The following is a 72,089-nucleotide window of genomic DNA, read 5'->3' as shown; positions in this document are numbered from 1 at the left end:
AAGGGTGGATTATATAAAAGCGAGACGCCCCAATGATAAAATCTTCTTTTGTATAAATTTTTTCTAGTGTCAATTATCAGATTAATTATTATTTTTTTTTTTGAAGTACGCGTTAAATAAAATAGTGTTGCAACATTTGAAATTTTTTATTGTTTTTAATGATACATATAAAGTTAAATAGTAAGAGACGAATTGCTGGTGAGAATTTCATTGGATATCAAACAATAAAAATTAATTTGTAGCTTAGAAACGAGTAATTAATTTAAATTATAAGAATAAAGTGACATAGTGGTACAACATTGAATTTAAAAATTTAAGGCGCGGGCAATTACATAAGTGCTATTAAGAAATTTCATAATTGGTCGATGAAATTTATTAAATAACTTATATTGAGATCAATTATTAAATATGACAATATATATTAATTGACATAGTCGACTACCCGTTATAAGGCTGCCTGTGATAGACCTCTTTCCCCAATCGGCAGTTACTGGGCCCAAACGGCTCCTCCACTTGACCACTTTTTGAGTTTCGTACCAGACGGCCCGTTATAAGCCTCCGTTAAAATTGACAAAATTATAAACTAAGAATAGGAAAAAATATCCAAATTAATGATGATAATTTACTATCTATGTTTCGCGGAGAATAATTGAATCATTATTAAGAAAAATATAATTTATTGTTCATAATTGTAATCATGAGTTGCATTTAAAGCTTCTGTTACAATTTAACAGTTTTATTGATCATTATGTTCATCAATAAAATTATTATTATTATTACTATAATTAATACCGTTATCATTATAATTTTTTGCATTATAATTATTATTAGTGTAAAAAGATAAGTATTTATTTTAGCGCCATAAGCACCAGAAAAATCGGGACTGGCGGATGTAACAAAACGTAAACATGACCTTTAAAATCGCATAAAATAAAACAGGCTTATAACGGGTAGTCGAGAACAAAACTAATCGCCCGGTAGTGGGAGTCTGAAATTCCAAGAAAAATTTCCCCTACGTCCCCTAGACCAGTCTTATGACGGGTAGTCGACCGTATTCAAATTTCTGGATAATATTTATGGAAATTATTCAATTCCAAAATCGATGATGTCGGCTGTAGTGACACAATTTTTTTTACAGCATAGTCTGGAGCTAATGACGACTGTTTGAGAAAATATCAATTAGTAAAAAACAATGGACTTGTTATAGTTTGCCAATTATAAAAAATAAACAGTAAATTGCTCGAGGGCCATTAAAATGTTTGTCTTGTAAAAGAAGTCTATTATAATAATAGTGTAGTGAGTGTCGATAAGTAAACACTTGAAACCTCAATCCCTTGTTGAGATCGAATCCCGCAACCCTTCTTAGCGCGATCGGATGATCACACAGACGAGTGGAGGTTTCGGGGCATTGGCCACGACCAGTGCAAATATTGTCGACCACATGCCGACTAGTAGCTATTAAACACTGTGTAGCAAAATGTAACCAGTGCAGTAGTCTAGGGGTCAGGGTATCGAGAAATGGAAGCCCGGTCTCTTCACCCTCTATACACACGGATTAGCTTCGCTACATTTCATCCCTTCTGTCGACGCGTATGTTCCGTGATAAAAAAGCAAACTTTTTGTTCTCAGTGGCGCCACCTCAGCTTCATAGACGTATGTACACAACAGGGGGCTCTTGAGCGGTGATGGTACTCATGAATGTCAGCCCCCTTTCCATAAAAACTCAATACTCTTATGTAGTAAACTTTTGAATCAAACTTACGATTAATGGCTTGGGACCCCCGATGATAATAATAATGACGATGATGTAGTCATAGTCATACGTTGTGGCTTGTAATTTTTTCGCTTCAGGGTTATAGGATTTAGGTTATGGGAATTGGGGAGTTGGTAAAATAAATAACTAAATAATGCTCTCACAATATTCATTATTAAGGAAATAGTTTTCTTTATTACCGAGGTAGAAAGTAATCAATGGACTTAGCTTGTATTAAGCTAATTTTATCAGTTTTAGCCTAAAATTAGCTAACAAACTATGGTTAACACAAGGTTAGTTGGTAACGCTTTGGATCGCTAACATAAAGCCTGTAGTTTTAGCTTGCATGAACAGTGACAATTCAGCTTACTATAAGGTTAAAAATATACACTGTAAAAAATCACCGGGGTAAGTCCATGCGGTGTAGGTGTTAAAATTGGCGGTATTAAATTTCCACACCGAAAGCGGTGTGAAAATAACGCCGCCGCTGGTGTAAATATTCTGTACCGGTGTTAACAAAAATTCTCCGGTGTTAAAATAACACCGCTGCCGGTGTAAATATTCTAGACCGGTGTTAAAATAACGCCGCCGCCGGTGTAAATATTCTGTACCGGTGTTAAAAAAAATTCTCCGGTGTTAAAATAACACCGCTGCCGGTGTAAATATTCTAGACCGGTGTTAAAATAACGCCGCCGCCGGTGTAAATATTCTGTACCGGTGTTAAAAAAAATTATCCGGTGTTAAAATAACACCGCTGCCGGTGTAAATATTCTAGACCGGTGTTAAAATAACGCCGTCGCCGGTGTAAATATTCTGTACCGGTGTTAAAAAATATTCTTCGGTGTTAAAATAACACCGCTGCCGGTGTAAATATTCTAGACCGGTGTTAAAATAACGCCGCCGCCGGTGTAAATATTCTGTACCGGTGTTCAAAAATATTCTTCGGTGTTAAAATAACACCGCTGCCGGTGTAAATATTCTGTACCGGTGTAAATATTCTGTACCGGTGTTAAAAAAAATTCTCCGGTATTAAAAAAAATTCTCCGGTGTTGAAATAACTTAGCAGATAAGGTAGTTTTAAGTTTAGAATCCAAGCTTAGAACGAATCTTATCATACGCGTGGAAAAAAAGCTAACAGAAAGGTATATTTGAAAGTTAGTTACACTCTAAAGACGTCATAGAATTCATTCTAATAGCAACCTAGAATAAAGCTTACAAAACAAGACTTAGATGTTGGTATCACGAATGATTGCCCGCAGACATTAAATCCGCGACTTTATAATAATTTATTTACTTTATTTAGTCATTTAATTTTTTCAGTAACATTGCAAGGGTGGGTGTATTAACATACTATAGTAATTACACACACACACAAAACTTTTGAAAAAAGGGCACATTACCGATTTACAACGTCGCGGATTTAACGTCTGCGGATGAAACGTTAGGGAACCTTATAGATGTTAAGCTAAAATAAAGCTATTTTGAAGTTTCAAACTTGTCCGACTAAGACAATTTTCTACCTGGGTATTTATATTTATATAACAATATTTCACTTTACAATGAATGTAATTTCCTAAAACATAATAAACTCACTGTGTACTATAAATCTCGGAAGTACTGTTATTATTATAACCATAAGATAAGAGCTTTGAAAATTAACAAAATTTGGTTAAGTTTCTACAGCAATTACTTTTGATATCCGACACGCGGTAATTTAATTTAAAAAGACAGGATACTGTAGAAAGAGACGTTAATAATTAACATCATGATATCTGTAAATTTAAATGAGACGAAGGAGTATAGAGTATAGAGCACAGAGAAATGCCCATAGGTTGTGGGGATGATAATAATCCGCTAATATCAATTTCAAATTTCAATTAGTATCATCTCGGCGACTGCTCTCGGGTTGGGTATACGTCCCCGGACGCCTCGTCGAAGCACGCCATGATCTAAAATTCAATTTGTCCCTCTGTAGTGTTATAGGTCTATATAGACTACAGCCATCCGGGGACGACAAGTGAGAGGGAGATTTGAATCAACAGAGATGTTGCTAAACCCACTGAGCATAAATGTATGATATAGACACACATATAATACTATATATAATGTAGTATATCGCATAAATATATAGATATATGATAGGGCAGGTGAGGTAGGCACAGAAGAGCATTAGCCATTTTGCTAATGTCTTTTAAGTCGACCAAAAGTAATAAACTCATTACTAATTTAAAGTTTGCTGTGCCTTTATTCAATTTAACTCCATTATTTATGCATGAATTTACAATCCCCAAAGATAATCTTGGTACGGGTCCCCGTAACATTCCCCCCCGTAACTCACTTTGACAGTTTCTGAATGTGAAATGTCGATCAAAGTAGCAATAGGTTTATATATTCATATATACTTATATAAATATGTATTAGTGTATATATATTCTGATGAATATTAATTGTGTATTGCAGATTGGCTCAGTCCACAGCCATCAGTCGACGAATCATCAGTCAGGTACTCAGGTACGATCGACATCGCCGCAGTCACAAAATCCAGTGGCAGGTACCGGAGCAACGACGGGGGGCCCAAGTGCTACCCCGAGTGTCGCAGCAAGGGCGGGGGGCATGTTCTGCTATCATTGCCCCCCGGGTTTGCCGGCACCGAGACTTCCGCCCACCTTGGAGTACTCATTTGCGCCCACTCATCCCTGTAAGTTACTCATTATTCTCATTGTCAGAGCAAACTTGTGCTCTTTCGGTAGTAATCTGATAAAGATGGACGGGGGGTAAGGGGGGGGGGGGGGTTAGTAGTTATGTTTGAAATAAGTATGATAATCTCCCTATGGGTAATTTATCAATTTATAAATGAATTTAAGTTTTATATTGTGAATTATGACCGGTTCGTTTTACAGTTTTGAATTTTTTGTGGCTCACCCCTTCGATAGGGTGAAAAAATTTTTCATTTGAGTATTTCTATAATGGAAAATTCAAGGTATTTTTAAAAGCGAAACTTAAAACCAGTGAAGATCGATGTGGGGGGCCCCTAGTCTATGTCACAAACGTTATTACTTGTTGAATTATTGATCATAGTAGCAGGAAATAGTACTTATGATGATGAATTATACGATTATAATATATACCTATCGCAAAATACCGGTTACGCAATTTAAAGTACTTAAATGATGACACTGACGCACACAGACGCTCTCTACATCCTAAAAGACAGACAGCAATGGCAAGTCGAAATAAAAATATCCAAGGGAAATAAAGTTACAGGATATTGAGTTTTATCGGGATAGTTGTTTCAGTGTAACACATCGATAGTTGCATTACCCGAGAGTTACAAGACTGAGTTACGCAAAGTGGAAACTCAGGCCATCAAGGACTCGGACGAGACCTTTCGGGCTAAATTCGCTTTTCCACCCCAGCTGAAATCGAACATCCGGGTCAAAAGTTTTCGGACTGTTCACAACCTCGGTTACGCTTCCAAATAATGAAAACTTTGACTATATTTTATTTTAACCTTTCATTCGATTTATAGCAAACTTGTAATTCTATCATTAGATTCTTGTTACCGTTGGGTCCAATACTCGGTGATAATATAATAGAGTAAGGCTTATTGAGCAATATATGAAACGAGGAGGAAGAAAGGAAAAATCCCTTAGGGACATCTAGACGCACCCTTTCGCATTATTCTACCAGCGGCACTACCACTATCACTATTACTAGCGTCGGGAACATCATCAACATCAAACCCCTGTCCGTACATTAACGTCTCCCCCCTACACACACAACTCATGTTGGGATAAACAGATTAGGTAACTACGTGATAAGTCGGTAAGTGGGTTCATTCGGGCCACACACCGATCCAAGCACTGGACCCTACACAGACAGGCTGGATCGTACATGCGAGTCTTTTCCCCTACAACAGTGGCAGGATGAACTAGCTGAGTACCACACGATGTTCTCTAACATCTCACTACCTCGTTAGTGTCATTAGTGACGGTCGAGGTGTCATTAGATTTGGCTCCTGCTACGTGTAGTTTTTCCACCGACGACTCAACCCCGGTAGGACCAATCCTACCTCCCTGGTCTGCTGCTGTAACTACTGCTGCTAAACTCGAGTAAAAGTGCTCCGGTACTTGACTGAAAAAAGTGACTCGACCTCCGTCATCGCGACGTCGGAAATCAAGTTTTACTTTGTTGGCATTAATTGGAGGATGTCCTGGATCCTGATGAAGTAGATTGTCTACGTGGGTACTTCATCATCGAGACAGGACTATGAGGGTCGCAAATCCATCTGCTATCAAATCAAGCACGTCGCCTTTTTTCAGTAGACTTTCAAGGATTACGCGAGTAATGAATACATCCAGCCTTTATTCCGCAAGGTTCGATGAAATATCCAAGATGGAAAATTTATTTTTATTTACCTGCGGTAGATCGAGTAACAAAATCTAGAGCTATCTGGGGTTGAGAAATCAAATGAAGAATATCGGCTCGTGGCTTTCGAGCTCGCAAACTCCTCGGTTCCCTACCACTGCTTTATAAATTGGATCAACTTCTCATTCCCGTTTTCTCTCCATCTCATATCTATATATATAGATTTTATATCTATAGACCGAAGATAGTGAGGACTTCGCCCTCTCTTTAGCTGCACGGATGAGTTGTACGAGTTGTCTAGCTCCTGGCTTTACTTTTCCAACTCTAATCTAAGATCTTGAGTGGATTTTAGTTCCGACGACCAGGATAAATTTATTTACGACTATCACTCTCTTTTTCATTCCTTCTTTTTGGAGTGTTTGTTTTTCAGTACTTGTTATTTCAATCGATACTTTTTTTTGTCAGCTAAATATTTAATTTTCATTACAAATTTAATAACTGCTACAATTAAAAATGAAAAATTTATTATTTTTATTCTCAATGCAAAAATCAATTTTCGTTTAATTTTGTATGCTGATCCCGCGGATGGTAGGAGGGATTAATGCTGCGGTAATTAATTGTGCTGATTGCTTTGCATCATTGATAAAGTGATTATAAGCTTTATTACTAGTGGTGCTACGTTCCTTTCGACTAGATTTACTCTCTAAACCTCACTGTGCAACCAGAGAGCGTTTGGCTGCTTTGTACTGCTGGATTCAAAGGCTACCATCATTACTGTGCTCGTGATCAAATGCATGACACTGCACCCACACACGTATACGCCCACACTCATCTACTTTATAATGTGTAATCTCAAGCAATTAGAAATCCATTACCGAGTCACAAATGAAACAAATATCATACTATTAAATTTACCCCGTAATCACGAAATACAATAACGTATTTACAACATTGTAAATTGGATTTAAAAATAAATTATCGGTTTCCCGAGTGGATTTCTGGTTTCAGGGCAACCCAGAGACGACATAAAAATTTATTTAATCCCCAAATAATGTAAAACAAAAAAGTTTTCTTTGTTACATATTTTTAAAATCCATTTTCAGACACAAGTTACTCGGCCTATCATCCGGCATTGCATGGAGTCGGCGAGGATTCATTTGTCCGACGGAAACAACGGCGAAATCGCACGACTTTCACGCTTCAGCAGTTGGAAGAGTTGGAGTCAGCGTTTGCTCAGACCCATTACCCAGACGTCTTTACACGTGAGGACCTGGCGATGAAAATAAACCTCACGGAGGCTCGTGTCCAGGTTTGTTTTAATTTTTAATAGCCTTTGGGCAGCATAATCTAGCATATATGGGATGAATAATCGGTAGATGAGTGAGAAAACTAACGCGTACCGTGACATAGGTAACCTCTGCAACCTACTTGGGCTCTCGAGGGTAAACCTGACACCCTAAAACTGACGTAATCTTTTGACGAGGTGAGCTGCCGGTAATCCTGTTGGATTACTTCTCCATGTGCCCCTCCCCCTTCCCCCACAACCGTACGTTATTTTTCTTTTTCATCAACGTATTAAGGAAAACCGTCAGTCGAAATTCGGGTCCGTGGAAAATGAAAACAAAAGAAAAACAATTTGCGGTTGGTAATAAAAGACATTTAAATTATTGCAGCTTTACTGGATTAGCATAACGCAGGTGCTTTTTCGTAAGAGATTTATGCGGTAGAGATTCGGAAAGCGTTGAAGAATATACACATAATGCCGGTGCTTTGGTGGTGGTAAAAAGAGGAAGAAACAAGAAGCGAGAGTAAAGATTAAAAAAAATAAAAATGGGGCTTGAGTATGACGCAATTACCGCGCAGACTCATTGTTTCATTAGTAAGGAACAAAGAGAATCTGAAATAATGAACAAATAGGCGCATTTATGCAGTACTTTTTACACTCTATCTCAGTCTCAACGTGTGCTTTATACAGTTGTGATATATATAAATATATATACTAGCGCACACACACGTCTCGGTCATTCTCTGTCTTGTACACGCCAATTAGGGGCTCCTGGGAGGCCCGACAACACACGAAGCACGTACACGCGTCATGTATAACGTCATCTACCCACACCTGACACTTAACTTTTTCTCTCGGCCATTAACAATAATAAATTCATTTCTAAAGAATTAAAAATAAAATAATGTCCCTAATAAAATTTACAGCGATAATTATGTTTTTTCATCCCAAATTTCTTGAAGTAGCAGTTTTAAGGCTGTACGTAGAACTGACATACACCAAAAGGGATTAAATTTATATTGAAAAAAATAGGACCGGGAAAAAGGAGCATTGAAGGATGCAAGAGAGAGGCTCTGAGAGTATTCTCACGGGAAACATGGCTTTGTTCCTGGCTATTACTCTCTCCCCGCCAGCCCTTAGGATATTATTATATCTCCTGTCTGCTACCCAACTCCCTCTGGCACCCCACTAGTCGTACCACCAGCAGCAAGCACCCCAACATCCTCTTTTACTCTTTCGCTCCCTTGTCTACTCGATCTCGGAGAATTCTCCACCCACCCGAGTACCAGCCGGAGCAAGCGAACGTCTGCCTTCTCGTGTATTTATTTTATTAAACCATTTTCCACGAGCAACCCCTCCCTTAGGTACGATAGAAAAGTTTAAAAGCCACCTCGACATCCTGCTCATTGTGCCGTTAAATCCTTCCGACTACGTGTGCATTCTTCACCACAATTCCCTTTTTTTTTATTTCGCCACACAAAATAACATCTATTTAGTCTGGTATATCCTCGTTATATTAGCACGCTAGTGTAATTATGAAAAAGGTGTTTTGAGAGGTTAATTTATTTTGTCGGCTGATGAAATCTTCTGTCGAGTTTGCCAGCTACAACCAGATCTAGGTGGTATTCTGTAGATTTTTTTACCAGCTGGCATTATGTCAAGTTAGACTCGTTAGTACGACTGCAGACTCTTTTTACAACAACACTCGGGTCCCAGTGGTCTTCGGTGCTGGTTTATGGCTCGTTGAACATGCACCAGAATACCATCAGAGCAAACCTACTCTGCCTTCTTTTACCGTCAGCAAAAATAACCTCTTATCACTTTATACTCGTCCGTAATTATCACCATTACAAACTTGGCCGTACAAATGAGTTAACAACAAAGTCCTCCCTAGACCCTACACTAGAGCTGTTCAATTTCATTAATGATGTTTGTGATTACAGGTTTGGTTCCAAAACCGGCGAGCCAAGTGGCGTAAGAGCGAAAGGCTGAAGGAGGAACAGAGAAAGCGAGAAGGAGGGGTACCTACTAGTGGTACTCCTGGTACTGGTATCAGTGGGGGAGGTGCGACACCCGAAGCAGGAATGCCGCCATCTTCTTCAAGTGGCCCAAGTCCGACGAGTCATCATGGCGACCCAATGGAGACCAATGATGTCGAGGAAACCGGACAAGAGTGCGGCGGGACTGGTTCTCGCAGTCCCAGCACGACATCTGCGTCCGTTAGTCCAAGACCCCAGCAGTCACAGAGTCAGCCGTCATTGGGCGGTGTTGCGACGCCACCGCCGACGCCAATAAGGGCGCCACTGTCGACTAGTTCTGTTACTGGTTCGCTAGGGCCACCCTCGGAAAGGTAAATGATCGTTTACTCCTTTTTTTATTATGGGTTTTAAATGTTTTATCTTGAATAAATGAATGGGCATAATAAACAGTAGTATCGTAAATCGGCGGGTAGCGTTGAATTTTCGTGTCGCGACGTTGAATTTTCGTGGCACACACAGTCTCGTAAAAATGGCTCTCGCAGTTGGTGGTCTCAGACCCCCAACAGTGAGGTGAGCTTTTAGCTCTTCGTATTTACGCCTTTAGGAAATATCACTGAGATTATAAACTACCCTCCTAGCAATATGTGTCCAAGCCAGTGAAACCGGAACTTAGATACGCGCCATTAAACTTACCGACCTTATCTTCTGTTCTTTTTTTCTGTACGTATTTCCGTTATGCTCCCTCGCTTTCCTCTGGTACTTTTTGTTTACTAAGACCCGGTATTATAGTTCACCCTAAACTATTCTCATCCTTAATAGTCAGCTTTAATTCTCGTCAATGTAATTAATTCTGATAATTATTTCACTACTTTGAATGTTCATCGACCTAAGCTTGAAAGTGGACTTCAAAAATTTGAATGGCACATCAGCAGTCGATTCTTCACAAAATCCTGTATTTTCGATGTAAAACGAACTATCGTATTTATTTATATATCTAAGGACGTTGAGCTTCGGAAGATATTGGAAATAAGTAAAAAAAAAAAAGATAAAAAATAAAATAGAAAAATACGATAACGTCGAGACGTAGTTGGTCTTCGTATCTGTAATTTATTAAAAACAGTTCGCCGTAAATATATCCTCATCATTTATTCAAACTAGCTCTGCTCTACTCCAGAAGCTTCTTGGTACCCGAGAGGGTAAGCTCTGAATTTCTCGAGCACGAACCCGCTCCTATCGTTTCCTTTTCCCCGCTCTATCAAGACGTTACTTCGCATACATACACAGTAACCATTTCTTACCCCGTTCGGTATCTTCTTTTCCCCAGCATTTTCTTCCCTTTTTCTGCCGTACTAAAGAGCGCCACTTTTCACTCCCACGTATATTCTTGAAAGAATCCTCTTCCGTTGGAAAGTTAACGTCTATACAGGATTATAAGTTTGTTACGATGCATAACCAATTCAAAAACTATCCAATTTTCTTCCAATCCAACAATGGGCGCCTGGTTAAGTCGAAGGCTGAGTTCGATTTTAGGTTATGGTTATTTTATTTTATTTTTCTTACAAAGACCCAACAGCTTGCGCCAGGAACAGGGTCACTTAATATTATAGAGTATCAACTATGTACTAGTGTATTATTTAAATCTACGCGGAAAAAAAAAACAACTTTTGCTGCAACAAGACATGGCCCTGTAGCAGCTACAAGACTTAGTTCTGTTACAGTTACAGGACTTGCCCTGTAGCTGCATCAGGAAAGTCCTGTAGTATTTACAAGATCAGTCCTTTTGCAGCTACAGGGATAGACCTATGGCTACAACAGGATTATTCCTGTGCCTGCAACAGGAATGATCTTGTAGTTGTTACAAGACGGGACCTTTAGGTGCTACAGAACCTTCTTGTCACAGCAAGAGTTTAAACAGCAGTATAACAGTAGACTTATAAAGTAGATTTTGACTTCAAGTTCACATTCAGGTTTAAATTTGCATCGATACATTACATTACATTAACTCAGTGATACTATCAAAACCTTAGGTTTTTACAATACTTTGTTTCGAGTTTGTTATTCTCTCAGAGATGTTAGAACAGACGTTAAGGCATTGGTCGATAGGAGTTGATTGAATCCGAATAAGTCTGATTCTTTCACTGCTGCTGACTGAGTGATTACATACTAAAGTTAACCTGTACAGTCGAGCAGACTGGTCAAGTGTACATAAAACAGGTGTATAAAAAGGTTGGTGTATCCTAGAGTTTTTGGGAGGTACATACATTGGTAATAGTTCAAGGAATTTCAGACATTTAATGGAACCTTTTAAGAGATTTATAACAAATACTAGAGCCGCACATGTTCTCCTTTCTTATAAAGTCAACATACCAGCATCTCTACACAACTCATAGTTATTAGTACCATAAACAGAGTATTCGCCCTTCATTTTGAAGGATAGATATTTAAGAAATTTGCGTTGAACTTTCTTAGTCCTAAGAATAAGTTTTTTGTAGACTGGGACGCATAACGATGCATACAAGAGTTCGATCACGTTTATGGTAGTAACATTCTTTGTGTTGCTAATGACGAAACCGAGATCACATTATTTAGTTTTAGTTATTTTTTATTAACAAACTTCAACGAATTTTTGAAACAGTCGCATAACTTTGAAAGCCTCAAGTGAATTTGAGGCATTCCTCTGATTTCCAGAAGATAACTTGGGAACTATAAGTTTATACAAACTACACATGAGAATATATATTATATTTGTGTATCAATTTCCCTCGTAGGTGTTAGATTTATAAAGTTTCTGGGTAATATAACCAACTAATTCCCCAAACGTATACACTACACGGGATTCTGCGCAACTAATTGCCGTTAATTATCGCGCTTACTCTAACTAACGTTCTCCATCTAATCATTAGTTCCATCTCACTCGAGAGAAATACCACTTGAAATTCAAAATACTTATCTCTGAGCCTCTGATCGAATATTGCCTGTATATTCCTGATTAATATTTAATACAGATCAGCGCTATATCAAAGTCATCAATAAAGTGCCAGCTTGAATGGCTAAATAATTAACTTACCTAAAGACTCAGTTCTTCGACTATGCTAATTCATAATTAGTAACTTTGAAAATCACTTTGTAAGCTATTTACACGTTAACGTGATTGGACGATTATAAAAAGTTTGTCTGCTTTCAGCTCAACAGCAGGATTCAGGCCATTGGAACCTCCAACATCGTTGTTCTTCTCACCCCACTTGGCAGCCCAGTTTTCACCACCGCTGTTTGGCAGTAGTAAGATAATTGGCTCCACGGCATCGACGTCACTGACATCAGCAACGCCGTCATTGTGGACCACCAGTGATCATCGTCCAAGCAGCCTGCAGGAGATGCTGTCATGGACAACACCAGCGGGCTGGCCAGGATCACTGTGTGGCTGCTGCAAGCCTGGAAGCGGTGATCTTCATCGGAGCAGCAGTCTAGCTGAATTACGTCGTAAAGCACAGGAACACAGTACAGCAACAGCATTACTTGGTGGGTTGGCTGGATTTCCTGGTGGTTTACCTTTACCTCTTCATTTGCCTCTACTTCCGCCGTTACTTGGACTGTCACGACGACCTGACCATCATCATCATCATCATTTATCAAGTGTAGTCCATCAAATCCAGCCGACGACCAAAGAAGATCCATAAGCATGGACTTGAATGGAAGACGTTTTTGAGGCAGGAGCAATCAAACCACGAGTATTTGTTAATAATCAAGCTGAAGTATAAAAAGGTTATGGAGAATCAGGACCAATATGTGTTGTGCCTGATGATTGATTTACTAGGACTATAGTGTTATTTAGAAAGTGAGATTGAATGGTAACGTTACAAAAAACGTCTTGTGACGTTCTAATACTATTAATAATAATATAGAAAAATATGTAGAAAGTTATGAATGTTTTTTTCAATGAAATAAAAGAATGAAAGCTATTTAGGGTGAACCGATTTTAGGTATTAGACATTAAAAAATCCAACAAAAATAAAAATAATGATAAATCTTGTATATGCATTAATGGAAAACGATGTAACAAAAAAATAAACAAATAAAATTATATGATTATATATAAATAAAAAAAAATTTAACGATTTAAATTTAGATATTGTAAACTGACATTATAGAAGTCGGAATAAAAACTTGTTCTCGTGATAAATAATATTCATTTTCATTGACTGACCATTGATACCTCGTTAATTGAGAGCTTTCTCTTGCAGCTTTATAGGTTTAAAAGTGTATATATAAATATAAAGGATCAGATACCATGATTTAGTTCACTAAATCTATCAGACAGTGGTCTAATTCTCTAGTTCCAGAACCATGATCGTCGCGTGCCGCTGAAATGTAAGGAGTAAATCTCAAGGTAGACTCGTTACTCGCTTTCTCAGATCGTGAAAACGAATTCAAGATTGAAGAGGAAAAATGAACAGAGTGTAAGAGTAACAGGGAGGGAGATAAAAAAAGGCAAGTAAACCTCGGAAACCGGAAGATGGTTGAATGTAAGAGGTAGATATAGTTGTTGGCAATCAATGTTCTGCCGAAGAAAAAAGCAAGCTTTTCTCCTCACACTTTTTGTACAGTCTGTCCTTATCTGGCAAGTGTGAAGGCTCTTACGCGGCTAAATAAGGCTGTTGGGGGTTGGTCGTAGTCTCAGCCAATCAGAGCCAAGACGCCATTGATCGGCACGTGGCCGCAGTCGCAGGAGAGGGAATTCAACTACCCCTAACTACATCCAAGTAATTCCAAGTATCTCCAAGCAGCAACCCCTTAACGATTCTCCCCGCTCGCGAGGAACAAGTCTTGGAAGGGGATCCAACTATGCACACTCCGTTACACTTACTGGTAAACCGTATTAATCAACGACATCATGGTTTATCCCCCAACCAAACCCATCAACCCCTTAGCCCCTGATCCCCTTGGCCCCTCAGTCAGATCTCTCTTTCACTCTCTGCCTCTCAATCCTCGCAAGGCACCAGCTTTCTCCTCTCCCTACCAATCTCTTTACTCCTTTTCGCCCAACATCCCGACTTATTCGCTCTCCAAGCTTGCGGACTGTACTCTTTATAGATCATCTAGGTCCTCTGAGAAACTGGTACACCAGCGATAGCAGTGGCCGTAGCATAGACCCACTAAAACACCCATTTAGGAGTGATGAGGGACTACGAGACGCCAAAACACTTTACTGCAGACGATCTAATGACGTATCTCGATACTCGCGTGTAACCCCTTCTTTTCCTACGAAGCAGCATCACCTTTCTCTGAGATGGTCTAGTCTTACCCCATTCTCAAGTTGGGTAAATTTGTTAGCCATTTAAAAGCCTCTGTAATTAACGAAGCTCCGTTAGGAATAGAGGCTGATTAATTGAAATTATATGCAGCCGAGGGATGAAATTACAAGATTCACTGAAGTTAATTATCTTTTGCTAGACAGTGATTAATACCACGTCATTTTCCTTTCAACCTTTTCCTTCTTGCTCTTCTATTTCGGTTTTACTTAATTCGGTCTTTAATATCGCGGGCATGTCTTGCTACCACATTCTCATACATTTTACCCTCATGCATCCGTATCAGCATCGCCCACCCTTCCTAACTTGTGGAGCTGACTCTGGCTCTCCCTGTCTGTCTCTCTCACTCTCTCCCTTGCCGATGATAAAAGGTTTTACGAAATTCATTGTCGGCAATTTGCATGTCAAAGCTGATATATATATTGCAGTATAGGGAGAGAGAAAGAGCCAGGATACGGTATCAAGAGAATGCGGTAACGCATTTCCTTATACTTCTTTACGGGATGTTCTCTTGTCTGACACGAGTACACTCCCAAGTATTTATGTATAAAATGGCGCGGGCTTTTTTTAAACCATACGCGATTACTTTTCATCATTTAATTAAAATTCAAAAAATACTTTATAGTATGAAAAGGAAAATATAAATTTATTTTTACATGTTATTTGCATGCCTTTGTGTTACGTCATAGATAATTGTTTTCTCTGTTATTTTATTCTGTAAAGGTATCATGGGGTTGTAAGTTATGGGCTTAGATGTAAGTCAAAGTTGATTTCTCGAGAGTGAATTGAGGGATTCTGAGATGAAAAGAGAGAGGTAAATTTATCATGGCTGTCGGAAATAAGGGGATCAAAAACCGCAATGATTTTCAATTTTAAAATCCACTTTCTGGCTTTATATACATTTTTTTTATATCATTCCCTCTGGTATATTTATTTTATTTCTTAAAACATTTTATGGGACCTCTCATTTTTAACCGTCACCAGACCGAGTTGGAAACTCAGAGCCAGGGGGGGGGGGAATGTTCCAATTTCGTTAAACAAATTTTACGCAGTATATTTTTTTATACAAGCGCTTAAACTTTTCCGGCCAAAGGTGAAAAATTATGGAGTATGAAAATAAAAATTTAATGTAATCTAGAATTTTTTTAACGAAATAAAAAATAAAACTTAACCGATGGTGAAAGACAAATAAAATTACACTCAATATTTTTCGAGCATATATTTACAATTTAAATTATAACCTTTCTATAGAATATATAAAAAATTTTGGCCTTCAAAGCTGTACGCTAACAAAATTAGAAGAAAAAAAATCAACTTCAATATTCGAACCGCAGGATCTTCAAATAACGAGTTTGTGAAATGAAAATAAAACTTCAAAAGATAACTTCTACAAAACAAACATCATATTAATTTAAATTAACCGGAAAATATTTATTTTAAATTTCCACTTTCTTCATTTATCCTTCTGTCCACTTTATTTCTGGGAAAAAATAAAGTTATTACCAATTAGCGGCATCAGCTGAATCTGATATACATATATATTTCAATAGTATGATAGTGGAGATTTGCGAATAGTTCGAACTTAAGAATTATTCGTGTCGAATCGAATCAAACTTTGAATCAAATACTTTTAAATTTTGAATGATTCGTAAGTCCTCGAATTATTCAAATTTTTGTCAGAGGTAAATAGAACTTAGACACGAATCTACAAAAAAGTTATTTTTTGTTACTTTAAAAACTAAGCTCTCGATAAAATAAAAATTAAATAGTTCAAAACAGACAAATTTTTCACGATTCGAATCAAGTAGTTTGAAAGTTACGAAAAATTCTGAAACATTCGGATAGTTAAAAAATTAGCGAATCCCTAGCGGATCCGAATTGCGATACTTTGGCGCGAAATGCCGTATTTTACTGCAAATTTTCCCCATTTTACGTTAATTTGTGGTAAATTACGATAAACTACTGCAATTTGCGGTAATTTCCCGCAATATGTGGCATTCTTACCGTAAAACTGTAAAATACTTCACTTTACGGTAAAATACCGCAATATTACCGTAAATCCGAGGTAAAATACCACACTCTTACCGAAAATTACCGCAGGTTTGCCGCAAATTTACGGGGAATTTCCGCACCTTTACGGTAGAATACCGAAAGTTACTGCAAAATACCTCATATGCCGTAAAATACTGCTATTTGCGGTTAAATACCTCAATATTACCATAAATATCGCAGGGTTACCACAAATTGAAGATGAATTTCCATACCTTAATCATAAAATTTTGTAATTTATTGTAAAATACCGCAATTTGCGACATAATACCGCAGGAGTATTGCAAATTTACGGTTAATTACCGCACCTTAACCGTCAAGTACCGTCATTTACCACGAAATACCCCATTTGCCTTAAAATACCGCAATTTGCGGTGAAACACCTCAATATTACCATAAATATCGCAGGATTACCATAAATTGACGATTAATTTCCATACCTTTATCATAAAATATCGTAATTTATCGTAAAATACCGCAATTTGCGACATAATACCGCAGGAACATAGCAAATTTACGGTGAATTACCGCACCTTAACCGTCAAGTACCGTCATTTACCGCAAAATACCCCATTTGTCGTAAAATACCGCAATTTGCGGTAAAATACCTCAATATTACCATAAATATCGCAGGATTACCACAAATTTACGATGAATTTCCATACCTTAACCATAAAATATCGTAATTTACCGTAAAATACCGCAATTTGCGACATAATACCGCAGGAGTATTGCAAATTTGCGGTTAATCATCGCATCTTAACCGTAAAATACCGTCATTTACCGCTAAATACCCCATTTGCCGTAAAATACCGCAATTGGCGGTTAAATACCTCAATATTACCATAAATATCGCAGGATTACCATAAATTGACGATGAATTGCCATACCTTAATCATAAAATATCGTAATTTACCGTCAAATACCGCAATTTGCGACATAATACCGCAGAATTATTGCAACTTTACGGTGAATAACCGTACCTTAACCGTAAAATACCGTCATTTACCACAATTTGCAGTAAAATACTGTATTTTACCGCAATTTCACCAAATACCGTAAATTACCGTCATTACCGTAATTCGGATTTACTAGGGATAATTTGAGAAGTAGTAAATAATACGAAAAGATTCGAATTGAACAGACATATTAGATCCGAACTCGATTCTCACAGCCCTCTATAACACTCTAATAATAATAGAGTGATGAAGGTAAAAAAAAATACAAAATTGAATCATGTGTGGCAAGAATTGGCGGAAATATACCGAATGAAAGATCATCAGTATTAATTTAAATGAATTCATTGCTGCATATATAGGTATGGAATAAATGAACAAACCTTATTCACTTTTACAGCAGTATAATCGAGATTGGTATAGCGCGTTATTGCCAAGCTTCCCACCTGAACCCACTAGCGCTATCTGTCTCTATCTATCCTCTATTCCCTCTAGTATGGAATCTATATCTATAACATCATACACTTGAAACCCCTCTCCTCCCAATCACACCGTCAGCCGCTAAGTGCGATCCATTACGCCTAATGGAATGCGCCAATTATAACATTTGCTGAATAATTGGCGGCCGCTTGGTTGCGTTCCCGTCCTCTCGCTCTTACACTCTACCACTGAGATAAATATCACTACATATATGACTATGTATATAATGTGTCGCAGACACAGCCGATAACTGGAGCGAGAGCGAGACCGAAAGCGAGAACGAGAGGGATGAAAAAAAAGAATTAACCAAAGGGGTTAAATTGAAGGGTTTGTAGACATATGCGACGCAGTGTATGATCGCTCGATAACCTAGTGATATATCATAATACGCAACCCGAATATCGAGTAATTTACTTAATAACTACGCCCGATAAATGACACAAAGTTTTTATTTTTAGAATTATTTAAAAGCTATTAAATAAAAATGGCGGGAAAATTCATTTCGCACTTTAGAGATAATTTTTTAAAAGTATTTGAAATTGGAGTGGAAATTTTTAGATAAAAAATCTAACAAACGAATAAATTTATCGAAAAACAAATGAGTGTGGTTTCAGTGGGTAAATTCGTGGTGGATTTAACCAACCGTTTAAATCCTGTTAATTCTCCGTGGGGTTTTGAGCTCTCGACGCCTCTCTTTCTGCGGCTCAACGCGTAAATTTCAATTGACATTATTGGAATACAATATCTTTTTTGTTTGATTTCATCTAGAGAAGCTTTTTTTCTGACTCCAACCAGGGGGGAAATGTTACGTCACTAAGTATTCTGATAAACAAAAGGTCGACGCGGAATTCTAACTCTTTTTCAAATAGGGGAGGGTGGGGCAGAGCGACTTCCCTGAAATTTGGATCAAAAAAAATTTTTTTTTTTTCGTGTAATTACTATAAATCCGATATGTTCGCGCATTTTTACCCCTACGCATGACATTTGGGGCAAAATGAACAAGCCCAAAATTTTGAAAAAGTGATTTTTTCATATTTTTATCGTCAAATTAAAAAAAAATTATTATAATTCCACATTTCTAGCCCTACGCATAACACCTGGGGCAAAATGGACCAGCCGAAACTTCCGAAAAATTATTTTTTCATATTTTTCGGCCGTTTTTCTATGTAAGAGGCAAATTTGGTCACTAAAAATTTATAAAAATAAAATTTTTTTTTTAGTTGATAAATTTTTGAAATATAGTAAAACTATAGAATTGTTTTTTTTTTATTAAATAACAATTAGTAATTAAGGTAATCGATAGTAAACGATTTATTACACCTTAAAAAATTTTTTTCGAGTAATATAAAACCAAAAATAGTTGTCAAGAGAAAGAAATACATTCTTAATGATAAAAACAATTTTAAAAAAAAAAAAAACGAAAAAAAAAATTTCTTGTCATTTTTTGGAGGGGGGCCGCTCTGCCCCACAAAAAAAATTTTTTTTTTCAGAATTTTGGCAAAATGTCCATAAATTTGTTCGAAATAGGACAAAAGCAAAGTGATCTTATGGTTGAAAGCCACAGAAAGTAATAATTGGCTTAGGGGGGCCGCTCTGCCCCACCCTCCCCTACAATATGATTGTTTCTTTTGCTGATTTGAAATAATTTTTAAAAAAATCACATGGGTTTTTTTTTTCGGAAGTATGATAATCAAATTTAGCTAAACCTCAGGTGTATCTTGACGCCTGTAAATTAATAATGTGATTAGTCCTGTACAAGGGAACGAACAGCAAATATAAACACATTCATATATATTTATATATTTATAATGCGTGGCAATATGACAATATTCGCATTCTCACTCGTATCATGTATTAGGGGTGCGCGTGTGGTGTCACACGCCACGTGTCTTCTGTATCCATACAATACTATGCGTATATATGTATATATGTATATATATGTATATATATAGTCCCCTTTTCTTCACGGCTATATTGTTTTGTCGGCACGCGGCGTTGACAATGTCGACTGTGAATAAACTCCCTTAGGATCAACTGCACGAAACAATGGACTAATTGTCCTTGCGATTAATCCATTACAATTAAATTAATATTGTATACAAATATACTAAAATTATTAAATAATTCATCACGAAAATTGTCAATACAGCCAACTACCCGTCATAAGACTGGTCTAGGGGACGTAGGGGAAATTTTTCTTGGAATTTTAGACCCCCACTACCGAGCGATTAGTTTTGTTCTCGACTACCCGTTATAAGCCTATTTTATTTTATGCGATTTTAAAGGTCATGTTTACGATTTGTTACATCCGCCAGTCCCGATTTTTCTGGTGCTTATGGCGCTAAAATAAATACTTATCTTTTTACACTAATAATAATTATAATGCAAAAAATTATAATGATAACGGTATTAATTACAGTAATAATAATAATAATTTTATTGATGAACATAATGATCAATAAAACTTTTAAATTGTAACAGAAGCTTTAAATGCAATTAATGATTACAATTATGAACAATAAATTATATTTTACTTAATAATGATTCAATTACTCTCCGCGAAACATAAATAGTAAATTATCATCATTAATTTGGATATTTTTTCCTATTCTTAGTTTATAATTTTGTCAATTTTAACGGAGGCTTATAACGGGCCGTCTGGTCCGAAACTCAAAAAGTGGTTAAGTGGGAGAGCTGTTTGGGCCCAATAACCGCCGATTGGAGGAAAGAGGCCTATTACGGGCAGGCTTATGACGGGTAGCTGACTGTAATGTAGAAAATAATCCTTGAAATTCAAATTATAGTAATATTTTTTTTTTAAGGCTATTACTGTTTTGACTTGGAATTGTCGGCATGTCTGATTTATCTAGTCGAATCGAGACCGGAACGATTTTGATTCACCCTCAAGTCATTGAGCGATAATACATTATAATAGTCGCTTTGTTCGATGCTTGTCATAGAAATGTTATATACATACATATATATATAAAATAACACGTGACTTATGGATCATGAAAACTTGACTTCCAGGACTTGAAGATCATTGAATTCTCGTTCCTTCTTCCCTACTTCTTATCTCTTGCAGAGTTAACATGTCTGCAAAATAATAGGATGATAATGATCATCAATAATTACTTAGAAATCGACTTAACGAATAGCAAAGAAAGAATTATCATAACAATGGAGGATATAAGACTGTATGAGAGGTTATATTTGAGTATGGCGTAAGTTTTCTTGGGAACGGTACTCCAGTATCCACTTACCCCTTGGACCATCAAGCCTAGAGGACGCCCCAACGATTAGAGTAAGGCACAATGTACAAGTCGTACTTGGGAATACGGTATTTATCATTATGTTTCCTTTATTTCCTTTTCTGTCCTCCCTTATATTCTTATTTTATTTTATTTTATTTTTCCCTAAGTAGCTACTGCTATTAATTGCTTCAAAGTGGCCAGACAAAGCTATTAAGGAAGCATTTGGTAGTTGTGCAAAATAACGGAAATGTTTGTTAGATAAATTGTTTTGTTTGTTTGCTTCTATTCTGTTTAGATTGTCTTGTAATGTAAGATGTATTTATTAGTATACTTAAACATCCCCTGTTCCTGTGATGACAAATCAGCAGAACTAGGGAAATGGGATAAGAATTTTTCATGTTGCTCGTCATCGCTACGATGACATTTTGCTGATTTGTGGAAAATTCGATGAAAATTGGGCCATGAAAACATGTGACACAGACGACTACCCGTCATAAGCCTGCCCGTAATAGGCCTCTTTCCCCCAATCGGCAGTTACTGGGCCCAAACAGCTCCCCCACTTAACCACTTTTTGAGTTTCGGACCAGACGGCCCGTTATAAGCCCCCGTTAAAATTGACAAAATTATAAACTAAGAATAGGAAAAAATATCCAAATTAATGATGATAATTTACTATCTATGTTTTGCGGAGAATAATTGAATCATTATTAAGTAAAATATAATTTATTGTTCATAATTGTAATCATTAATTGCATTTGAAGCTTCTGTTACAATTTAAAAGTTTTATTGATCATTATGTTCATCAATAAAATTATTATTATTATTACTGTAATTAATACCGTTATCATTATAATTTTTTGCATTATAATTATTATTAGTGTAAAAAGATAAGTATTTATTTTAGCGCCATAAGCACCAGAAAAATCGGGACTGGCGGATGTAACAAAACGTAAACATAACCTTTAAAATCGCATAAAATAAAACAGGCTTATAACGGGTAGTCGAGAACAAAACTAATCGCCCGGTAGTGGGGGTCTGAAATTCCAAGAAAAAATTCCCCTTCGTCCCCTAGACCAGGCTTATGATCAGTCGACCGTAGTAAGATTTCTAAAAATCACTCAACACTTTCTTAAATACAATTCCGAAAAATGACTATCAAAATTTCCACTTATTTCCTCGTCGCCTCTATATAAGATTATTAATCATGATAACCAATTTCCGCCTCAATTGACGTGCATCAAATTATTAAGCTGAGGATATTGAAAATCGATAATTTATAGTTTAAGGGGTTAGGGGTAGTCAGAATTTTCAAAAAATCGATTTTTTTTTTTTTGCATTTTCTTAAAGTATAATATTTTAAAAATATTGTGTGAAAATTTGAAGTGAATCCGACAAATTCTTTTCGAGTTATTTAACAATGACCAAAGGACGCTCGGGTGCTACGTGGCATTCGAGAGCAGGTAGCTAGAAACAGCTGCAAGCAACCGACCTTTCGGGTTTCATTGTCATGAATATCTCCCCATTTTAATGTATTTATAATTATATATATATATATATATATATATATATATATATATATATATATATATATATATCCTTCTACATATATTCACAATTTGTAGGTAGTACAAGAACTGAAAAATAATTTTTGGTTGCCAGTATACCTGTAGTCGTTGCACTGATCAGTCGATAGTTTTGTGATAAATTATTTCTCAAGTGAATTAAATTATTAACCATGGGACGTGATTCTAGAAAGGTTTCAAGAGAACTTCGGAGTTCTGAAAAAATTAATAAGTCGCGTTCAGTCAAAAGAAAGAATGTTTTTAATCCGAAAACAGCCGAACGTGATGAAAGTATTCAGAGTACATCTTCTAAAAAATTAAAACAAAACACTGAAGATGATGTACCTGAAGACAGCAGTACTGAATTTCGAATAATAAATTTTATTCAGGTATTCACTGCAATTTCTGCTCTTATAAAATGTAAAAAATGTGATGGAAATGTAGTGTTTCAAACAGCAAGTACACGTGGGCTGGGATTCAAAATTGTAGTTGCATGTAATAACTGTGGAAATGAATATATTCCTTCCTGTTCTTTCGTTGGGCATTCTTATGAAATAAACAGACGTTTCATTTTTGTAATGAGAATACTAGGAATAGGATACGAAGGATTGTGCAAGTTTTGCGGCCTGATGGACATGCCGTCTTTTTTAGATAAATCTACGCATACAATTTTACTGAAACAGATTTTGAATTGTAGTAAAGCCGTCGCAGAAACCTTCATGACGAAAGCTGTGAATGAAGAAAAGCAAGCAATGCCAACAACTGAAAATGAAGATATAAATCATCTAACTGTATCGGGAGATGGAACCTGGCAAAAACGGGGATATACATCGTCATTTGGAGTTTCTTCTATAATTGGCTATTTTACTGGAAAGATTCTTGACATAAACATTAAAAGTGCATATTGTAAGCTATGTGAGTATTGGAAAAAAAAAACAAATACTGTTGAGTTCGAGGAATGGTATCAATCGCATGAAGATGTGTGTTCTGCTAATCATCAAGGGTCTTCTGGGAAAATGGAGGTGGATGCGATGGTCGAAATGTTTTCGTATTCTGAAACTAAATATGGAGTTAAGTATGCCAACTATATTGGTGATGGTGACTCCAAGACCTATTCAGGAATTATAAAATCAGATCCTTACGAAAATACAACTGTAAATAAAAAGGAATGTATAGGGCATGTCCAAAAGCGGATGGGGAGTCGATTACGTACGCTGAAGAGTAAACAAAAAGGTCTTGGTGGTCGAGGTAAGCTCACAGGAAAATTAATAGACAAACTAACTGTGTACTATGGTTTAGCAATACGCCGGCATTGTGATTCTATTGAAAATATGAAATCTGCTATAATGGCAACCTTTTATCACTACGGCTCGAGTGATGAAAAACCGAATCATGATATGTGTCCAAAAGGCGAAGAATCTTGGTGCTCTTACCAGCGCGCTGAAGCAAGAGGAGAGCTTGATACCTTTTCTCACGATTATTCTCCTTTACCTTCTGATGTTTTAAAAGCTATCAAGCCTATATACGAAGATCTTAGTAATGAAAATTTACTTTCAAGATGTGTAGGTGGATTCAATCAGAATAATAATGAAAGCTTTAACCAACTAGTATGGAAAATATGCCCAAAAACGGTAAATACTAGTTTTACCATCGTACAAATAGCTGCATACGTTGCTATGTGTATATTTAATGAGGGTATAAATTCATTATTAGTCTTGATGAATACACTAGGACTTAATTGTGGGCCTAATTCTCATCGGTATGCAGAAAGAATGGATGCTGCACGTATCAAAGTAGCAGATAAGCGCGCTAATGATAACACCCGAGAAGGTCGATTGCAACGTAGGCACCAGCAAATCGATATTTTGGAAGCTGCTATGTCGGCTGAAGAGCTATTATATGGTCCAGGAATAGATGACTCAGTGTAAGTTATTAAATAATTCTTATAATTCGACATAAATCCATAGCAAAACTTTAAATGCGTTTTTCACAAAACTATGTTTTCTGAACTGGTGATCACTGTAACTTAAAAACTGCTCGGTAGATTTCAATAAAATTTATTGTACTTTTGAAATACATTAAAAACTCGTGCCTGATCGAAGGATTTTTTTTTTTTTTCAAAATTTCGATTTTTTTTTAACAATAAACTGTCGGTTTTTTTCTCGAAAATTTGAAAAAAATTTCCTGAGGCCGCCATTTTGTTAATTTCGAAAAAAAAAAAAAAAGCTTCGATCAGGCACAAGATTATCTATTAATAAAACTAATTTTTCTTGTCCGATTGATTTTAGATGAATCTCCAAGGACTTATGATGATCACCGCAAAGGACTTCGGGAGGAACGGGCTCTACAAAAACAGCGATAACTTTTTGAATTATTAATTTTTTTTTTTGAAATTTTCGTGAAGTCAAATCGAAACGTGTTCTAATAAAGCTATGTTTTTATTTTTGTCAAATAAAGTAATTAACTACAAAAAAAAAATTATTGAAAATCATCATTTTTTCATACCCCTGAGTACCCCTAACCCCTTAAATAAAATTAACTAATTGAATGTTCAATCATTTGTCACTTTAATTATTAAAAACCTCTTAAAATAATTTCAAATTCGATATCTCTAGCAGAACTTTGACTCAATATTCAAATATTAATAATCACCGAAAAAGTGGATGATAATGATGATAATATACAATTTATAGTAACTAGAGATGGGCGAAGTGATGATATGCGGTAGCTCCATATGTCAAAATGGGCTTTCCACTCAGCTCAATCTCCAACTCGTCTTCCCCTCTATGCAGCCACCACTCGGCTATCATAATATAGATTAGCTCATATATGGGCTTCCTGGGCCCTTGTGTTGGCTCAGATCTGGCTCATAGCCTCGAGTGCTTCGGGATTCACTATTCATACACGCGACAATTAGATAGGCATTACTCAGTACATATGTACATTACTACATACATCTATATATATATTTATATATATATATTAGGGTAGAGAGAGGGATCAAGAGAGAAGAGACCTACTGGGGTATCCAGGATAGGGGAGAACTGGGTGCCAGCACGACTGCGTCGTCGAACAAACTGGGCTGAGGGGTATAAGAGGTTGACGCCGAAGGGGTGGCTTGAGTCAACCCCTAAGCCAGTGTAAACACGTTTTAATAGAGATTCGCTTGAGCGGATATAATAGTCTTGCGGATGTAGCGGCTCGCCCGTCTTTCCACTCAAACTCTATATATTATATACGTATACACTTTTAAGCGACGCTTTTTTACTCGCTTCATCATCTTTTTCTTATTCATACAGCTAAGGTGACATGACTAATAATCTACTATAACATTTAACATTTCTGATTGGATTTCTTGTTTATTTTATACTGAAAAGGGATCAATGCCACGTGGAAAAAAGATTTTAAGATGATTTTTTATTTTCCTTCTTGTTGGCTCACTGTTTTTTCATTAATTTTAAGCGCTTTTTTAAAAATTCTAAAGCATGTTAGAGTACCGAGCTATTGGTTACTGTAATTACATATTTAGTTTCGAAATGAAGAAAGAGAAGTTACAAATGAGCTCGTTGAAGATACGATAATTATGGTACTTGATGGGTTTTCATTAATTGCTATGTGGGAGATTCAAAAGCTTTGAGGTCGAAATCAACTAAGAAATGATGCAGAAATTAAAATTCCGAGGGCGTTTGTACAGAAAAGCGTCCAGTTATGAATTTTAGAAAATTATTGTGGCCGATGCAAAGGTTTTATTGGTATATATCACAAATTACTGTTTGCAGAAGATGGCTGGCTGTGAGTCGTGCAAAAGAAGGATTTTTATATCAATTCAAATGAACAAGGTTTGAAATGTTACAACTTCTGCCTGAATATGCAGTAGAAGTTTCATGATTAGTTGAAAATATCTGTCTCTGATGGAAAACTTCAAGCGAAATGTGATTAGAGACCATTTTTGAACAATTGCGGTGATGAAGCTAGAGGTCATTGAATGAAAAAAGCGATTTTTACGAAAATGGCGCCCAATTTTGACGGGTCGTAACAAAAATAAGTCACGCAGGCTTTAAAAATTGAGTACCTCGTCTATTAATTTCAAAAAAATCGAGTGGTTCTACGGTTCCATGTCATCTGATTCTAGTCAACTGATCCCGGATAATCGATCCCAATGACAACTGATCCCAATGATATCTGAACCAACATATCAAAGGTTCAATTACGATAATAGTGATTCGATTTAGCCTTTTTGCCATCAGAATCTATCAGATTGTCGTGGGATCAGTCATCAGGGATCGTTATCTCATTTGACGTGGCTCAAGATTACTGGGATCAATCGGCTACACACCGTCTCTAATTATAGAAAACCAGCTATTTAGAGAAGAGACTTCAAAAAATAGCGAGAGAATGATAACTTGATGCCCAATAATCTGCAATAAATTTTCGTCAGCGTGAGAACAAAATTAAAGAAACTTTAATGAATGATTAAATCCTTTCAACGTGAGCCTCAATTTTTCAAGTCTCTTGTGAAGCAGCATTGAATAAGCAGCGCAGAATAAGCTTGATGATAAATTATAAGGTACAATAGTGGTAATGATAGTCAGACCGAGACCAGCGACCAGAAACTAGAGAGCAGAGAGCAGAGACCAATCCAGGAATGGCCGGGATGTCGCGATAGCATTTCCAAGATGAGGATCCGAGGCAGAAGAGCGAAGGGGATGGCGTACTTTAGGTTGAATAATTAACGCTCTCATTAGAGCGACAAAAGCACCCTGATGGATAGCTTGGACCCCTCAACTGTCGTTCATTTATTCGCTCGGTGCACCAGCGTCCACATTTAAACCCTCGTTAAGATATGGTCCGGACTAGATTCGAGATCGCCAGCTTGGACTAAACTTCAGCCCGGGCTCCAATGGACCAGCAGCAACATCTCGTGTGTAAACAATAATCTCAGCTATTTGACTTTCGATTCAATCCAGAGCGATGGCAATAAAGGATAAAGTGAAGGAAACAAAAATGAAATAAAAAGAAATGGAATAAAAAAAGCGAGCAGAGTTTTGACTGGAGCTTTTGTTTTATTTTAAATGTTCTTTCATTTCTTAAAAGGTTCTCCGATGATAATTAGCGCAATGCACGACGGCATTAATTATTACTCGCGCTAATTACCTGAGGATAAATCGAGCAAGGGTGGACATATCGCCCGTTTTAGCTACTCCTGTTGTTTAACTGCCGTCGGGGAAGGGGATGGTGCCGGTTGGACTAGAAGGGGCTGCTAGCGCCATCACTAACGAACAGTTACTACCATTACCGTTATTGCGGCAACAAACGGGTCCAACCTCTTCTCCAACAACAGCGATAAATATACAAGAGTTACGAATTTAATGGACGTAGAATGAGACAGAGAATCACAACTGGTGCTCGCCATTATATATATATCTAATGTATTATTGTAATTATTATTATTTTGTAAAAGAAAAGTTGATGGTGAATAAAATATTGGACTTGAAAGCGACACCAATTGTTGCGTTAAAGTTGATTTCTTATATTTTTTATCATAAAATTTATATCTCATCTTGATGATGTTAATGAGCAAAATTTTTTCCATTTGGACAATTGCCATTACGTTAATGTGAAAAACAATTAAAACAAAAGCTTAGTACTTAAATTATTTTTCTTTTTCATTAACGTGGATCGAAAAATTTAATTTTCTGTACCATTACAAATTCATGTCATTTAAAATAATCAAAAAAATTTGGTGATTTATGACGATTGAAATTTTTCATGCGTCACAAAACCCAGTAACAACTAGCCGTTGGATCAGGCACTTATTTGAAAAATAAATGTCTTTTTACTTCGACTGATTGGTTCTGCTTTGAAAACCTAAGAAAAATACTTAGTTATGAACATATATAGGTTTATACACGTATATGATCATGTATGGTCACGTAGGAATTCAAATATAGGGGAGACCGGGGCAAGGAGGCCCTCCAGAAATTTTGATCAAAAAAAAATTTCATTTTTTCGGATAATTACTATTTATATGTTTATTTTTTTATATAACATATGTTTATATGTTTATATAAATATACCCGATTTATTTACGTATTTTTAGCCCTACCCATGACATCCGGGGCAAAATGGGCCACCAAAAATAATCGAAAATAATAATGATTTTTTTAATTGATTAAATTTTTTAAATATAGAAAAATTATTTGTAATCTAAACAATTAAAAACACGTTTCTTTAGGTTAAAAATAATGTCAAATAGAAATACAGAATTTTTTTTTTTTTTTATTAAATATATAACAATTAGTAATTTAATTAGTAATTAAAAAATTTTTTTTGAGTAATATGAAAATAAAAATAGTTGTCAAGAGAAAGAAATACATTCTTAACGATGAAAACAATTAAAAAAAAAAAAAAAAAAAAAAATTTTATCATTTTTTAGAGGGGGGCCTCTTTGCCGCCCAAAAAAATAATTTTTTTTTTCCGAGTTTCGGCAAAATATCCATAAATTTGTGCGAAAAAGGACAAAAGTAAAGTGATTTGATGGTTGAAAGCCACAAAAACTAACAATCGGCTTAGGGGGGCCGCCCTGCCCTGGTCTCCCATAATAAGATCTGAACACAAATGATCATACAATATCATACAGGATCATATTTGATATCAGATATGATCACGAATTAATTGGAACTTGATCAGATCTGAACAAAAATGATCATACATCATATCTGATTTCATATATGATTGTATGTAATGTCATATATGTTGATGCCTGAAGCCGTAGTAGCATATAAAGCTTCATATATGATCATATATGAAGAGCATAATCAAACGTAAACATATATGACCATGATATCATATATGTTCATGTTTAAGATCAGATACGATTAAGATTCAATTTTAACTTGATCAAATCTGAAGAAATATAATCATGCATCATATCTGATTTCATATATGATTATATGTAATGTCATATATGTTCATGCCTGAAGCCGTAGTAGCATATAAAGCTTCATATATGATCATATATGAAGAGCATAATCAAACGTAAACATATATGACCATGATATCATATATGTTCATGTTTAAGATCAGATACGATTAAGATTCAATTTCAACTTGATCAAATCTGAAGAAATATGATCATGCATCACATTTGATATCATATATGATCATATGTAATGTCATATATGTTCATGCCTGAAGCCGTAGTAGCATATAAAGCTTCATATATGATCATATATGACGAGCATAATTAAACGTAAACATGTATGATCTTGAAATCATATATGATCAATGATCATGTGTGATTTTTTCATATCATATGCGATCATGTTTAAATTTGAACCTAATCAGACATATATGACCACACATTATCATATCTGATAAATTATATATGATCAGATAGGGATACCTTTTAGATCTGATGATATCTGAATATGTTATCCCAAGATTATGGTATCACTTTGATATATCATCAGATATCATCATATCTGTTCATATATGACCAGATAGGGCCCAAAATACTAAAATAACCAAATTTTTTAGTGCAAAGACATCGAAAAATTACAGAAATATAGCCAGCCACGTCACCGGTATTTTTTTTTGGTAAACAATTCTCGATGAGGATTTATTTAGAAACTTAATTACCGACGTTTCACGTTAATAAAAGTTACGAACACTCTCCTAGATTTTGAAGTATTATTTCAAAAATAATATTTTTATTAGTTCAATGTCCGATCCAAAATAAAATTTTTGTTGAAAATGAGCACGTATTTAAAGAGAAGACGTTCGATAATTTTTTTAGTTTTTTTAAATTTTTTGAACCAGCTGCCAAGTAATAATTTACTGAAAGAAAAAATGTTCGTCATTGTAATTAAGCTATTGATTATATCGTCTGCAATAGGAGAAATGATACATCCTCCTCAGTGCAGAAAAAATGACTCGAAAGTATGTTTGATTTAATAAATTTAAAAACTTAACTCTTACTGAAAATTTATAATTTCACAAATCATTTATTCATTTTTTCAGTGTAGGAATCGAAGCCAATGCTGTTCAAATAGTTGTCAGCCAATTGGAGTTGGTCTCGTTCGTTTTTGTAGAAATTCTAATAACCCAATAGCGACAACAGAAAGTTTTCCAACTGGTCCAGTTGTGAATAAGTGTAAAGCAAACGATAAATTCGTACGTAATTATTTTTTAAAACGAGAATTATTTTTTTTTCTACTGTAAAGTATATTTCTTGGTATTGAGATTTTACGATCTAATTTTGCTGATTTTTTGAAAGATCTGCAGGGGAAACCGGGGCAAAGAGGCCCCCTTGAAATTTTGATAAAAAAAAATTTTTTTTCTTTCACTTAATTACTATAAACTCGATTTATTTGCGTATTTTTAGTCCTATACGGAAAGAAAATTATGGCAGCGGTTCCCATAATTTTGTGAAATTTTTTCCTATACCATCATAGGAATTACGACCATAAATTATGGGAGCGGTTCCTATAATTATAGGAATGTTTCCCATAATTATAGGAATAGTTCCTATAATTATGAGAATGATACCCATAACACTATAGGAATGATTCCTATAATTATAGGAATGGTTCCTATAATTTATAGGAATACTTTCTATAATATTATGGGAATCATTCCTATAATTTATGGGAATGGTTCCTATAATTTATAGGAACCATTCCTATAAATTATAGGAACCATTCCCATAATATTATGGGAATGATTCCCATAATGCAATTGGAATGGTTCCTATACCATTATGGGAATCATTCCCATAATATTATGGGAATAGTTCCCATACTATTGTAGGAACCATTCCTATAATATTATGGGAATGGTTCCCATATTATCATGAAAAAATTACTTTAAAGAAGTGTGGTAATCACTTCTACAATACACAGAAATATTAGTAAACATAAAAACAAAAATTCAAACATAGAAAAAAAAATCGTATTTGGTAAAAAAACATTAAAATTTTTAACAAGAATTTTTTGTCAGCACAAAACATTCAAGAAAATTCAAATTTTGGGAAATTTCTACACTATTGTGCAAAAAAAAAATTTTATGATATTATAGGAATAGTTCCTATACCAATATGGGAACCATTTCCATAATAGTATGAGAATAGTTCCCATACCATTATGGGAATAGTTCCCATAATGATATGGGAATGATTCCCATAATATTATGGAAATCATTCCCATAATGGTATGGGAACCATTCCCATATCATTATGGGAACCATTCCCATAATGGTATGGGAACTATTCTCATACTATTATGGGAATGGTTCCCATAATATATGGGAGTCATCCCTATAGTAGTATAGGTACTATTCCCATACCATTATGGGAACCATTCCCATAATGCATAGCAAAACTTCCCATAATTTTCTTTCCGTGTACGTATGACATCTGGTGAAAAATGAACCAGCCGAAAATTTTGAAAAAATGATTTTTTCATATTTTTATCGTAAAATTAAAAAAAATTTAATATTCTTATCCATTTTTTGGCTGATTCTCTATAGCTGGGGCTAATTCGGCCACCAAAAATATTCGAAAATAATAATAATCTTATTAATTGATAAAATTTTTTTAATTGATAAAATTATCTGTTATCTAAACAATTAAAAAAACGTTCTTTTAGGTTAAAAATAATGACAAATAAGAAATACTGAATTTTTTTTTTTTTATTAAATATATAATGATTAGTAATTAAAAATTTTTTTTTGAGTAGTACAAAAATAAAAATTGTTGTCAAGAGAAAGAAATAAAAACAATTAAAAAAAAAAATTTATCATTTTTTAGAGGGGGGCCTCTTTGCCCAAAAAAAAATTAATTTTTTTTCAATTTCGGCAAAATGTCCATAAATTTGTTTGAAATAGGACAAAAGTTAAATGATCTGATGCTTGAAAGCCACAAAAACTAATAATCGGCTTAGGCCCCTTCCCCGGTCTCCCCTACAGATCGTCAGCTAGAAAAGGCAGAAATCATTAAATTATAAAAAATCGAAATTTCGATTTACAAAAAAAAAATTTCGAAGCCTTATAAAATTAATTTTAAAAAAATTTAGATTTAAGGAAATCGTAATAAATATATTCCGTTGATTTGATCAGATCACGATAGATCTCAATTATTTTTTTTCCGGAAATTAACGATAGTAAATTTATTTATAATTTGTTATCAGATATATCGAAGAAGATATTGTTGTTATATAAAATTTATAAGCTAATATTAAAAAATGACATAAACTTTTAATTATCACTATGTTTTTTCCAATAAAAAAAATTAATGTCTCAGTACACTGTAAAAAATTCGCGGAGTGAATGCGGAGTGAATGAATTTTTAATTATTCACTCCTCTCGGAGTGAAATTCACTCCGCAGGGGAGTTTTCGCGGAGTAGATAATTTTTTATTAATTTAATCCTTCCGGAGTGAAATTCACTCCGGGGCGGAGTTTTGAGAATATTATTAATAAAATATAACTCCACATAATAAAATCGAATTAAAAATTCGCGTATTACATTATTGATCACCTGATATGCACACACATACATATTTACACACACGCACAAATTTTCACACATGCACACATTTGCACACACGCACACAAACACCTGCACACACCCAAACACACACATGCACGTAAACACACCTTCGCGCACACACACACACACACACACACACACACACACACACACACACACACACACACACACACACACATATATTGTTTAGCAGTTTCATATAAATTAATATAAATTTATTTAAGTATTAAAACTCCGGACCGGAGTGAATTGGGAGTGAAATAAAATCCGCGTCACTCCGCAATCACTCCGCTAAAAAAAAACTCCCAATTCACTCCGGATGCGGAGTGATTTTTTTTTTAAACTCCGGAACTCCGAGTGGCGGAGTTAATCCGGAGTGAATTCGGATTTTATTTCACTCCCAATTCACTCCGGATTCACTCCGGATTTTTTACAGTGTAATAAAAAATTATATTATTTGTTATATATTATTTGTTAATTTCTTTTTTTTGTTTTGTTTCAAGTGTAACAATCGCAATGACTGCTGCTCTGATTTTTGTAAACCAATAGGAGTTGGTGTCACACGTATTTGCAAGCCTCGTAGTAAAAATTGAGTTATACAAATGTATGGGAAATAAACGAACGACTCATCATTAAATAAAATTTAAACAAAAAAAAAAAAATTATGTTGTCCGTAATTTTTAATCCTGGATCTGAAGTATTTTTGGAATCATAAAATTTTATTTACTTAAGACTTTAAATTTCATGATATGTATACTCTTGTATCAAAGATATATGACTTTCATAATTTATAAAAACAATAAATATATTGTTAATTCCGTGAAAAATGAACAATTTATGACCATGAGTGTTCGATATATGCCAATTTGTACACGGAAAGAAAAAAATGGGAATTTTTCCAATTTTACTTGGGGAAAATTCCTTTGTTGGCATTGTAAATTTTACCATGTCAACATGTGAATTTCAACAATGTCACATGGTAAATTTTGCTTTGTTACATTGGAATTATTCCTATATTGACAATGTAAATTTTCCTATGTCAACATTGGAAAAATAACAATGTAACATAGGAACTATTGCAATGTTAACATGGGAATTTTTACCATGTTTACATAGGAAAAATTCCCATGTCGACATTGAAAAAATTTCTATATTAACATTGTTGGAATTCCTCTAATGTCATGGAAAATTCTCCAATGTCAACATGGGAAAATTTCCCATGTAAACGTGGGAAAAATTCCCATGTTAACAAAGTAGAAATTCCCATGTATATAAAAGTGAAATATTTGTAAGCTTATGTTTTTTTTACGTAATTTATTAAGTAAATCAAAATAATTCAATTGAATTGATGATTATATACTGTCGGAAACACGATGTAGGTAATTGATTTTTAGGTACTCGTTTATATTAATCGAATTGATAAAAACATTTGTTCATTGGTAGGTGCTACAAAAAAATTTTAATCAAATTACACAAAATTTTTTCGGAAACTTTGAAATTCTATTTTCGTAAATCTTAAAACCTTCACACATCCCTATTTTATCGCTTTAAAGCCTAAATGATACAAATGACCAAAATATTTCGTATTTTAGTGATTTTAGCTTCTTGTGGACTTTTCCCATGAAACATAGCGATTTTTCCCATGCCAACATGGATATTTTTACTATGTCAACATGGGAATATTTACCATGTTAACAAAGGAATTTTTTCCTTGTCAACATGGAAAAAATTCCCATGTCAATATAGAAGAAATTACTCCGGTAACATGGGAAAAATTCCTATACTGACATAGTAAAAATACCCATATTCATAAAGGAATTTCAGCAATGTTAACAGAGGAATTTTTCCATGTCTACATGGAAATTTTTCCAATGGCAACATGGAAGATATTCCTATAATATATGGGTGAAATTCCCATAGAATATGGTTATATTTCCATTTTTTCGTAGTGAAATTTCCCATGTTGATAAAGCAAAATTTGCCATGTCAACAAGGGAATTTCTCCTAAGTAAAATTGGAAAAATTCCCATGTTTTTCTCTCCGTGTAGAGCATACATGTCATACATAGAAATTATATGATCCGCATGTGAAACATGTATAAAGCGTATGTGGAATTTATATGATCCATGTATGTGTCAAATATGAAGTGTATATGGAAATGATATGAACCATATATGCTTTATATGTGAAACATATATGGTGATTATAATCCATATATGACGTATATGATCCATATGTGCTTTATATATGAAACCTATATTATTCATATACGAAGTACATATATGAATCATGTATAGAAATCATATAATCCATATGACATATATGATTTATAAATATTATATATGGCTCATATAATTTCCATCAATGCTTCATATGTGAAACATATATGGTAATTATAATCCATATATGACGTATATGATCCATATATGCTCTATATATGAAGCCTATATGATGCATATACGAAGTACATATATGAATCATATATAGAAATCATATAATTCATATGACATATATGACTTATATAAGAAACATATGTGGAAATTATATGAGCCATATATGCTTTATATGTAACCATATATGGTAATTATAATCCATATATGCTTTATATATGAAGCCTATATGATGCATATACGAAGTACATATATGAATCATATATAGAAATTCTATAATCCATATGAAATATATGATTATACATATATAGCATATATGAAAATTATATGATCCATCTATGCTTCATATATGACTTATACGATTCATATATGAAGCATATATGGAATTTATATGAAACATGTATGCGTCATATATGTAGCGTATATGCGTCATATATGTAGCGTATATGCGTCATATATGTAGCGGATATGTTTCATAAATGAATCATATATGGAAATTATATGATTCACATATAAACCATATATGAAACATATCTGATTCATACAAAAGCATGAATGATTCATATACGGAGCACATAGGTATCACCTATACTTCATACATATATATTTCGTATGAGCTTCATATACATGGCTAATTTTCATACATACACATATATGATTCATTTCTCCTGCAATTTTTAAAAAATAATTAAAATAACAAATATTTAAAAAGAAACAAATTTTCACTCAAAATTCGATAATTTTTCTCGAGGTGGCTAATTTACCCTTCACTTCCCTAAAGACCATAAAAAAAATTCCTCTAAAATTCTGCCGTACTTTGCCTCGAATTTTTATCTACATACAAAGATATGTATGTCTGCGTATATGAGTGTATGATATATATGTTGTATCATGACACTACTTAGATACAATTACTTCCGTCCGCCCGTATGACAAGAAGATCGTCTGATTCAATTCATTCATGGATTCGAAACCATCCGGTGTGTCGTGATAACGAAGTTAATAATTATTACGATTTTATCCATTGCCAAAATTTTATTCACACTATTAATTATGGATTATTATAACAATTAGTGCTAATAATAGAAGTATAAATAAAAAATCCGTGTTTCTGTTTTTTTTTTCGTTTTGAACTCAGATAAATGTTATCGAGACTGAATTGCTCGCTTATCAATTCCATGGGAAATTTATTTAAAAAAAGAAAACAACAAATAAACGTCAGTGAGGAATGCTTACTCATATAAAGACAAATGAGATAGTTTTAGTGTCACAGGTCACTGAGGATAACTATAAAGTGATGACGGTTGTTTACTGATAACAATAAATCAAAGGTCAAATATATATTTTATTCTAGCGTTTTGGTTAAAACTCTAATAGCCGAGCTATAGTTGTGTTAAATATTAAAACGGTGACGTTAATAAATGGATATAAGGTTTATTATTTATTTATAACTTCAATTTATAAATAGAAATTATTTTAATAGATTTTCATCGGTTACAATTCTGATCAATGTAAGTTTTTAAATTTAGTATTTTTTTATTTTTGGATATCGAAAATTTATTTAAATTTGGTTTGATAATTTATTTTTGTATTTACAAAAAATTTTTGCATAGTTTGTAGTAAATATCACAAAAAATGCATTTTTTTTTTCATGGCATGTTTTTGAAAAATTTTTCGATAAGTTGTTTTAATTTTAGAAGTTTCCAAAATTACTATTGATTCAAAAGTTTATATATATAAATATATGTCTGGATTATAATCTGCAATTATTACGATGGCGCCCAAATGGTTTATTAATTCCTATTTTTTGAAAATTTATTATTTTGGCCAAGTTCAAAAAAGAGCAAAATCACTCGACTTGTTTAAAAATGGCGCCCAAATGTTTTATCAATTCCTATTTTCAAAAATTCAATTTTTTTAGAAAATTAATTATTTTGGCCAAATTCAAAAACGAGCGAAATCACTCGATTTGTTCAAAAATGGCGCCCATTTGAAATTATAAACATAAAATTTCTACTACTTCTTATAAATTTTTCAATACAAATACTCCAAACATTCAAAAAAACTTTTACTATTCAATAATTGCCCCCGATTTTCCGTAGTCTCAAAACTGTCAGTCTAAAAAAATTAATATGACTTTTTTTTCTTACAAATTTCTAAAAACACAACAGCTGCATTCAAAAATCCTTACGAGCTCAGAAAATAATTTTAAATTATTATTTTAACCGACTTCAAAATTTTCAAAAATTCAAATTATATTCCAGCTGTCAAATTTCTTCTCAGAAAAAAAAATTCAAATTTAACTTTTTTCAAGTTCATTAAGAATTTCAAATTTTTTTTTTTTTTTTCAAGTTCAAGTAAAATCCTCTTATATCTTACGTCGCTATAACGTATCACGTATCAGCTGATAATAAATAAATTACTATGAGTTGATAAGATAAATTTCTTTAAAATCTTATCCGCGATTCGTGACCCGCGATCTGCGTGATCTTAAAAGTTAAAAATAATAATAACAAATATATATAAATATATATACATACATACACATATACATGTATATATACAGTGTTAAAATAAATTAACAGACTAGAGCTTGCAAGAAAAAAAAAAAAAAAAAAAGTGCAAGACACATAACTTCCTTATTGAAGTGTAACAAACCTGGGTCAGTTATCGAGTAAAACAGGTCTTCCCCACTACACCAAAGTTTTTCCAGATCAACTTTTTTTCATCAAGTTTTTCAAGCCGACATTCCTTTCATTCCATCCTCAAATAAAGACAATAAATAAAAAATAATTAGTCTACTTAATTATTTATCCCGGTTCGATTTGCTCGATCCACGCAAGAAACTCATCTCATTACTTTATCCATTAATTACACATATATATATATTTATATACATAAATAAGTTGTTGAATGTTTAAATTTATTGTATACATAGATACAGATACCGGTGGGGAATGAACGAGGAGAAAATAATATAACCGAGTAACAGAAGGGGAAAATAAAAACGATAACGTCTTCAGAGTACGACGTACGTTGTCTAATTATTCGTGTTTACTCAACCAGGAATTGTTAAAGCTCAAGTGCACGGCAAATACCTGCAGCAGTCGGATATTTTACCGGCTATTTCGTCTAATTTCGAAAAATTCAAGTGGAAGAACAAAAAAAAAAAGTACTTAAGATGGCCGGCCAAGAACGGCCGACTCTCTGCCTCATTTATTTCGTCTGTCTCATTTTTTTTGGTAAGTTTCCTTCTGTTTATTCACAAAATTCCCAGAGATTTTTTATATTTTCGAAAAAAATTTTATTTTTAACTCAAATATTCCCGCCGTAATTCGCGGTGTCAAGGCCTCGCTTTTGCCGGCTCAAGGTCATCATTTTTTTTTATATTTCCTTATATTTTTTATACAAAAAATTATGTTTTTTCAGGGTCCAATTGTCAAACGGCGCCAGGTAATTTTTTATTTTTTATTTAATTTTCAAAAATTATCTTTCAAAAATTTAACTTGCAAATAACTATCGGCAAATAGTCGGTTTTGTTTGATAAGTAAACTAATTATTCATAACTAAATATAACTTTATATAATTTATTGACAGCGGAGTTATTTATTATAAATATTGTGATAAAATAAAAAAATATAATCCAATGTGTGGATTTATATAACGAATTCAAACGCGAGCCCTATCGTCCAATTAAATCAAAAAAAAAAGTAATAAAAATTCCGGATGCTATCGGGCTCCTCACGTACAAACACCCGCACACTTTTAAATAACTGTATAGTGTTAAAATTCTACAACGCTCTGATCATAGTATTGTCCGTATTATGTGTAGCGTGTTCTTCAGTCGTCACTCGACCCTCGTCTGGTCATCTCGTTTAAATTTTCTACTTTATACTGCCTTTTATAATCACACTATTGCCTTATTTCGGATCCGGGTACAAGTTTTTTTGATATAAAGTTAACACTAGTAGAATAAGATCTGATTGGTATCACATAATTTGGCGGGAGATTTTATAAATATGAATTTAAAGTGTTGCTTAATAATATTGTTAGCGATAGTGGGAGTCGGAGGAGGATGGACTGTTGGCAATGGCCTCAAGTATCAGCTGACTACGACAATTCTTTCACGTGAGTCAGGATCTAGTACAGGCGATGTTGGGTTTCAATTGACCGGTTACTTAGTAGTCGACGCTATTTGGCAGGATCCAAATGACCATTACAATTATCTGCTCGCTATTGAGGTAAATTTATTTAAAAATTTTTTTTTCTACTTATTTTAAGGCAGGGAACTGCTAGAAGTCCTTATTTGAGGGCATTGTGAGTTAATTTAGAAAAAAAAAATTGCCTGAGTCCAAAGATGGGTTCGAACCGATAACCTCGGGGCGATAAGAAATCTATTGATATGTAGTGGGTTCATTATCTAAAAGACACTTATCTATTTATTTTTAGTTAACATCCCCGCAGCTGTGGATTAAATCCCGAACGGCACCCGAACCTGAAGGTTTTGTTGAACACACGTCGAAGTTGGATGACGTGTCCGCGGTGCCGGTCTACGTACTCTGGCGGCAGGGAGTCATTGAGAAGTTCTATGCTGGACAGGACGAAACGACGTCATCGTTGAATTTAAAACGAGGTCTTGCTAGTTTGTTCCAGTACCGTACTTTAGATGGAGATTATCGAGAACATGACGCCTCGGGAACGTGTAATGTCACTTATGAGTCGACGGGTCCCAGCTCGACGCGTAAAGTTAAGAAATTCTGCGATCAAGATCTGACAGCCAAAAGGGAACATCCGAATCCAATAATGGGGGTCGATGTTTTGAGCACCCGGGTGGCGGATTACAAACTCAATTCGGCGTTGCTGCCAATCATGATTGAGGAATTCGAGCAGCATGAAGTGACCTTGAAAACGAAGCCTGAAGTAGGAGCGACGGTAACTTCGCAGCGAATTGTTAAGGAAGTTGGTGGTTCCAAGGTGGCCAAGAAAATCCAGGCCGCGAGTGTCAAAGATGCGGTGGCATATTTGCAGCCTGGTTTCAGAGAAGTCAAGATCGGCTCGCAAGTTGAATCGGCCTCTTGTCCAGACTCTGGCTGTCTTACTGTAAGTATTTACTTCAACCCTTGGAAAACCATCAATTTTTACAGCTCTCTAATAAATTTTTATGATTCTAGTTGGAGAAATTGATTGAAGAAAACCGCGAGGCCTTGGAAAATTCAGCTCTGGGAACAGCTAAATCAGCTGCGGCATTTCTAAAACTTATTCCCGTTATGCGCGAAGCTACGGCAGAAGATTTGGTGAAGATATTAAAGAGCCCACGCTATTTTCCACTGAAGACCCAGATGCTAGATGTCCTGGGAGCGGCTGCAACCCCTGCAACTCATCAGGCAGCGATGAAAATTCTGAGGACTGATGACTCTGGCGATGAAACTGAAAGATACTTGTGGGCATTATCTATGGCGCCGTTGCCTCACCCAGATATCATCAAAGATGTGCTAAAGAAATCCGAAGAGACACTTCAGAATGACAGAGTATCCGAAACTTATGCCCTGACTGCTGGTGCCATGGCACGGCAACTTAATGATCCAGTTGTCAAAGAACTCGTCCGAGTGAGCTTAGAAATAGGTCTCGATACTTGCAGCAGTGATGAGTGTCGCCAGAAATTCCTACGAGGGTTACGGAATTTACGTAGCAAAGGATCTATTGCGGCATTGCTGGACTCCGCAGTCAATGGAACCAAATCCACGAGTGTCACTGCTTGGCAAGCTTTGAAGTCACTCGATTCCCAGTTCATAACCAGTGAAATAAAAACAGCCGCCCGAAGAGCTTTCTATCAAATTGGCGGTCCTAAGAGAGACAGTACCATCCGAACGATCGCGGCAGATATTATTCTAGAAAATGATCCATCTACTGAAGATCTTCGTGGCTTCTTGGAGTACCTGAGCACCCAGGATTCCATGTTCGAGGTTCGAAGATACATCAGCCAACGGTTAGAACAGTTAGCAGAAAAAGACCCAGTCTTCAATGACAAACTGGAAGCAGCTTTAACTGCTGAAGCTTGGCGCGTGCGTAACTACAATGTTCTAGCACACAAAGGACTGAGCACTGCATTCACGAGACCCTTTCTGAAGTCATCGGCCAGCAATGGATCCCTGGTAACGGTCCAAGAAGTTAATTCCGGTTTACTGAAACGCGGTGTTGTTGACGTTGTCTTGACGACTGCAGCCCATGAAGAAGCATTATTTTCATTGGGTTTATTTGCTGGTGGATTGGGTTCCTTCATTTCGTCATCATCCAGCGACGAGGACTCTGAAGAATACGAACTGGCAACTGCTGGAATGGAACTAGGGTTCTTGGGTGTTGGAATTCGACCGTTCGTTTTCTTTACTGGACAAGGCGAGCTGATGGGCCACGTTTGGTCAGGCACTGCATCCGAAAGAACTCCAGCTTTCCAGGCTATTGCTAACCTACATCGTCATCACGAAATAGTCCCTCTGACTTCGGGCTTCGTTGCGGAAGTAGATGTCGAGGGCGCAGTTAGCTTTGATCTCGCGGGACAGATCCAGCTGAGCTTGTGGTCAAGAACAGCCCAATCACTTGTAGAAATGGGCGCTGGGATCGCAGTACGTGGTGGGGTAAAAGTGCGATCTGACTTTGTGCAAAGTACGGCCGAATTCGCGCTTACCTTGGAACCTAAGCTTGAGTTGTCAACTGACGTTGACTTTTCGGGACCGGTTAGTTTGTGCATGAGACTAATGCAGCCTGAGACCACAGTCAAGCACCAGGTCTACAAAATTGAAAGGATACCAGGCAGTAGGCATAGACTTAGGAAAACTAAACGCAGTATTGTGCCATCACCAGCTCGTTCTTATTTACTTAATAGAAAAAATAACGAAATGTGCTCGAAGGTGTTTAGTTAGTGACTTAATTTAAATAAATTTATAACATGATTTTTAAAATAATTTTTATTGAACAATTTACGTTAATGTGAATGTGTTGTGATAACAAATTTTAATGACTGATAAATGTTTTAATAATTTTTTGTTTTATTGTTGTAAATTTTTTTACTGTACAATAGATATAAAATAATAATTATAGTATCATATTTCTACACTGATTTATATCGTCCATTATACCTCGTAATAAAAATTAATTTTTACCAAAAATATACTGAAAAATATAAAAATCACACAAAACTGTTTTTTTAAAACTGTCCATCTTACCCACTATTACTTCTTATCTTAATAAAAATTAATTACCCATAAAAAAAATTTATTAAAAAAATATCAGTATGATGATATAAAAAAATATATAAAAATTGTATGTATGTATTAGGGTGTTTCAGAAAAAACAAATTTTTTTTTTGGTATTCAAAAATTGAAAGTATACTTGAAAATAAAAATTTTGGTGCCAATCCGAGCTCTTAATAATAATATTAAGGATTGCCTCAATCCATTTTTCTATTTTCCATTTGAATAACATAGGAAAAAATTTTTTTTTTTTTTAGAATTTTCTAGCTTACAGACCACTCAAAGAATTTATATACGCAATAAAACTTTTTGTAGGAAATTGAACGCTCTACAAAAAAAGTCTCTTATCATTTTTTGATAAATCCATCTGTTCAAAAGTTATTTAAGTTTCAAGTCAAATTTATAGTAAATTTTAAGATCTTTTCACTTTCTGGCGAAACTATCAGTCTTATTACAAAATGTCATAGAAACTTTTTTGTAGGTAATTTTATTCCTTACAAATTATTACGAATAAAATTTTTCGAAATTCCGCATTGTTTTCAATTTATTTTCATTTCAATGTCAAGCTCTTAAAATTAATCAGAAATCTATTTTTTTAAGAGCTTGACATTGAAATGGAAATAACTTGAAAACAACGCAGAATTTCGAAAAACTTTATTTGTAATAATTTGTAAGGAATAAAATTATCTACAAAAAAGTTCCTGTGATATTTTTTGATAAGACTGATAGTTTCGCCGGAAAAGTAAAAAAATCTCAAAATTTACTATAAATTTGACTTTAAGCTTAAATAACTTTTGAACAGTGGGATTTATCAAAAAATTATAAGAGACTTTTTTTGTAGAGCGTTCAATTTTCTACAAAAACATTTGTTGTGCATAAAAATCCGTTGATTGGTTTATGAGCTGTAAAATTCTAAAAAAAAAGTTATTTTTTTTCCTGTGTTATTTAAATGGAAAATAGAAAAATGAATTGAGACAAACCTTAATATCATTATTAAGAGCTCGGGATAGTACCAAAATTTTTATTTTTAGTTATACTTTCAATTTTTGGATACCATAAAAAAAAAATTGTTTTTTTTTTGAAACACCCTAATATGTATACATTTTTTATATTTTCATCCATGAATTTGATATATATATTTAGACATTTGTTATATTTTAACATATATTGTTTTTATAAATTTATTTCACGGGGGTATAAATTTTCACGAGTTTTTTATCGACATCCACACTCAACAACAACCATGTCCTCGTATCCATACTGATAGGTAAGAGTTCCACTGGCATCCAAATAAAGCAGACTAGTGGGCGCTAATCGAGTGGGAACACAGCAGACACGCCCGACAGGTTTCGTGCCATCAGCACCCTGGAGAGCTCCCGAAACCAATGCCTGGACAATAGCGTGCTTGGTAGGACTCAAATGGTCCCCAAATGGAAACAGACACCTTCCGACACACTGATAGGCGTCATAACCAGGTGGTGCGACGATCCACTCGTCATAATTTATAGTAGCGAAATCGACATAGAGTGGACGTTTGCGGCACGGATTCCTACGCCGACGTCTATTATCTGTCCAGATGACGCTCGGAGTGTCATCGGTCTCTTCATCAACGGAGCGACGTTTTCGACTCTTGGGCTTCGTGTAACTCAGCACTAGAATAGGACTGTCATTTTGAATCAACTTATTCCCGTAGATGCGCCCGCGTACCAAAAATCTCAATGACCCACCAGAGGTCATTTTCACAGCGTCCGTTACATTAAATGCACGCCAAGTTTCTTCTTTCCGTGAGTCACGAAATTTGTCATCTTCAATGAAGTTGTTTAGCATCATAACACGTAGAATCATACCGGCACTTCCCAGTAACTCGGCAGCTTCAAGATTCTCTTCGGGATTTGCTGGCGGCAATCGAAATTCAAGAATTCGGCCGCCACCGTTGTGATGATGGGAGTTGATAGGCGCGGATACGTGGAGTGGCTGAAGAGCTCGCACTATATCAGCACTAGGTCTTCGATGGTAAAGCTTCAGCATATATTTAGATACAGACCCGCGGTATTTCTTTTTGTGGTAGCGCAGGGTCTGACTAGACAGGTTTTGATGCTGATTGATGATGCTAGACGGCAGCGATACGTCAACTTGGATTGACGTTTTTGTGACGATATTAGAGCTGGTCCAGTTGACAGGCGACGTTCTCCACAGAAATAATAATCCCAGGATTCCCGTAAACGTAATGAACCAGCACTGAACCGCCATTCCCATTTCAATTCCGTTTTATTTAAATAATTTGCTGGACTTCGATTTTGCTGAGGAAGTAACCGTAACGCAGCAAGAAACAAACTGTCTAAATATTCCTTCGTAAGCTTTTTAAATGCTACCTCTAAATAGAAACCAATTGACCGTGGAATTTTTTCTTATCTACCAAAGTGTTGCCTTTGAAGTATTCCGCGCCAGGAGCTTCTTCACCCCCCAAATCAACGCAGACTCTGCTTACCCACATTTATTTCTAAAACATCTGTTTCGGGTAAGCGTTAAATTTATGATCTGCACGTTGCCCAATGAGGATAATCGTCAGAAGCAGCTGAGGATGAAGCAGAGCGAGCTGGTGCCCTTGCAAAACTGGTTTACCGATCGGTTCCTTAAAATTTCCCGCACAGGATGCTCGCAAACAAGGCAAGGGGTGGACTCGAGGGTGAGATATTGATTACTGACGTCATAGAATCGCAGACGCAGTAGACACCCTAACAATAAAACCAGTGCGGTTTCCCTGCAGTCGTTGTAATCAAAACCTTGTGACATGTCGTAGTTTCCTTGTCTTTTAATCCCGTCGTTTTATAACTCTATTTGATAATAGTAATAATAATAATAACAATAATAATAGACATAATCTTTTTGAAACCGTAAGATTTTTGCTGTTGAACAAAACAAGCATTGACGCTAAAAGTAAGTAAATTCGCAATGATAAAATAGCAATATTTCAAAAAATGATCTAAAAGTGTATTGATAAATTTTGGTTTTACTAATAGTGTTTCAGGCTTCACTAGACAGTTATTTGCCGTACATCGGTGGTGCAGGTGCCTTAGTATTAACTGGTGTTGCAGCATACTATGCGACAAAACCGATTCCCGAAACACCATTGATGCCTCTTGACGCTCAATCGAGGCTACTTCCGGTGAGCGATAGATCTGGGAATCACTTGTTTATAGAATTTCATGGTAATTCCATAGTGGTTGTTTAAAGCTGTGAATTTACCTTTGAACAAAAATAATCCACACAGTTCCGATAGGCGTAATTACGTCAGTTTTCATGTCGACGAAAGCCCACTTTGATCGGAAAAGTAATGACCGTAGATTGGGAATACCCGTATAAAAAAGTTGCGTTATTCCGCAGGTGATCCGCTGAATATCATGTGGAAGTCATATTTTGACACAAATATGAATTCCGGATGAATTCCTAATGAATACACAAAGATAGTATAGAAATATAGTTCTAGTGATAGATTGTATGAAAAATTCTATTACAAAAAATTTTTTTTTTCTTGCGGGGAAATTGGGAGTTTTTTTTAGCGGAGTGATCTCGGAGTGAAGTGGATTTTATTTTACTCCTGTCCGGAGATTTAACATTTCAATGAATTTATATTAAACTGTTAAACACTTCGCGAATTTTTTTTAGTGTATTGACCTAAAAGAGCTTTAATTAATAAATTTTTCAAATTCATTTTAGTTTAGAAAAAAATAATTCTTCTGTAGAAAATTATTTTACAGGTGGTCCATTATGCCCCAGATATCGCAAATCACCTTAAAATATCAGAGATAACATAATTTGACCGAAAATGAAAGAAAAAAAAAATTTACTAAATTTTTGAAGGGGGCCTTCATGCCCCAGGTTCCCCTATTACTTCGTTACTGCTAATTTAAAAAAAAAATATCTCTCATTTTACGTGTCAACTTATAATATAATCATTACAATCTATTACTAACTTTCTTTTCATATTATCATTTAATACTCATCCGAAAATCATCTGAAATTCATATTTGTGTCAAAATATGACTTCCACATGATATTCAGCTGATCACCTGCGAATTACCGGTGGAATCCCGCAACTTTTTTACACGGGTAATTATCATTATCAGGTATCGTGTTTATCAACATACTAACTACTGGCTACTGGCTACTGGCTACTGGCGTTAATCCAATCCAACAGCAAACACCAGTCTGGTGGTTCTTAATAAAACACTATTACCCTCTACTACCTCGTAAACTATATTTAAATCTTACGATATAACGAGACCAAGTGTCTTGTGTGGTTGTAGATGACGATGCACAACATAACGTAGTGGCTGTGTCTCTTTGAACTATCTAGTTATATTTTAAATATTTTATTTCGTGAGATCTCGTCTTAGTAGACGCAGTCATAATCTCGACATCGTGATCGTCACGAGTTAACGTTTCGTACTGAGGCCAAAGATACATCACGCGTTTCAAAGTTTTAATTTACAACCGAGAATGATTAAAACCCATCACTTTTTGCCTTACGGTCGTTCGATGTGTTGTCATTATTTGATGCTCCGATAAGGGCTCAGATTTTAAATTTCTTATAAATTGGGCATACGTCCGTTAAATTTACAGTTCGCGTTATTTATATTCTGATAGTAAAGTTGGGTTTTTTTAGCAAATAAGTGGTTATTTTAAATAAAAATGCCTGGCTGTGGCAGTGTTCAGCCGAATATTCGTGTCCCAATTGACACTAACGATCAATCCGACACAATAAAGGTGTCTATTGTCTTTGATTATTCTTCAGTTTAACTGAGTGTTAATTTGGTGACTTGTTATTTAAAACACGCATTAGATCTTCAATGCATCTGATAAATTACTTGTGATTTCTGTAGCTTTGCATAATTAGATTTTTTAATTACGCTTTCGTTATGTAACAAATTTAGAAAAATAGTCGATTTGTTTGTTAATAATAAAGTGAATGACGTTTTTCTGTAACAGGGAGCTGAGTATATCCGTGTCTCAAAATTCTACAAGGACAGCAAGGATGGTAAATTTGTCAGTTACATTCACGAAGATGTGCGCACACTTTATGATTCCTTTCGCAAAGGAGCTAAGGAATCCAGTAAGTTATTTTTCTTTTTGGTTGCCAAAAAAAATTAACCAGTAAACTATTAGCCAACAAATTTTGGGACGGGTTGACATTAATATTTTCTTGACATTCGCAAATGAGTAATTGGTAATGTAAATTAAAATGATAAACAAGATATTTAATAAGTATTGAAACCTAAAAATTGTTAGCGGATGGTATGATACAAAAATTAATGATGCTTTAACAAAAGTTGGCATCGTTTCTATAATTTGGCGTCCCTGAAAAGTGCCTTCCGCATCTGTAAGATTTCCAAATAACTAAGTCATTATATTTAAAATAAAAAATAAACTCGGAAATATTTATTGCCGTGTTTATTAAAAAACACATTATTAGTATGAGATGTTAAAAAAAAATGGAATATAGACTCAGAGAATTTCGCGGTATTTTTTGCATTAACAATCTGAAAAACGGCTGACCTTGAAGGCCAACCCAAAACTTCCCGCTGTTTTCGAGCTCAGAGGTTATTTGAAAATTTTCGCGCTATTTGGGCTCAAGAAACGTTTGGGCGAAAAAACTATTTCGCTGAAAAAAATTAAATTTTGTCCGACATCTTTGGAAAAAATCGAACGATTTGACTTTTGAGACTTAGCTTTGACTAGAATTTGAAAAATCGATTTTTGAAAATCGGACCAAAACCAATTACGAAACCTCTTTTGAAAATTTCCAATTTTCATGGCGGGAAGTTTGAAAATTGTGCGAGTGAACGAAAAGAGCCGAATATTTCGAAAAAAACTCGAATTTAAAGGATTTTTGATAAAAATTACTGTAGTGTAGTAGAAAGTTTCGAAAAATTAAATTTTGTCCGACATCTTTGGAAAAAATCGAACGATTTGACTTTTGAGACTTAGCTTTGACTAGAATTTGAAAAAACGATTTTTGAAAATCGGATCAAAACCAATTACGAAACCTCTTTTGAAAATTTCCAATTTTCATGACGGGAAGTTTAAAAATTGTGAAAATAAACGAAAAGAGCCGAATATTTCGAAAAAACTCAAAGGATTTTTGATAAAAATTACTGTAGTGTAATAAAAAGTTTCAAAAAATGGAATTTTTGAATTTAAATTGATAAATTTTCTATTGGGCCAATTTTTTTTTGGTTATTTTTTATTGTAAGCATTGAAATAAAGCAATAGATTTTTTGACAGATCAAAAATTTTTCCTATGCACCGAATGTTTAAATTTCTGTCCTGTTTAGAGGGAAAAAAGTCGTGCTTGTCTCTTATGATAAAACAAATCATAATTAGCGCATGCGCTATTCTTTCTGTAAACAGAGGCAAAAATTCAAACTTAAGTGCAGATTTGGCAAAAAATAGTTTACACACCACCGAGGGAAGTAGGACATCTCAATCCACCTTCGGCTTAAGTAGGCAATTACACACAAGGGTTATAATGTCCTACTTCCCTCTCTTGGTGTGTAATATACTTTTACCATGTGGTATAGTAAAGAATATCGAGGTGTCCTTTAGTAGAAATGAAATCGAGTTTTTGTCCAGTTCAATTTGACTAGAGATCCAATGAAACATGGCAGCTTTGAAAAAACTGTTGCTTTTAAATTTTAGGTCTGAGGTTATAAAAATTGTCAGTTGCTCGGAAAAATAAAAATAAATCATAGCTTAAAATTAAAATAATGATTTCTAGTTTTTACTCGATATCGCTGGCCAGTTACTGGTTTGAAATCGAGTCAAAACTTGACTATTTCGACTAGGGATCCCAGCGTTACCTAAAATGTCAGGGTAATTTTCGTTATAAAATTCTCTGCGTGTAAATAATTGACGCACACAGAGCTATCTGGTATCTCATGAAAAATCTTTGGCGACTTTGTTAGATAATGGACAGTGCCTTGGTTGGAGGGACGGACCAAATAAGCCTTACCAGTGGTTGAACTACAACGAAACGTTATTGCGAGCCAAGAACCTGGGATCTGGACTGCTGGCTTACGGTTTAACACCTGGACCACAAACTCTCGTGGGTCTTTACAGTCAAAATAGTCCCGAATGGATTCTAACTGAACAAGCGTGTTACACATATTCGCTGGTCGTTGTCCCGCTTTATGACACACTTGGACCTGATGCCTGTGCCTACATTATCAATCAAGCGGAAATTAGTTTAGTTATTTGTGAGGATGATAAAAAATGTAATTTATTGCTCGACAAAGCTCCTCGGTAAGTTTTAGAGACTAGATCTCGAAACATAATTGATGACCCGACTAATCTGATCATGAACTTTTGAACCAGATGCCTGAGGAAATTAGTTGTAGTAAAAGAAACACGTCCAGCGACAATCCAACGGGCGAAAAACCGCGGAGTCGAATTGTTGCGATTCGAAGACGTTGAGCGTCTTGGAGCACAAAAAAATTTTCCCGATGTACCACCTAGACCTACTGATCTATGCACAATTTGCTACACTTCTGGTACTACGGGTAATCCAAAGGGTGTAATGTTGAGCCATCAGAATGTTATGGCAGGAGTATGCGCAGTTTTGCTGCAGCTCGGTGATCACAGACCGGCTTCCAAAGATGTTATGATAAGTTTCCTACCCTTGGCTCACATGCTCGAACGATGCTGCGAGAACGGAATGTACATGGTCGGTGGATCCGTCGGTTTCTATGGCGGTGATATCAAACTATTGCCTGAAGACATGAGAGCTCTAAGACCGACGGTGATGCCCGCGGTACCCAGACTTCTTAATCGTCTTTACGATAAGGTGAGTTTGCTTACATTAATCAGGTTTACAGCTTTTGCCAAAATTAATCACAAAGGCCTTCTCAATCTGTCATTTATTATTAGATTGTACGGTTACTTTGTGATCTAAGACCAGGTGCTTTGTGTCAATGCAGTCTGGAAGACGAATAAGTCTTTGACAAAAGACATTTGTTGGTTATTACGTTAATTAATTGCGTGGTTATTTCTGTTTTCTGTTGGGCGAAACAGGTCCAAGCTGAGCTCCAGTCATCATTTTTCAAAAGAATGATTTTTAACATGGGCATAAGTTCCAAAGAAGCGGAAATTAAAAAATGTATTATCAGAAGCAATAGTTTTTGGGACAAATTGGTGTTTAAAAAGATTCAGGAAACCATGGGCGGAAGATTGAGATTAATTGTCGTTGGATCAGCGCCTCTGGCTGGTAATGTTTTAACTTTCGCCCGATGTGCTCTTGGTTGTCTTATTGTCGAGGGCTATGGGCAAACTGAATGCTGTGCACCAATTACTCTTACTATTCAGGTAATTTTATAGAATATTGGGCAGAGGTACCGCTTTGCCCGGTTTTGGAGACGAAAAATTTGAATACAGTCAACTACTGTCATAAGCCTGCCCGTGATAGGCCTCTTCCCCCAATCGGCAGTTACTGGGCCCAAACAGCTCCCCCACTTAACCACTTTTTGAGTTTCGGACCAGACGGCTCGTTATAAGCCTCCGTTAAAATTGACAAAATTATAAACTAAGAATAGGAAAAAATATCAAAATTAATGATGATAATTTACTATCTATGTTTCGCGGAGAATAGTTGAATCATTATTAAGTAAAATATAATTTATTGTTCATAATTGTAATCATGAGTTGCATTTAAAGCTTCTGTTACAATTTAAAAGTTTTATTGATCATTATGTTCATCAATAAAATTATTATTATTATTGCTGTAATTAATACCGTTATCATTATAATTTTTTGCATTATAATCATTATTAGTGTAAAAAGATAAGTATTTATTTTAGCGCCATGAGCACCAGAAAAATCGGGACTGGCGGATGTAACAAATCGTAAACATAACCTTTAAAATCGCATAAAATAAAACAGGCTTATAACGGTAGTCGAGAACAAAACTAATCGCTCGGTAGTGGGGGTCTGAAATTCCACGAAAAATTTCCCCTACGTCCCCTAGACCAGTCTTATGACGGGTAGTCGACTGTAAAAAAATGAAACTTCAGTTTCTGCAATAAATTGTGTCACAATTTAATAAAATAGCTTTAAAATACGAAGGAAAAAAAATCAAAATGGCCGTAGTTAATTTATGCAACATCACCTCGAAATTTAGCGACCTCGTAACTAGTAGTCGCGTGGTTTATTTGACTAGCAATTCATACGCCAGATATTCAGTGAATGAACTTACCTCAGGCTATAAACGGATTCAATAAAACTGTTACTTATTTCGAATTAAAAGTTATTTTTATCGCCGCTCTAAAAGTGAGGTTAGAATTTTAAATGCGAACTAACATCAACTCTCTATTCATCATTTTTTTTCGCGGCAATTAATATTAGATTTGAAAAATTTGATGGTCAATAAACATATTAATAAAATAAACAAAATAAATCCATTGGTTTGTGTTTATTTTGGCTCAACTCGCGGCAGTATAAAGTATGAGAGCCAGTAAAAATAATATTAATAATAAACTTAAATATTCATAAACTTTTTTATTGAGAAATTTACCGCAAGATCTATTTAATTTGTTTGCTATGTAATAAAAAATAATAATATTTATAATCATTAATGCATTAACAGGTTTTATATAAAACTATTCACACGTCGTAATCTCAATCTATTTTGAAATTTAACGTAAATATACTCACGAAACGTGATAGTTAAAAATAGTAGACGAGTAAATAAAAATATATAAATAAAACTATATATCACACGAAAGTTAGTTCATCGTTAAAAATTTTTAGAGAGTTTTGGCATATGATTAATGACGGGATTAACATTCGTCATGTTACTTTTTCATGACTAATTAAGAGCACCCGCATGGAAAAGTTATTTACTGTTAAAAATATATAAAAATATATATGATGAATATTTGTGATAAATATATGGCGGCAAAAATATATATATTAATGAATATATGTTTTTTACATATATTGGATTATATATTTTTAATAATATATTTCTTTTTATATAATGTTTTATATTCCTCTATATATATCATCTCATATAATGCTCAATATATTTTTTTCATATATGGGTGGTATGTATGTAATTTATAAAGTATAATATAATAAAATTTATATATATTTTGACTTATATTGTTAGTGATATATTGTCTGTATATAATTGATCATACATGGAAGAACTTATATGTTCAAATCTATGGTTTGCGGTATATTGAAGTTATATTTTTCAAATATATTAAAAATTATATGTTTCTCGATATATTGAAAACTATAGTCTTTATAAAGAAATATAAATGTATATAGGGGAGGGTGGGGCAGAGCGGCCCCCCTGAAATTTTGATCAAAAAAAAATTTTTTTTCTATCGACTAATTACTATAAATCCGATATGTTTGCGCATTTTTACCCCTACGCATGACATTTGGGGCGAAATGGACAAGCCCAAAATTTTGAAAAAGTGATTTTTTCATATTTTTATCATCAAATTAAAAAAAAATTATTATAATTCCACATTTCTAGACCTACGCATAACACCTGGGGCAAAATGGACCAGCCGAAACTTCCGAAAAAATTATTTTTTCATATTTTTCGGCCGTTTCTCTATTAAAGAGGCAAATTTGGTCACTAAAAATTTATAAAAATAAAAATTTTTTTTTTAGTTGATAAATTTTTGAAATATAGTAAAACTATAGTATTGTTTTTTTTTTTTTATTAAATAACAATTAGTAATTAAGGTAATCGATAGTAAACGATTTATTACACCTTAAAAAATTTTTTCGAGTAATATAAAACCAAAAATAGTTGTCAAGAGAAAGAAATACATTCTTAATGATAAAAACAATTTAAAAAAAAAAAAAAAACGAAAAAAAAAATTTTTTTATCATTTTTTGGAGAGGGGCCGCTCTGCCCCACAAAAAAAAATTTTTTTTTTCAGAATTTTGGCAAAATGTCCATAAATTTGTTCGAAATAGGAAAAAAGTAAAGTGATCTTATGGTTGAAAGCCACAAAAAGTAATAATTGGCTTAGGGGGGCCGCTCTGCCCCACCCTCCCCTACCATAGTACAAAAAATATGTAGAGTACCATATATTTTGCAATATACTGGAAAACATAAAAAATATACATAAGACTGTATATTAATAAATATACTACTTTAAATACAATATATCAGTATATAATAAAATATACCAAGACATATATGCTAAACATACATAAAAAAAGTTATATTGATAAATATATAATTAATATATTGTAGCAATATATTTTTTTTCAATATATTATCATATATTAATACGGCAAAAATTTAAATATTATTTTATATTGCGCAATATATCACATTATAATATTCATATATTTTAAAGTATATTTTTTCACATATAAAGTTTTTTCATGCAGGCAATATGCAGTAAATTTAATTTTTTAATTTTTGGCAATAGGGTGATTACGTACCAGAGCACGTGGGTCCTCCGGTAGCTTGTTGCTGCATTAAATTAGTTGACGTACCTGAAATGGAATATTGGGCGGCTAATAATCAAGGTGAAGTTTGCGTAAAAGGCACTAATGTATTTTATGGTTATTATAAAAATCCCGAGAAAACAGCTGAAGTCATTGATGAACAAGGATGGCATCACACTGGTGATATTGGAATGTGGCTTCCAGTAAGTTCTTATTTTTTGAATTTTTTTTTAGTTAATTCAGTATTTTTAGGAAATTTTTCTAGAATTTTTTGGAAATTTTTTGGGAAATATTTGAAAAAATTACAGAATTGTCGGAAACGTAAAGAATAATTCTAGAATATTTGAAAAAAAAATGACAATTTTATGAAACATTACGAAAATAAAAAAAGTTGGAATGTTTTCAGAAAATTTTTCAGCTGTTGGAAATTTTTTTTTAACAAAATATTTTGAAGACTGAAGAATTGTCGGAAACATTAAAAAAATGATGGAATATTTATAGAAAAAATGTATTTTAGGAAATGTTGCAGAAAAGACGAAAATTGTTTAGAAAATTGGAAAAAATGAAATTTTTTCGAAATTTAAGAATGAGTTGGAAATTTAATAATTTTCTGGAAATTTTTCAACTGTTGGAAATATTTTCTAAAATTTTGGCGCTAAAATGTTTTTGAAAATTAAAGAATTAGCGAAACTAAAAAAAAAATTGAAATACTTGAAAAATTGATCATTTTGAAAAATACTTCAGAAAACTTAAAAATCGTAAAAAAGATTTCTAAATTTCGTCGGAAATACTCCGGGATATTTTGTAAAATTGCGAAATTTGTAGAAAATTTTCAAACTGTCTGAAAAAACGAAAAATTTTCCGAAATATTTCTAAAAAAATTCCAAACTGAAGCAACTCAGAATATAAAAATTTTTTTTTGAAAACTAGAATTTTTGGAAAAATTCCAAGAATTTACTAATTAGCAAAAAATCCGATTTTTAAAAATAGTCAATTTCTTTAATTTAAAAAAATTCTGAATTTTTGAATTCAAAAAATTTCTCAACCCTATGATAAAAATAAAAATATATAAATAACAAAAAAATTGATTTTACAGAATGGATGCCTAAAAATAATAGATCGTAAAAAACATATCTTTAAATTATCACAAGGAGAATATATTGTACCGGAAAAAATAGAAAATATATATATAAGAAGTCAATATGTACATCAAGTATTCGTCCACGGCGAGTCACTAAAATCATGTGTCGTCGGAATAGTTGTGCCCGACGTCGACGTCATTAAATGCTGGGCTTCTGAAAATAGAATACCCGGTACCCTAAGTGTCCTTTGTGCAAACCCCGATGTCAAAAAATTGATCCACGACGATATGTTACAATGGGGACGTGAAGCCGGTTTGAAATCTTTTGAACAAGTAAAAGATATATATTTACATCCCGATCCATTTTCAGTACAAAATGGCCTATTAACACCGACATTAAAAACAAAACGGCCTCAACTAAAGGCGTACTTCAAACCTCAAATAGAGGATCTCTATCAAAATTTAGACTGATTTCAATAATAAATTGTATAAAATAACTTAAAACACGGAGATAAATCTACGGTAACAATTACAATATATTATAGGAATGGTTCCCATAACCCATGGTAACTAGTTCTTTTAGACGTCGATTATAGGAACGACACCCATACATAATACGGTAATCATTCCTATGGATATGGGTATAATTCCAATATGATATTGGAAAAGTTCCTATGGAATAATGATAATCGTTACTATGTTACTATGGTAATTGCTCCTAAAATGGTATGGTAATAATGACCGTACTATTATGTTATCCATTACTATAATATTATGGTAAAAATTCCCATAATGGATGGAAGTTATTGCTATAATATATGGTAATGGCTACCGTAATGGTATGATAGTGGTTACTTTAATATCATGGTAATGTTTACCATAATATTATGGTAACGATTACTATAATGATATGGTAATCATGGTAACCATTACCATTACAATATGGTTACCATTACCATTACAATATGGTAATAATTATCTTAGGGTTAGGATAATCATTACTATCACAATTTAATAATAATTACCTCTATAGTATGGTAATCATTATTATGATATTATAGTAACTATTACCATGATTCATGATAACTATTTCCAGAATATTATAGTATTTTACTATAATATGATGGTAATTATTACCATAATGTATGATAAACATTACCGGAATATTAAAGTAACTCACCACAATATTATAGTAATTATTACCATAATGCATGGTAAAAATTACCTTAATATCTGATAACCATTACCATAATGCATGGTAAAAATTACCTTAACATATGATAACCATTACCATAATATATGGTAATCATTACGTAAATAGTATAGTAATAATTACCATGATGAGTGGTAACAATTACCTCAATACACGATAACCATTACCATAATATATGGTAAAAATTACCATAATGTATGATAACCATTACCATAATGTATGATAACCATTACCAGGATATTAAAGTAACTCACCATAATATTATAGTAATTATTACCATAATGCATGGTAAAAATTACCTTAATATCTGATAACCATTACCATAATGCATGGTAAAAATTACCTTAACATATGATAACCATTACCATAATATATGGTAATCATTACGTAAATAGTATAGTAATAATTACCATGATGAGTGGTAACAATTACCTCAATACACGATAACCATTACCATAATATATGGTAAAAATTACCATAATGTATGATAACCATTACCATAATGTATGATAACCATTACCAGGATATTAAAGTAACTCACCATAATATTATAGTAATTATTACCATAATGCATGGTAAAAATTACCTTAATATCTGATAACCATTACCATAATGCATGGTAAAAATTACCTTAACATATGATAACCATTACCATAATATATGGTAATCATTACGTAAATAGTATAGTAATAATTACCATGATGAGTGGTAACAATTACCTCAATACACGATAACCATTACCATAATATATGGTAAAAATTACCATAATGTATGATAACCATTACCATAATGTATGATAACCATTACCAGGATATTAAAGTAACTCACCATAATATTATAGTAATTATTACCATAATGCATGGTAAAAATTACCTTAATATATGATAACCATTACCTTAATATATGATAACCATTACCATAATATATGGTAACCATTACCATAATAGTATAGTAATTATTACCATGATGTATGGTAACAATTACGTCAATACATGATGACCATTACCATAATATATGGTAACAATTACCATAATCTATGGTAAACATTACCAGAATGTTATAGTAATTCACCATAATATTATAGTAATTATTACCATAATGCATGGTAACAATTACGTCAATACACGATAACCATTACCATAATATATGGTAACAATTACCATAATGTATGGTAAACATTACCAGAATGTTATAGTAATTCACCATAGTATTATAGTAATTATTACCATAATGCATGGTAACAATTACCTTAATATCCAATAACCATTACTATAAAATATGGTAACCATTACCATAATGTATGGTAAACATTACCAAAATATTATAGTAATTATTACCATGATGTATGATAACAATTACTTTAATATACGATAACCATTACTATAAAATATGGTAACCATTCCCATAATGTATGGTAACCATTACAATAATACTATAATAACTTACCATAATACTAAAGTAATAAATACCATAGCACGTGGTAACCATTACCATCATCTAACGGGAATAATAACCATGATTGGATATGTTCCTATTTGCTTATGGGAATTATTTCTACAAGTATGGTAATAATTACAATAATTCTATTACCATGCGATATGGGAACTGTTACCATAATTATGGGAATTGTTACCATAGCCATGAAAACTTTTCCCAGAAAATATGGGCCTCTACCCTATAATTCCAAGTAATTATTACCATAACGGTATGGAATATTTCATAAAGTTACTAGAAAATGTTACTACAAATTTCTCTCCGTGTATTATTATTATTATTAGTTAATAATAATTAATAAATAAATTAGAAAAATGCAAAAAACAGCAAATGCAATAATTTCGCCTCTTTAAAATTAGAAAAAAAAATAAAATAAAATTTTTTTCACCATTTTATTATTAAAAAGTAATTAATTATCTTTGCTATTTTAAAAACTCTTGCTAATATTTATCAATTATAATATGTGATTAAAGTAATAATAATAAATAATTAAAAAGCAATAAGTAATTAAATTATAAATTTTGTGCTATCGTAAAAAATAAATTTATTATTTTATTATTATTATTATTATTATAAAAAAATTATTAAATAAATTTAATGTATTAATTTAAATAGTTTTATTTATTTACAAATTAATTTATAATTTTACAATAAATGCATGGAATCTTATGGCAAATAAATTATAATAACAATAACGACGATATATATTTATATATATATTTGTTTAAATACTCGGCACATCAAGAGGCGCTTTGGTAAATTTTTTTTTTTTTTTGTATTGATTAATGTAAGTGGCCTAGTTACCTCTGACCCAATTTCAGATTTATCGACTTCATGAAGTTTAGAAATAAAATTAACGTACAGTTTATTTTAGGCTTTAGCCGGATTACAAAAAATCACGAGATCTAAAAATAAAATTTTTTTTTTAAGAAAATTGAAAATTTGACATCCGGAAAAATGAACGACATTTTTTTACGGAAATTTTTGTTGTCTAGAAAAAATATGGGGTCAGTCCAAATAGTGCGACCTCTGCAAAATTTTGAAAAAAAAATTTCATGTTTATTCTCTTAAAAATTGGCGGGAAAAATTAAGTAAAATTTTTTTGTTACAAATTGGGTGTCATTTTGTCCCACTGCGTATTAACGTTAGCGCGGGAAAAAATTCAAATCTTGTTTTTTTATTTCGATAAAATTTTTCAAAAAATTTTCACAAGGAAATGAATGAATATTTTTTGGATCATAGAATTTTTGTCGTCAGACTATCGCCTGTATTTATTATGTAATAAAAAATATTAGTTGCGTTACAGAATTAAAAAAATGAGATCTTGTAATAAATAATTATAAGCTTTGGTGTTCAAGGCCGTGAATAAATAGAATAAATAAATTAACTTTTGGAATTAAAACTAAAATATATAACAAAGCAAGCAACAATAAGTAATACTACGAATACGGCAGCGAGAATAAATCGCTGTTGCAGAGAACGGAAAATCATTCCCGATAATATTCTTGATCCCCGTCCTATATCCGCGTCCGTTTCTCTCAACTGAAAAAAAATAAATTGTTATTAAAAAAATTAATTAATTAATTACAGTCGACTACCCGTCATAAGCCTGCCTGTAATAGGCCTCTTTTCCCCAATCGGCAGTTACTGGGCCCAAACAGCTCCCCCACTCAACCACTTTTTGAGTTTCGTACCAGACGGCCCGTTATAAGCCTCCGTTAAAATTGACAAAATTATAAACTGAGAATAGGAAAAAATATCAAAATTAATGATGATAATTTACTATCTATGTTTCGCAAAGAATAATTGAATCATTATTAAGTAAAATATAATTTATTGTTCATAATTGTAATCATTAATTGCATTTAAAGCTTCTGTTACAATTTAAAAGTTTTATTGATCATTATGTTCATCAATAAAATTATTATTATTATTACTGTAATTAATACCGTTATCATTATAATTTTTTGCATTATAATTATTATTAGTGTAAAAAGATAAGTATTTATTTTAGCGCCATGAGCACCAGAAAAATCGGGACTGGCGGATGTAACAAAACGTAAACATAACCTTTAAAATCGCATAAAATAAAACAGGCTTATAACGGGTAGTCGAGAACAAAACTAATCGCTCGGTAGTGGGGGTCTGAAATTCCACGAAAAATTTCCCCTACGTCCCCTAGATCAGGCTTATGACGGGTAGTCGACTGTAATCATTAAAAGTTAATAATTAAATAATTACGCGTGTTCGACTCCTTTGAATCGTTTCCCTCTGATCGCTCAAGTCCTTCAAAACTTGGGCGCCAATGTCCTCAGTTTCCAAAATCATGCGGTAGCCATTCTGCAAAGTTCTCCCTGTGCGATCGATTCTCTCCGAGGTGTCGAGTAATCGAGATTTTTGATCCTCAGTCACAACTCCATTGTCCCAGTCATCGATGACATTCAAATCTACAATCTCCTCTTTTGGTTTTCGTGATAATTTGAATTCGTTTGTTAGTCTTTTTAGTTCTGCGCGATGACTCTCTACTCGACTACGCAATCGATCCCGTTGAGTTCCTCCTGTTCCGCGGACTTCCAGTTCCATTTGTTCTAACTATTTAATAATTGGTAAGTTTTGAATTTCGCGCCATTATTTTAAGTAGTCGGTAAAAAAGGACTCACCAATTCCTGAGCTTCTTCTAGTTGTCTATCGACATCCTGGACAAAAGCTCTTTTCTCGGCTTCAAGTAAATTTAGTAATTATTTTTAATGATCGTACATGAATAATTTTAATTTTAATTACTGACGAAATTAACTTATAATGAGCGACGTTAATTTATACCGTCATGTTACAGGACTTTAAGGCAACTTTACTATAGGGCGTTTTGAAATGATTTTTGAATTAATTTTGAGAAAAAAGATTTTCCGATGGAGAAAATTTTGAGATTTTTCGTGAACTATTAAATAAATATTTTAAAAAAATACAGAAAATATTAATTTGAATCTAATGAAATCTAGTTAAAGTGACTCAGATCTAATTTTTGTGAAACTTAGATCTATATATAGATCAATGTATTGATCTCGGTCACTCATTTCAAATCTACTAAGATTCACGCAGATGTGAAATCTAGAAGTTTTTATCCATAATTTTTTTGAAATGCTACGAAGTCTTTTCTGAAGTCGAAATTTTGAATTTTTTAAATTTGAGAATTTATTTCAATTAAAAATCAACATAGATCTTAGTAAATCTACTCAGATTTATGTAGATCTTAAATTAAAATTTTTTAAAATCTTTTTTTTTCTTTATTAAAATCACTCGAAAAATCAAAATTTTGAATTCCCAAAATTTGATCAACATTTTAGCTAAAGATCTACATAGATCTCAGTAAATCTATTTAAATTCATCTAGATCTTAAATTTGAAATTTAAAAACAATTTTTTTTTTTCCTCAAATTTTTTCCGAAATCATAATTACACAGAAAAAAAGAATTTCTTGGCGCAAGAAATTTTTTGTGTTTTAAATTGAATACAAAAATTTTCTTAAGACAAGAATAAATTTCTCGGTTTAAAAAATTTTTTCTTGCTCTAAAAAAATTTATTCTCGCTCAAAAAAATTTTAAGTTTTCAATTTATAATTCGAAAAATTTTTTGAGGCAAGTAAACATTTTTTTGGGACAAATTAAAATTTCTTGCACTAAGAAATCCTTTTTTTCTGTGTACGAATTCTCGAAATTTGATGATTTATTTTATCTAAAGATCTACATAAAATCATATATCTAAATAAAATTCTAAATTCAAATCTCCATAGATTTTGTTTTCCCAAAAAATTAATTTCAATTTTCTCGAAAATTTCGAATTTCACTACTAATTTTTATTTGCTATTCAATTATTACTCGTCACAATTTTCCTTTATAAATTTCCATTAATTATGATCTCAATTTTCTTAATTCTTTCCAAAATAATTTACATAAAATTCTCCAGAATATCCCTATAATAAACTATAGTATTTTTTCACCCTGTCATACAATTTCCACCAAAATATGACCACTCACTACAGTTTCTACTAAAAATATCACAAAATCTTAACTTTCTATTCAATTAAAAATTCCAAAACAATAAAAACGAAAAAAATTAAATTCAAAATTACCAAATTTCCAACCCATCTAAACTTTCATTTTACCGAAATTTCTATATACTTTTTTTCCCAAAAAATTTATACTAGTCCAATAAAAACCATAAATTATTTACTCCACTTTTTTCCCATCATCTAAAAAATTAAATTAAATTTTTTCAACCATCAAAATGTTATTCGTAACAAATTTTTTCATCACGTTTCAAAATCCGTCCATGAAATCCAAAAATTAATGTCTATTTCCAGTCCAGGCCGTATTCAAAAAAATTCCCGAACTTTAGATTTTTGTTAATTCATTGATTGATTATTAGTACAGAAATTTTTCCAGCTTCCGGAAAAACGCATGACGAATTTCGTCAGAAAATTTTTATAACTCGAGTCTTAAAAATATTAAAAACGTAATTAGAAATCTAAAATTTGGAAATTCGGTTCGTACTTCAACCCATCAGTAATTAGAGAAAAATAAATAAATAAATCATAACCATAAATAAAAATAATAATAATTACCTCCAGTGACAACATTAATTCGACTTATTTTAGCCGTAATATCAGCAGTCAAAACCGCGTATTGTTGTTCGTAATTATCAATGAGCGTCGCCATTATCTTATTTAAATAAACTAAATATCACTAAAAAAATTAACACTTAACTAACAATATATATAATATACAAATATATAAATATTACAATAACTATGTCCTTGTCCTCTATGTAAACATCAATATATTTAAACGTCAATAATTTAATTCTGTTTTACCCAGCAGCGCTGCGGTCGCTGAACTGAACACGTGGACGAGTTTCAAAAATATAAAAAGTAAAATATTTTTCCAAAGCCTCAATTCAAATTTCGAATTTAAAATATTTTTTCCGACCGCCATTTTGTCGGGATTTGAAAAAATTTCAAATTTTCTAACCTTCGCGTCATCATTTTTGGGTTTTTTCTTAATTCTGTTGCAAGTCGGCCCGACAAGATGGCGCTGGTGACTGACAAGAAGACACGTCAGAGAGAATCGGCCAATTAGAGAGCTCGGATATGTTAAAGTGACCAATAGAAGCTTAACGTGTTACGTAGGTGGTGTTATTTTGTTAAACCGCACTTGCATTTTGAAAGTAAAACGTGTAGGAAAATATACCTGTATATATAAATGTATAAATAGGTATAGGTATAGTTGTTGTACACATATATATACATAGAAATATATATATATATAGTAAAAATGAAGATGGCTGCAGAGGTGAGGTGGTCAGTGTTATTTTATTTATTAATTATTATAAATTATGTAAATGCGGATGATGTGCATAGAAAATTTGAATATAAATATTCCTTCAAACCGCCTTATTTAGCGCAAAAAGATGGGACTGTACCATTCTGGAATTACGGAGGAAGTAAGTAATTAAGTTTATTTGGACATAACCAATTTTTGTTAATTAACTCTACTACCTGACACGTATTCTGTTTATTTACTTTATTTTATTCATTTTTTTTTGTTGCTGCTCGTTTAAATGACGGATAGATTTTGTGGTTATTCTTTAATATAAGCAACTATTGGTTTTAATTTATAAATTTTGAGATATTTGGTACCGTATGTTAAGGCCTGGCCACATATTTTTTTAAGTTATTATTTTATTATTATCATTTATGATGATTTTTATTGATGAATTATTTTTTTTTAGATGTTATCGCTAGCTCGGATAAAGTTAGGCTAGCTCCATCATTACGAAGTCAAAAAGGTATGAAATATTTTAATTATATTTTAATAAATTAAGAACAGCTTTTAGTCTTATTTTCCATGTTAAATATTCAATTTCCGTTATGATAAACTCTGACACTTAAGATAAATAAATGAAAGTACACGGAAAACAAATAGTGGGAAAATTACACCCAGATAGCATTCAAGTCGGAATGACTTCTTTACGACGTCTTTTTGAAGGCGTCTTCAAGAAGTCTTAAAATGACTTCTTAAAGATGTCATTTTTAAGAATTCTTAATTAAGAGTTCTTGAAGACTCTATAAATAAGACGTCAGTTTTGTGACGTCTAAATGTATTTTTTTTTTAACTTCTTTATGAAGTCAAAATTAGGAGCTCCTTAAGACGTAATGGTAAATTCATACTGAAGTCTTATTTGCGAAGTCAGAAAAAATAACTCTTTTTAAAGACGTCTTACTGAGTTCACTAAGTGGCTCATTCGACATCTTGAGAACTTCTTACTCTCTAAACATAAATTAGTGAAAATAAGTGAATATTCACTAATTCCAAGTGCAAACCAAACCGCTAATTTCAAAAAGTGGTTCGGTTGGCACTCAAAATTAGTGAATATTTACTTATTTCACTTATTCGTGTTTAAAGAGTAAATCTATTCTTTTTTTAATTTCTTTATAAAGTCAAAATTAGAAGCTCCTTAAGACGTCATGGTAAATTTATACTGAAGTCTTATTTGCGAAGTCAGAAAAAATAACTCTTTTTAAAGACGTCTTACTGAGTTCACTAAGTGACTTATTCGACATCTTGAGAACTTCTTACTCTCTAAACATGAATTGGTGAAAATAAGTGAATGTTCACTAATTCCAAGTGCAAACCAAACCGCTAATTGCAAAAAATGGTTCGATTGACACTCAGAATTAGTAAATATTCACTGATTTCACCTATTGATGCTTAGAGAGTAAAGACTTCTTTAAGATGTTGAATGAGACGTCCAAATCAAAAATAGGAACTCATTCAGAACTCAGCAAGACGTCATTTTGCTATCTGGGCAGTTTTAAATATCAGCACGGTCCCTTCACTTTGAAACTAAAAATTACATTATTTCTGAGGCGTAGTAATTATTAGTTTTAGATAAGACGTTTTCTACACAGAAAAAAAAGTTATCTTGAGTCAAGAAAATATTTTTGAAGACAAACGTTTTCGGGAACCAAGTCAAGATTTTCTTGAGCCAAGAGAATTTCTCTTGGTTAAAAAAAATTCATCTTGGTCGGAGAACTTAGGTCTCCAAAAAAGATTTCTTGAATCAAGAATATTTACCTTCAGTCAAGAATTTTTTTTTCTGTGTAGTCCTTAGCGTACACTGATAGAAAGATTTCATATTATTTAAGAAATCATTTCTTTGTATTTAATAAATGTTTCTTACTATTTAAGAAATGGTTTCTTAATAGTTAAGAAATCACGTCTTAAAAAATGGTTTCTTAACTATGAAGAAATGATTTCTTAAATAGTAAGACATATTTGTTAAATACAAAGAAATGATTTCTTAAATAATATGAAATCTTTTTAAATGATAAAAAATCCTTCTATTAGTGTTCATAATAAAGTTCCGTTCAATTAAAAAAAAATTAAAAACTGTAAAATTTGGTATCTATAATTGTAAATATTTTATTACAAAAAGTAGTCCCAATTATTACAGTACAAACTACACAGAAAAAAGTATTTCTTGGTCCAAGAAAATTTTTGTTTTCGATTTATAATTTTTTTGCTCTCTAAAAATGAATATGTGAAAATCATGTAACAATCACTATTTGGCAGTGAATATAGTCACTTATTGCTAGTGAAAAGTATACCAGTATTTGAATTAGTGACATACTTTTCACTAGTAAACACTAAATAGTCACTACTTTCACTATTTCAAATTAAAGAGAGTGCGGCAACTAAAAATTTTCTTGCCAAGAGATCATTTTTTTCTGTGTATTCTACACAGAATTCTTTGCGTCATGAATTAAAACGAAAATTTTCTTGGAACATGAAATTTTGTCTATTCCTAATAAAACTTTTGTCTTTGTTTCATAATGAAAAATTTTTTTTGCGCCAAGAAATCCTTTTTTTCTGTGTAAAATTGTAAAAATTGTAATTTTTCCACTGCTTTTTATTCCGTTTAATTTATTTGATAGCCGAAAAGTGGCCAAAAACGGACCCAGGGAGTGAACATAAGGCCGAAACTTGCCGATAATGAGCCCTAAAAAAAACCCAAAAATAGGCCGACTCAAATTATCGGTCAATTTTCGGCCTGTTCATTGAAGAAAATAAAATTTCGGTGTAATTTTGGCCTCTTTTGATGAAATTTTACCTTTCGACTTTATTTCAATCAAACTTTGGTCGTATTTCCGGCAAAATATTTTTACCCGGATACGAAAACTTCATTTTTATTTGGAGAAAAAAAAAATCGTTATTTTTTTTTTTGTGGAAAAATTTCATTTATAAAAAATTGAATTTGAATTATGAGCACAAAAAAATTGAAATTAATTTTACACAAATTTTGAAACAGGGGCAATATGGACAAAACAACCATCAGATTTTGAATGGTGGGAAGTGGATTTAAAATTCAACATAAATGGACGTGGTAGAATCGGAGCTGATGGTCTGGCATTTTGGTACACAACCCAAACTGGAAATTACGATGGCCCAGTATTTGGAAGCTCTGATATGTGGAATGGTCTCGGTGTATTTTTCGATTCATTTGATAACGATAATAAACATAACAACCCATACATCATGGCGATTGTTAATGACGGAACTAAAGTTTTCGATCATGCCAAGTAAGTCTACCCCCTAATTAATTCGATTAACTGATTAATTAATTGACCAATTAATTATTTTCAAAATTTAGTGACGGAACAACTCAGATGGCTGCTGGTTGCTTGAGAGATTTCCGTAATAAATTATTCCCAACCCAGGCTAGAATTGAATACTACAAAAATACATTGACGGTATGTTTTAATTAATCAATTAATTTGTTCATTAATCAATTAATCACTCATATATTTATTGCAGCTGATGTTCCACAATGGAATGACCAGCAGCCCAGACGAATTCGAACTCTGTTTCCGCGTTGAAAATATTTTCCTGCCGAAAAACGGTTACTTCGGAGTATCAGCAGCCACTGGAGGACTGGCTGATGATCACGACGTGATGCATTTCTTGACCACATCCCTGTCCCCACCTGGACAGATACAACTCGACCAAAGTAGAACAGTAACCTCTGAGGAACAGGCGAAAATAAGCCAAGAATATCAGGATTATCAGAAAAAATTGGACCAACAGAAAGAGGACTATCGCAAGTACGTTTTTATCGACTCATGTCATATTCGATTATTACTTTCTCTTATCAGATAACTGCAGTTCCTCCGTAATTACGTTATCCCTGATATCCAACCTGACGGCAACTTGACGCCAAGTTGATCACAAAAGTTGACATTTCCATAAGTTGACGGCAACTTGACGTTAACTTTCTGGGAAAATTGAAGGCAAAAGTTTGGCTGTAAGTTGATGGAGTTGCGTTAAATTTTTCCAGAAAGTTGGCGGCAACTTGATGTTAACAAAGGCTGAAATTATCATCAAGTTGATCACAATAAATTGATAGTTTTTCGAACAAAAAGTCTGACTGCCAAGGAATAGCTGCCAAGTTGACAGCAACTTGATGCAAAATGTGTGGTTAATAAATTGATGACAAATTTCACTGTGTCTTCGCGCGTTGTGGCAGTAGATTATGGTCAACTGTCGGAAAGTTTGAGCCAAATTGTAGCTGTCAAGTTTGAGGTTGCTGTCAAATTGTCGTCAAATTGATCGCAGCTTTTAGTAGAAAAACTCGTAGAATCTCGGATCTGATGCTAATTATTAATTTTTTTTTTTCAGAGAGCATCCAGATGAGCCTCGTCGTGATAAGGAAGACTTTGATGACTGGTTTGAATCCGACAGCCAGCGAGAATTGAGACAAATTTTCACGGGTCAAAGTCAGATGTTTGAAGTCCTCCGGGACTTGCATAAAAAATTGGATGAAACGATCGGCAAACAAGAGCGTACACTTTCATTGATATCGCAACTACAAGTAGGCGGTGTCCAAACAGCCGGTGGTGCAGGACAACCAGTCCAACTTATTGACACAATCCGCCGACAAGAGGTCGACGCAGTCCTCAGTAATCAGAACATTATAATGAACACCGCTCGGGAAATCAAACAATTCGTTGGAGAAGTCAGTTCTAAAGCAGAAACAATTCTATCGAACCAAGCACGCGCACCTACAGCACAGGTCCAGCCTATTGGGTACGATTACCAATCCCTGATATCGGAAATGCGGGATGGACTGAACCAAGTTAAGCGAGACGTAGCGCAAACTTACAACAGATTAAATGCGGCACCGGCTGCCTCATGTCCCACCGGAAATTGTCTTACGACAACGATGTTTATTATTTTTGTTATAATACAATTGTTTATTCTTATTGGGTACAACATGTACAGAGATAGCAAAGAAGCGCAAGCTAAAAAATTCTATTAAAAGAAATTTTTTTAATAGCAAAATTAATTACTTAATAAAAACAAAATTAAAAAATCATTTTTCTTAATTTTTTTTTTTTCAATTGGTTACTTAAAATTGTTATGTTTATTTTTGGAATTCGGGTCTATTTTTTATTTTATATTTTTATTTTTATCGAACGGCCAAAATAGAATTTTTAATAATTATTTTTTAAATGAAAAATTTGAAATATTTTTTGAGTTAAATTTATTGAGCTCGAGTTTATTAATACGATAGTAGATGAATTTGTGATTCCATGTTATGAATGATATATTTATAAATTTATTATTTATGAGATGAATTTATAAATATAGTAGTAATAATAATAATAATAATAATAATAATAATAATAATAATAATAATAATAATAATAGCCGTCAATAATATGCAGTCTACATGAATTTTTTTGATGTACATAAATCATTATTCATTTTTTTAATAACCGGAAAAGTCATATATGATCACATATGGTCAGATATGAATCATACATAATCATGTGATTAAATGAGGTCATATCTGTAAATATATGAATACGTAAAACGATATCTGAAAAAAAAAATACTGATATGATCATATATAGTCAGATATGATCAGATGTTATCATATAGGACCATATATGATGTTATATTGTAAGGTATAGTCATAAAAATGGTTACATATTTTATAATCTGATCATATGTGATCGGATATAAGTCAGATATGATCATATAGGACTGATATGTTCATGTATGACCAGATATGAGCATATATGATATTTTATTGTGAGGTATGGTCGTATATAAGGTTACATAATTTATAATCTGATAATAGGTGATCGAAAAAACAGTCAGTTAAGATCATGTGGGACTAACCTGTTCATATATGGCCAGATTTGATCATGTATGATGTTATATTGTGAGGTATGGTCGTATATATGGTTGAATATTTTATAATCTGATGATATGTGATCGGATAGACAGTCAGATATGATCATACGGGACTAATATGTTCATATATGGCCATATATGATAATCTATTGTGAGGTATGGTCGTATATATGGTTACATATTTCATAATCTGATCATATGTGATCAAATATATAGTCCGATATGATCGTCTGGGAGGAATATGATCATATATGGTCAGATCTGATTATATACGATCATATATGATGTTATATTGTAAGGTATCATCATACACATGGTTAAAAATTTTATAATCTGATCATATATTATCGGATATACCGTCAGATATGATCATACGGGACTAATATGGTCATATATGATTATATATGTGGTCAGATATTGTATCATTTAGTCATATATGATCATATAGAATTAAACATGATCACATAGGGTCAGATATAACCTTTTGTAACACAATACGGTCACGTATGTGGTCGGTTATTTTACCACTTGATCATATATAATCATATTTATTCATATATGGCCCCATATATAATTTTATATGAGCGTATATAATGATGCATGTATGCAGCAATATATGAACCTATATGATCATATATAACTTTGGTTGTATCTAAGCATATTTGAGTATTTATACAGAACCATATATGATCATATGTGAGTATTTTTTTCCGAGTGAACATAAAATAAAAAATTATAAACCTCCATAATTATATCGATAACGCATACGTGGATTTTGTATTAATAAAAAAAGAACTGCAACAATATTAAGACTTTTTCAATACAACTCAAATTTTTCTCCATTTTTATATTTTTTTTAACTGAAATAACGCACAGAGTGGAGATTACTATGAATTTTCTTATTGTTAAAAGAATTTTTTGTTACTCATTCCTAATTATCTCGTAATTTTAATTAAAATTTTTTACACTTGTACACGATTGAGATGGATGTGAATGTTAATCTTAAAAAAAATATATCATGGGTATGTAATAAATAAATAAATAAATGTCAAAATAATTATAGTGGACAATTATTTTAATTTTATATTGTCCATGTTATAGATTTTTTTAAATATAAATAAATAAAAAATTAGTAAAATGAATTGCTCCTTATTGCATTTATAAGAGTTTATAAAAAAAATTGTATATGTATAAGAATAAATATATATGAAATAATATATTTTGTTGGAGTTTTGAATTTAAATTCTTTTACTGCAGCTGTGAAAATTACTGCATATATCCGACTTTTCGTAGGTCGCACGTGAAAATTGAATCAAGGAATCGAATTGGGATCAGGACCATCGACCACCCAAATAGATCAAATTACTCGACTCTAGACAAGAGATGAAATATGAGCAATATAACAACATTGCACGGTCTTTTAATCAATTTGATCATGCATCCGTGCAGTACATAAACATCATAGATCTTCGACGGCGATCTAATCGGACAAATCGCTCGTCATATATATATATATATATATATATATATATCACTCCTAAATCAAAATCTATTTTCATTCTTCGTTTCACTTCCCCACGATATTTCCGCTTTGACCCTAAATACTAAATGTAGTCAAGCGAATTCAATACTTATATTTATATATATATATATATATAAATATTTGAAATTTGAATTGAATATTTGAATTGATATCGCAAAATGCCAAAACTTACTAATAATTCAAATTATCCGATTTAATTCGAACACTATTCGCTCATCCTTTAAATATCTATATATATATATATATATATATATATATATATATATATATATATATATATATATATATATATATATATCTATATATATATATATATATATATATATATATAGATATTTAAAGGATGAGCGAATAGTGTTCGAATTAAATCGGATAATTTGAATTATTAGTAAGTTTTGGCATTTTGCGATATCAATTCAAATATTCAATTCAAATTTCAAATATTCGATTCAAATTTCAATTTTTTTATTCAAATTGCTAGTGTTCGACTCAAATTCGAATATTCAGTTCTAATTTCGAGTATTCGATTCACGATTTGAATAGAAGATTTTTAGCTCAAGTAGAATAGTAATTTTTGGAAAAATAAATTACGAATAGTTCGAATTATTTGTAAGTTTTTGAAATATTCGGTTACGATTCGAATATTCAATTAAAATTCAGATATTCTATTCAAATTTCGAATATTCGACTCAAATTCGAATATTTGGTTTCAATTTCAAGTATTTGATTCAAAATTTGAATCGAAAATTTTTATCTTCAGTAGAATATTAATTTTTTGAAAAATAAATTACAAATAATTCGAAATATTTGAAAAGTTTTTGAAATAGTTGATTAATATTTTGAGTGTTC

At 33.2% G+C, this 72,089-nt stretch overlaps 7 protein-coding genes across 12 annotated transcripts in view; 5 read left to right on the top strand and 2 right to left on the bottom strand.

The window, feature by feature from the left end:
• The window catches only part of LOC130665078 (cone-rod homeobox protein-like), a 31,993-nt gene extending 18,439 nt beyond the window's left edge, over positions 1 to 13,554 (top strand). Inside the window, exons 2-5 of the mRNA XM_057465347.1 lie at positions 4,214 to 4,451; positions 7,225 to 7,430; positions 9,350 to 9,756; positions 12,570 to 13,554. Of these exons, the coding sequence (XP_057321330.1) occupies positions 4,367 to 4,451; positions 7,225 to 7,430; positions 9,350 to 9,756; positions 12,570 to 13,062 (1,191 nt within the window). The 5' untranslated portion in view covers positions 4,214 to 4,366 and the 3' untranslated portion in view covers positions 13,063 to 13,554. The remainder of the gene's footprint in view (positions 1 to 4,213; positions 4,452 to 7,224; positions 7,431 to 9,349; positions 9,757 to 12,569) is intronic.
• A 9,513-nt stretch (positions 13,555 to 23,067) lies between these two features.
• On the top strand, positions 23,068 to 25,507 carry LOC130665074 (uncharacterized). 3 transcript variants are annotated; one of them, XR_008989503.1, is made up of 3 exons: positions 23,068 to 24,626; positions 24,727 to 24,919; positions 25,284 to 25,507. XR_008989503.1 is itself a non-coding variant. In XM_057465343.1 (2 exons), the coding sequence occupies exons 1-2, from the start codon at positions 23,169 to 23,171 to the stop codon at positions 25,285 to 25,287; spliced, it is 1,755 nt and encodes a 584-aa protein (XP_057321326.1). In that variant the 5' UTR covers positions 23,068 to 23,168; the 3' UTR covers positions 25,288 to 25,507. The 3 variants fall into 3 exon arrangements, 1 of the variants encoding a protein (XP_057321326.1); XR_008989504.1 differs by having other exon boundaries at positions 24,709 to 24,919; XM_057465343.1 differs by having other exon boundaries at positions 23,068 to 24,919.
• Positions 25,508 to 36,908: 11,401 nt separating this feature from the next.
• Positions 36,909 to 43,098, top strand: LOC130665068 (microsomal triacylglycerol transfer protein). Of its 2 annotated transcripts, XM_057465330.1 has the most exons (6): positions 36,909 to 37,444; positions 38,872 to 39,175; positions 39,363 to 39,386; positions 39,987 to 40,174; positions 40,383 to 41,033; positions 41,105 to 43,098. In XM_057465330.1, exons 2-6 carry the CDS (start codon positions 39,115 to 39,117, stop codon positions 42,848 to 42,850), a joined length of 2,670 nt encoding a protein of 889 aa, XP_057321313.1. In that variant the 5' UTR covers positions 36,909 to 37,444; positions 38,872 to 39,114; the 3' UTR covers positions 42,851 to 43,098. The 2 variants fall into 2 exon arrangements, with proteins under 2 accessions (XP_057321313.1, XP_057321314.1); XM_057465331.1 differs by lacking the exon at positions 39,363 to 39,386.
• A 1,275-nt stretch (positions 43,099 to 44,373) lies between these two features.
• LOC130665082 (growth/differentiation factor 2-like) lies at positions 44,374 to 45,708 on the bottom strand. The gene has a single exon (XM_057465352.1). It carries the CDS (start codon positions 45,434 to 45,436, stop codon positions 44,396 to 44,398), a length of 1,041 nt encoding a protein of 346 aa, XP_057321335.1. The 5' UTR covers positions 45,437 to 45,708; the 3' UTR covers positions 44,374 to 44,395.
• Positions 45,709 to 45,933: 225 nt separating this feature from the next.
• On the top strand, positions 45,934 to 58,987 carry LOC130665073 (long-chain-fatty-acid--CoA ligase 1). Of its 3 annotated transcripts, XM_057465338.1 has the most exons (8): positions 45,934 to 46,117; positions 46,201 to 46,346; positions 48,170 to 48,293; positions 50,146 to 50,482; positions 50,555 to 51,023; positions 51,251 to 51,541; positions 54,637 to 54,858; positions 55,752 to 58,987. In XM_057465338.1, coding segments are annotated over exons 1-8 (2,046 nt in total). In that variant the 5' UTR covers positions 45,934 to 46,116; the 3' UTR covers positions 56,208 to 58,987. The 3 variants fall into 3 exon arrangements, with proteins under 3 accessions (XP_057321321.1, XP_057321325.1, XP_057321324.1); XM_057465342.1 differs by lacking the exons at positions 45,934 to 46,117; positions 46,201 to 46,346 and adding an exon at positions 46,369 to 46,389 and having other exon boundaries at positions 55,752 to 58,986; XM_057465341.1 differs by lacking the exons at positions 45,934 to 46,117; positions 46,201 to 46,346 and adding an exon at positions 47,509 to 47,947 and having other exon boundaries at positions 55,752 to 58,986.
• A 119-nt stretch (positions 58,988 to 59,106) lies between these two features.
• Positions 59,107 to 63,283, bottom strand: LOC130665084 (vesicle transport through interaction with t-SNAREs homolog 1A). The gene is made up of 4 exons (XM_057465354.1): positions 63,061 to 63,283; positions 61,104 to 61,162; positions 60,685 to 61,035; positions 59,107 to 59,985 (listed from the first exon to the last, which is right to left on the bottom strand). Exons 1-4 carry the CDS (start codon positions 63,152 to 63,154, stop codon positions 59,827 to 59,829), a joined length of 663 nt encoding a protein of 220 aa, XP_057321337.1. The 5' UTR covers positions 63,155 to 63,283; the 3' UTR covers positions 59,107 to 59,826.
• A 406-nt stretch (positions 63,284 to 63,689) lies between these two features.
• LOC130665076 (protein ERGIC-53) lies at positions 63,690 to 70,914 on the top strand. Its single transcript, XM_057465345.1, has 6 exons — positions 63,690 to 63,938; positions 64,227 to 64,283; positions 66,807 to 67,077; positions 67,149 to 67,248; positions 67,313 to 67,599; positions 68,174 to 70,914. The coding sequence occupies exons 1-6, from the start codon at positions 63,770 to 63,772 to the stop codon at positions 68,811 to 68,813; spliced, it is 1,524 nt and encodes a 507-aa protein (XP_057321328.1). The 5' UTR covers positions 63,690 to 63,769; the 3' UTR covers positions 68,814 to 70,914.
• Positions 70,915 to 72,089: the final 1,175 nt, after the last annotated feature.

Source organism: Microplitis mediator, chromosome 3, assembly GCF_029852145.1.
Source record: "Microplitis mediator isolate UGA2020A chromosome 3, iyMicMedi2.1, whole genome shotgun sequence".
Taxonomy (NCBI): Eukaryota; Metazoa; Arthropoda; class Insecta; order Hymenoptera; family Braconidae; genus Microplitis; species Microplitis mediator.
The sequence above is the reverse complement of the archived record's forward strand: the minus strand, read 5'-3'. Positions and strand labels throughout refer to the sequence as shown.

Coding starts and splice junctions, on each gene's coding strand:
- LOC130665073 (XM_057465338.1), top strand. Junction 51,024..51,250: donor TTAATCGTCTTTACGATAAG/GTGAGTTTGCTT, acceptor TGGGCGAAACAG/GTCCAAGCTGAGCTCCAGTC. Junction 51,542..54,636: donor CAATTACTCTTACTATTCAG/GTAATTTTATAG, acceptor TTTTGGCAATAG/GGTGATTACGTACCAGAGCA.
- LOC130665074 (XM_057465343.1), top strand. CDS start 23,169: ATGGGACGTGATTCTAGAAAGGTTTCAAGAGAACTTCGGAGTTCTGAA.
- LOC130665068 (XM_057465330.1), top strand. CDS start 39,115: ATGGCCGGCCAAGAACGGCCGACTCTCTGCCTCATTTATTTCGTCTGT. Junction 40,175..40,382: donor ATTATCTGCTCGCTATTGAG/GTAAATTTATTT, acceptor ATTTATTTTTAG/TTAACATCCCCGCAGCTGTG. Junction 41,034..41,104: donor CAGACTCTGGCTGTCTTACT/GTAAGTATTTAC, acceptor TTATGATTCTAG/TTGGAGAAATTGATTGAAGA.
- LOC130665084 (XM_057465354.1), bottom strand. CDS start 63,154: ATGGCGACGCTCATTGATAATTACGAACAACAATACGCGGTTTTGACT. Junction 61,163..63,060: donor AATTAATGTTGTCACTGGAG/GTAATTATTATT, acceptor ATTTACTTGAAG/CCGAGAAAAGAGCTTTTGTC. Junction 59,986..60,684: donor TTCAAAGGAGTCGAACACGC/GTAATTATTTAA, acceptor ATTTTTTTTCAG/TTGAGAGAAACGGACGCGGA.
- LOC130665076 (XM_057465345.1), top strand. CDS start 63,770: ATGAAGATGGCTGCAGAGGTGAGGTGGTCAGTGTTATTTTATTTATTA. Junction 63,939..64,226: donor ATTCTGGAATTACGGAGGAA/GTAAGTAATTAA, acceptor ATTTTTTTTTAG/ATGTTATCGCTAGCTCGGAT. Junction 64,284..66,806: donor ATCATTACGAAGTCAAAAAG/GTATGAAATATT, acceptor ATTTTGAAACAG/GGGCAATATGGACAAAACAA.
- LOC130665082 (XM_057465352.1), bottom strand. CDS start 45,436: ATGGGAATGGCGGTTCAGTGCTGGTTCATTACGTTTACGGGAATCCTG.